The 72089-nt window shown below is 40.7% G+C and overlaps 3 protein-coding genes across 3 annotated transcripts in view; all 3 read left to right on the top strand.

Moving 5' to 3' along the window:
• Nucleotides 1–5601, top strand: part of LOC145390435 (U4/U6.U5 tri-snRNP-associated protein 1) — a 16223-nt gene extending 10622 nt beyond the window's left edge. Inside the window, exons 9-11 of the mRNA XM_080265368.1 lie at nt 182–411; nt 1201–1362; nt 1709–5601. Coding sequence (XP_080121494.1) covers nt 182–411; nt 1201–1362; nt 1709–1928 — 612 coding nt within the window. The 3' untranslated portion in view covers nt 1929–5601. The remainder of the gene's footprint in view (nt 1–181; nt 412–1200; nt 1363–1708) is intronic.
• Nucleotides 5602–16691: 11090 nt separating this feature from the next.
• LOC145418533 (cryptochrome-1-like) lies at nt 16692–45495 on the top strand. Its single transcript, XM_080286903.1, has 10 exons — nt 16692–16971; nt 28139–28247; nt 37028–37170; nt 38366–38550; nt 39726–39955; nt 40787–40954; nt 41599–41739; nt 42176–42327; nt 43529–43731; nt 44343–45495. Exons 1-10 carry the CDS (start codon nt 16787–16789, stop codon nt 44477–44479), a joined length of 1653 nt encoding a protein of 550 aa, XP_080143029.1. The 5' UTR covers nt 16692–16786; the 3' UTR covers nt 44480–45495.
• Nucleotides 45496–52582: 7087 nt separating this feature from the next.
• Nucleotides 52583–66123, top strand: LOC145417739 (uncharacterized). Its single transcript, XM_080286349.1, has 6 exons — nt 52583–52654; nt 57890–58225; nt 58547–59325; nt 60059–60080; nt 65072–65500; nt 65938–66123. The coding sequence occupies exons 1-6, from the start codon at nt 52583–52585 to the stop codon at nt 66121–66123; spliced, it is 1824 nt and encodes a 607-aa protein (XP_080142475.1).
• The last annotated feature ends 5966 nt before the right edge of the window (nt 66124–72089 follow it).

The raw sequence follows: 72089 nt of genomic DNA, 5'->3' as shown, positions 1-72089 counted from the left end.
TACTTTCTTTAATGTATAATGTATATGCATGTAATATTGATGTAAACTACTGTATACAGATAGCAGATATAAGAGAGTATTAATGCTCAGTACTGAGAGGTAAACTGATAAAAAGGAGGTGGTAGGGAACCTCTTTAGCTGACAGGAATACAGGTCCTGATCTCAACATTATTTCCCCCAGGAGAAGGAGAAGGATGAACCAAGAGGGGCGTGGGAGGAAGTGGGAATTGATGACACTCGTGTTGAGATTGGAGACACCCTGACAGCTCCCATCCTTGAGGAGGAGCCTGATGCCAGCAAAGGTGTGGCTAATGCCCTCAAGTTGGCTATCAAGAAGGGATACTTAGAGAAAAATAACGTGTCCAAGTCAGCCAATGCAGCACTTCAGCATCTGAGAGCCGTACATTATAGGTTTGTGTGAGACTTATTCTACTCTTAGTTCTGGGTACATGACAGACTTATTTGTTCTGCATTTAACGTACAGTATATTTAATTACATGGGATACAGAAATGACACCTGAAAAGGTAATACATAATGTGTTATCAGAGTAGCAAATGTAATCATGCAGTTAACAGTTGGAAAGTAGTTATAGATTTTCAGTACTGGTATATAATAGAAAACCAACATTCTGCAACAGTGGGATAGTTAGATAGACGAGAACTATGGAAATGTGTGTGAAAATTTTGAATAGCAGGACATTGAGCATATACTGTTTTGTGTGTAGAATTTAATGCTTTCAGATAAATTTTGGAGATTGTTGAATGTACCTGTAGTTGCAAACAGGTTAGGAAAAGTTATAATCAGATTTTTCACATATCATCCCATGTTGCATCACATATATTATCTCAGTTTTAACTCTGGCAGCACATTTATGTTTTATTCTGATTAACACAGATGATTGTACAGTATTCAATTTGTGTAGATAAGTTAAAAAGAAAGGTTAAAACTGTAGGATGAGTGAGGGTTAGGAAGTAGAAAGGAAAGTATGCCTCTTTTATTTTTGTCTTCATTCTAGCACCTGTTTCAAATGTTGTGTTAAATGAGATTTCAACCCATTTAGTTTCGCAGACTTTGATTAGTTCTCATTTTATGAACATTTTTCCTTGTTTGCTGGACCTTGGCTGAAGTGGGAAGAGAGGTCTGGATGATTATGATGATAGAGATGATGATGGTGATGATATATTTTCCTTCCTACACAGCATTGAGGATAAAACATTAGATGATGAGAGGGGCAGAGGGCGTGGAGAACGGTACATGGGGCCGACAACAGACTTCAAGGAGAAGGACAACTACCGGCCAGATGTCAAACTGGAGTACGTGGATGATGAGGGTCGCAAACTCAACGCCAAGGAGGCCTTCAGGTAAGCAGTAGGAATGAGAGAGGAGAGAAAATTTAATGAATGAAGGAAGAGAATTAATAGGAGGAGGGAAAAGAGGTATGTGCTGTAAGGCGAGAAGGAGAAGAATGAAAGGAAAGATATTGTTGAAGGAACACAGCCATTTTATATTGCTTACTAAGATTCTGGGGTGTGCATCATATATGAATTCTTACATGGCCAGTTCAGTGGGCATGTTGTTTCCTTGTTTCTGGATCCAACTTTACAGCATCTTTAGGTTGGAGTGAGTGTCACCATCGTGAAGAAAAATGCCTAAAAAACATAGCACTACCAAACTATCTTCAGTTGAGCCTTCTCCTCCCCAACTCAGATACCTCTCCCACAAGTTCCATGGAAAGGGCTCCGGGAAGAACAAGACAGAGAAGCGGATGAAGAAGTGGAATGAGGAGCTACTGATGAAACACATGAGCTCATCAGACACCCCCCTGCAGACCCTGGAACGGCAGAGGGAGAAGCAGCGGCAACTTGGGGCAGCGTATCTCGTGTTGTCTGGCAGCAAAACACAGGAGGCCATGGACGTCAAGAAGTGAAGATGAACAGAACTGGCTTGGTGAGGTTAAGCAATGTGCAGAGACTCCCAGAAAAGTTATGGATGTCTTGAGATGAAATAGAAGAAGTCATTGTATTGTGAGTTGGAGGTAGTGCAGCCTGATGGTGTAGGACATGGCGACTTGGTGGCAATTCATTTGTTGCCACGTGTTTGTGTCAGTATTGTTGTTATTCATCTTCAGTCAGGATTCTGTAAATATCAGGTATGTAGTGAACAGGAAGATGTTTTTGTGTGAAGCTCCTACGCTTGTCATGGGGCATCGTATGATTGGATGATGGATGGATGGATGGAACATGGTCTTGGCGCTAGTGACACCAAGCTGCAATCAGGCAGCAGCAAATCAAGTGTCATGGCCAATGCTGGACCTCATATGGATGGACAAAGCTTATGACAGATACCAGTACAGACTCCAGCCCGATGCAGACCGGGAAGAAGAAACTGAAGATGTACAACAATAGTTTATGAGTCTCGGCTTTGACTTTGTATATTTGTGGCAGAGTTTTTTATCAGAAAAAGATGATTATGTGGCTGATTACTAATTTTGAGTTTGTGTATTTGTGCAGAGTTTTGTACCAGTAAGTAATGCTTGTGTGATTAAGTACTGTACTAAACCTGCAGAAGCATATTGTTTTGGTAGATCTTTCAGGACTGTGGTAACCAACAAAATATTACCTACAACAGAGTTTACTGATAGTGTAGAAGTGACCTTCTGATAGTTTAAGAACAGGAGTTACTTAACCCCTAGAAGCCAGGAATGTTATGGGCGCGACTGTCCTCTCCTTTTGGGCATACTTCCCAAAATAGCCTTCTTTCAAACCTTCATATCTGGGAAAGTATAGCAGTTAGGGAAACAAATTAAAGACCATATTACTCACCAACTCTTCGTGTGATTGAAAGCATCCTCATGTCTGCAGGTGGTCACGTTGATGAGTAAGGACGTGAAGAAGATGTGTAACTTTTGGCATCCAGAGCAGGATGTATTTGTGCGTGTGCGCGTGGCGCCAACTTTGGCATCACTCTTAAGGTGATAACTTCTCCACTACTAGATAAACTAGACACAGTGGCGTCCAAGGCTCACCCTGTGGCACCTTTCGTATTATCCTTGGAAAGAGGCTTGGCAGGGCTGGATGAGGCTAGAGGTCCACGTGAGGCAGGAACAGAATCAGGCGAGGGGTTTCAGAAAACATCGTTCTACACCTGGCAGAGTCACAGAGAAGACTTAAGTACGCATATATTGGGTGGCAGGAGTCTCTCCCTACCCTATGGTGCTGAGATCAAATGGCAGCCAGTTCAGATCATGGCAGGAATACAGTTGTGGCTCCTCCCATCACCCAGCGGTCTCTGTCCACCTTTTTTCACAGCGGCTGTACCCATATCCTGGCGGGTAGGGGTTATGGTGGTAGATGTGTTTAATAACTACAGATAACCAACCGAGGAAGCTGAAATTGCTGTATGTGGTGGCATGGAATCAGCTTTCTGAAATATGCTGGTTAAGGGTATGGAAACCTATCAAACTGTGAAGCTATCTTTCAGTATTGGCTTGACATTCATTGATGCAGTCTTAATGAACATCATTGCACATCAGTTAATGATGTTAGTGTACAGTACCGTAAGGTAGGTTGTTTGGCTGATAGACTGATGAGGAAAATTTTGTGGATTTCAGAGTACGGTCCAGACAGATCAGGTATGATTTCAACAACAAGTTTTTTCATCTGATAAGGTGGCTTATGGCCATGTAGTTTTGGAAGCTGTCATGACAGACCGACAAACCACTATTTTCTCCGTAGTATTATTATTACTGGTATTAATATCATCTCCTTTTGTATAGATTATTGGAAACTTTACAGTCTCTTCTGTCATTTTTGGTGACCAAATATTTTCTGACTTCGAATTCGTCACTGCACCATTACATTATCTCAGATCCACGTGTGACCAGTTTAACATGTATCAAGTGAAAATAATTTAAAGAACTCAGAAATAGAGTGGTCGTTACTTACATGAATTATGGTGTGCTGCTTATAAGTAGGATAAGAAGAAAAGGCTCCAGTATAGTAGCTACTGTAGAGATGAACAGTTAAATTGTCATAACTAACATGCTACAAAAGATTTTATTTTGTTAGGAAAAGAAACATTTAATGCTAGGTTAGTGTGATACGTATGACAAGAGATGCAATTTGTACAGCATCAAATACAGCCTTCGGTAGTATCCAGTAGTATCCAAGTGCTGCAAATACTGTATGTGTGTGAAGAAAGGACATTCAAGCCAATCATAAAGAGTCTTTCCCAGAACCTCTTCTTTTCACATGAATTTGGGATACTGGGTTACGACTGATGGGTAGATAAATTTACAGCACTGTATTGCTAAGAATCATATTCCAATAATTAACAGCTGGATGCCTGGTGGTCTAGTGGGTCATGATGCTTCAACATGGTGTGGCCTATAAGGGTTTAGTCCTAGAGGTGTTAAGTTTATTGGTCACCTAGTACAGCTCAGAGGAAATGACTGGTTCCCTCACCTCAGGACAAAATATCTGAGCCCTGAGCATGTATTCACCTGATGGGCAACACAAGTGAGATTTCATTCCTGGCACTTTTTTGACCTTTTTAAATATCGGAATTAAGTAGCTAAGCCCCAGGCCTCTCCATTTCTAATGGTATTGTACGGGGTTTGATGATGCGTGGAGTGAAGACCTGATTGTTACATGACTGGACATTGTGTGACACGTAATCGATAAGCTTAGGCCTTTGGGTCTGTAATGTCAATTTTTTGGGTATGTTTATGTTGCTGGATATTTTTAGACATTGTTAGAGACCATAATGCAATATTATGTTGTTGAGTGTTGTGGTGAAATGTTGTACCTTTGTAATTTACAAAGTATTGTACTGTATTTCCAAAGTCTATCAGTTTTTCTGTTAGGCTGTCTGTTGTACACTATTTTGCAGTCTGATATCAGCATTTTTCTCTTAAAGCCCTGTGGTCCTAGATTATTTCAGCAAATCTGGAACAAAAGATACAGAATGTTAATCTTCCCGAATGATGGTTTTGTTCTTGAAATACAGTATCTTTAGATCGTAGAGATATTAACTAAATTAAACTTACCAGTACATTTATAATGTTTGTTTGATCAGTCATCTATATCTGTGATAAATACAGCGGTAAAAGATTACTAAGATATTATCTCATTGTGTGTGCTGTAATTTTGTATAAAACATCATTTGAGTCTGAAAACATTTGATATGAATTGGAGACTTTTCTTTACAAAATATTGATTTGAAGTAAAAGAGTGTAAGTTTGTCCTTGAATACAGTACTGAAACTATTCCCACACATACACAGTACAGAGGATTTATTAAAGTCTTGAAGTACTTAAACAACCCCTCAGTTACATTTTTTTTTTTTTTTTTCTGTAACCATGACCTCGACTAATTTTTATTTGGCTTCGTAGAGAGCTGTCAGACTCAGTGAGTTTTATATAACCTTTATCAGCCTCTTTACAACTTGGATACACTCTGTGCTAAGTGTAGTAAAAGCATCTACAAGTAGCAAATATAAAGTATTAGACATTATCATATTAAAGATGTTATTGCATCTTGTGAGTTACACCAGTAATTAATATTATCATATTCCTGTTGCAAAAAATATGAAAGTTTCACTATGGCGGTGTCCAGATTTTTGTACAGTATATATTCCGTAAGTCACATTTAAGTATCTGTATGGGCATCATCATCATCATCATCATCAACATCCAGACCTCTTTTCTCACAAAAGAATGAGATTAAGGTACGAACCAGAGAGCATTAAGTATCTGTATAGGCATCATCATCATAATCATCATCATCATCAGTCCTCTTTTCTCACGAAAGAATGAGGTAAGGTAGGAACCAGAGAGCAATAAAAGGTCAGATAGAAGGAGAAATTAACTAAAAGCTTGCTCAATTTAATGGGGCACACACTCTTTCACTCATCATTCAAGCTCCTGGAAGTATAGGTAATAATTAAGTTAAAACTGTCTTCTGCCAAAAGAATGGATGTAAATAAATATCAATGACCAGATTTTAATATAACGAAGTATTTATTCACTGCAGTCAGTAGTATAATATGTACTGTGCTTCAGAATAACCCCAGTGGCCCAGTGTTGCTGAATCCATGCTTGCATGGCCTTATCCACCACAGTGGTACAGTACCTGAAAAATAAGTATTCAAAAATTAATCTTTTTTGAAATAGCTATGGTTTTGTTTTACTGTGAGATGAATGATCAGCCATGCATAAACATTAAACAGGCCTCATATTGTCCAGGGGTTGTGTACAGTATTGCCAACTTTTGGGTTCTGAAACTCCTGACTGACTAAAGGGCAGTGGTCCATCTTCAGTAATTTCTTATTGTCATCAATTTGTCAAGATTAAGGAAACCCTTGCCTAGTAAAAATTAAAAACATAGAGACCATTCGACAGTAGTTTTCAGTTCCATTGAGTGAATGGGGGAGGGTTTTAAATTGCATTGAAAATGTATTTTGTTCATTCCCTCATAGAGACAGCCAGCCACACAAACTATTTTAACCTACCAGGGCAACAAACGCTATCACTTGCAGTATGTCAGCAGTACCACATGGTTACATAATGTACCACATGGTTACATAAAGTTAATTTATAGAACAGGGCACACATACAAATGCATAGGTGTGGTGTGAGATTTGTTATATCAAGTGGCTTAAATCATGCATTCACATCAGTTTCTGCCTTTTTTTTTTTTTTTTTTTTTTTTTTTTTTTTTTTTTTTCCCATAAAGTAGAATCACATCTCAGACATGACAGTTACACAATAACTCAGACCTTTGGTTGTCCAACAGTTTTAGGAATTCTGCTGTTTTTATTTCAGTGAAGGTTTCTGTCCAGTCAACCTTGGGTGATACTGCAGGTGCTGTGCCAGTAATCCACATGCAGAGAGGATTCATGCAGTGTAAGGTAAGAAAGTATTATCCTTATTTAATGTACAGTGGCAAACAGTAACGACGGTACATTTTTTAACCAAATAATTATGAAACTTGTCCACTGTTCTTAGAAGTTTGTTGGGTTCCATGTACAGCACTACTGGGTTTTGAACGTCTGTTCACTCATTAGTTATCGTAAGAAAGTTTTTGATGTTCATGCAGCGACCGTACATGAAGATGTACTATACAGCATTTCTCAATCAGTTCATTTGAAAATATGCTAATTCTTGTGATTTTGCGGATAACTTGCATTACTTTTAGAGAAGCCTGGCTATATCATCAGTAATCTTAATCATCAACCAAACTCAGTTTCATGGGATGGTAGGGTATACAAACAAGAAGCAGTAGTTGTCAGCATTGTGGTAGTAGCATCCCTTCATTCATCACCAAAGCCTTCAGATGTGTTGGCTTCATTCCACAGGCTGTACTAACTGCATTGCAGTACTTCAGTAGCTTCATGTCATTTGTTGGCAAGAACTGTTCCATCGACTGTAGTTGTAAAGGGGGCAGAATCACCTGAAGGTTGCGCTACATAGAATAATAAAACTAGGAATATCGGTTGCGACCTAGGTTTTTCCATCCAACACACACACACGCACACGCACACGTACAACTACATCAACAAAGGTTTGAATGTAATTCATATTTTGGAGATAACATTGATTACTGTTAATTAAGTGATAGAGGATACTATACAAAACTGAAAGAAGAATGTGGACTGTAGTTGAGGTTGGAGATTGGTAAGTAGAGTACAGAAACCAAAGAGAGGGGTGATGGAGAAAAGAAACTGGGTGAGGAAGGAAGATACAATTGGACAGGAGGCAAAGAAGGCTTAATAAAAAGGATGAACTTAAGAGATCTATTAAATAGGGATATGAAAGAGGAAGGGTGTAGGTGAGAGGTGGGGAAGATGGTAAAGGAGGGAGGGAAGAAGGGTAAATGAATACACTGTGATTCTTGTACCAACAATAGATACTTGTATTTTATTCTCCCAGACACCAAATGATTTCATTAAACAACGAATCCCTTCTTAGGTTCCAAATAGCCCCTCTAAATGGTAGATATTTAATCACAGGTAACTAAAGTCAGTAGTAGCAGCAGTGGTGGTAGTTATAGTAGTAGCAGCATTGGTGGTGGTGGTAGTAGTAGCAGCAGTAGTTGCAATAATAGTATTAGTATTAAAGTAGCAGCAGCATTAATGGTAGTAGTAATGGTGGTGATGGCAGTATGATATTGGTGATGATGATGATGATGATGATCCAGAGAAATCCTAAAGTCAAAAGATTAATTGATAAGTAAATCGGACTTAAAAGTGGGTACTTGGGTGAGGAGTGGAGAAAAGAAGTGTGAGGAAAGCAAAGCAGGAAAGTCTGTGAAAGTAGGGAAGAGTGTCAGAAGCTTAAGATGAGAGATAAATGATTACTGTGATAGGCTTCCAGCCCACCTTTCCAACCTTCCGTCAGCCTCTTGGTTGTTTGTACAGCAACCTGAAACCCCCTCCCATCTCTCTCTCTCTCTCTCTCTCTCTCTCTCTCTCTCTCTCTCTCTCACACACACACACACACACACACACACACACACACTTCAACTTTCTCACTATGTTCCAGCCTCAAAATTTCAACCTTTCACATGTTTAAAACTTAAGCTATATGCTACAGTATGTGGGTTATCTTTAAAGTGTAAAGCAGCACAGTTAGTGATGTCGAGGGGTTATTATGAAAACCCTGAAATAAGATTACCAACGTCTGTGATCCCCTCCAGTACGAATACTATTAAATCTTGCTACCACCAGACTTTTGTCTTCAAGGACGTAAGGTGGTATGCTTCTCTTCTCATACCTGAACACTATTAAATCTTGCTACCATCAGACGATTGTGTTCAAGGACGTAAGGTGGTATGCTTCTCTTCTCATACCTGAACACTATTAAATCTTGCTACCATCAGACGATTGTGTTCAAGGACGTAAGGTGGTATGCTTCTCTTCTCATAGCTTAACACTGACGGCTGTAGGTAGCAATAAATAAATAAAAATAAAACGTTACCTTATTGTAGTAAAGTTTTCAAGTGTGGTTTTGTGTAGCAAGCGACGAAGGGAAGTCTCCCCACCAGCTGCCTGCCTGTGGTCTGTTTCGGAGGTGCAGCTGAGGATTTAGTTATCGCGGGTGGTCAGTCCTGCCCACAATGTCGCTATTGTTGTCGCACCCACACCTGCACCCACCTTGCCTTTCACACATACACACACACACACACACACACACACACACACACACGATTATTTCTCTGTTTGTATAACCAGGGACACCTGCGTTTGCGTTTATTTTATTTATTTATCCATTTATTTATTTATTTATTCATTATTTTTTTTTTATTACAGAAGTGAGTCGGTTCTTTAGTTCCTGTAAGTTGTTTAAAAATCATATGCACCAAGGACTGTGGTAGTGGTGGGGCAAAAAATTTGTAAATGGATCTTTCTCGCTATATCAGTCCAAATGTAAGCGAGTATTTTTACCATGCGTTCAGTGAGAAATATTGAATGGTTCACTATATTTATGGGCATCGATTTCAAAGCCGATTTCACAAACACGACACCACTGCATCATTAGAGTATAAGTTTCAGCATATATATATATATATATATATATATATATATATATATATAAGCTTGTACGTAGTTATATACATATTTCCGGCCATTTCAATAAAAAACACAGCTACCGTACCGAACAAGAACAGCGCTATAGTATAGACATTATTATTAGTAGTAGGTGGGGGCGCTGACCATCCACTCACTCGATGTAGTGCTGCTCTCGGGTGTCTGCCCTTTCCTTTCCTCCATACTTCTTTCCTTCCATCCTCTTCTGTCTCTTTTCTTCAGTCTTTCCTCGTCCTTCAGCCTACGGGTGACTTTACACTCCCTCTTCTGTCTTTCTTTCCTTCATTCTTTCCTCTTCCTTCTGCCTGTGGGTGACTCTACACTGAGTGACAAGCCAAATGGTTTCCTGTACACCAGGAAACCATTTACTACGCTGAGTGGTAACCATATAACCAAATTTTGGCGCGTGGTGGTTTAGTGGGTAATTATTGCACTCCAATCGGATTGAGCCGGTGAAGGTTTATATCCAAGGGGTGGTTGGGGTTTATTGCTCACGTAATGCCACTCAGGGATGAGTGAGGCTGGTCACTCTCATCTTAAATGTCAGGACCAACTGCCTAGCCCCGGGCTCCTACGCTCCCCATTGGGCAACGTAGGATTGGATGATAGATGGATGGATTATTATTATTATTATTATTATTATTATTATTATTATTATTATTATTGGACATGTGGAGAGAATGGAGAATGAAAGACTGACTAAGAGGGTGTATGTAGGTGAGGTGTAGGGAGGGAGAGGGAGGGGTAGACCAAGGATGAGGTGGAGGGATGGAGTTGAGAGGTATATGAGGGAGGGGGGGGTGAGTTGGGGGGAGGGGAGTCAAATGGTGGGTGACAGAGTGACTTGGAGGCGTTTTGTCTGCGGCCACCCTTTGCGGGATTAGGGCGTCGGGCTATAGATAGATAGATAGAGATTATTATTATTATTATTATTGTTGTTGTTGCTGTTGTTGTAATTGTTATTACTATTACTATTTTTTTTATTTTACACATCCTCCAGCATAGAAGCTTCAAGGACAGAGTTGGACACCTCCATTGAGCGGAAAAGACAGCAGGTATTGTCCGGAGAAATACACAGTTGCTTGTTGGAAAGGGGAAGGTTGAAGGATCTTGACAGGAAAGACTGCACAGCATCTTATTCCACACAGCTGGGTGGGTCTTGGTCATTTTCTGAGTGGCGTAAGAGGCTCGTGGCACTTCTTTCCAAGCGATTTTTTTTTCTCATTACGCCTTAAGAGTCTTTTTTTTATTTTTACTTTTTTTATAATTTAAATATCGACAGTGCCACCAGTGATACGAAAGAGACGTGCAAAATAAATTTCTACGGTACAGGCCGTGAATGTAGTAGTAGTAGTAGCAGTAGTAGTAGTAGTAGTGAAGGTGAGTTACACGTTGGAGAGTCATGCCTCAGGATGCCGACTGTGGAATCTATGTATAGAATCACACACACACACACACACACACACACACACACACACACACACACACACACACACACACACACACACACACTAATACATCTGAAAAATATACCACACACACACACACACACACACACACACATACACACACACACACACACACACATACACACACACACACACACACACACACACACACGCCATTCTGCCCACACACCAGCCACACCACAATACATACACCACCTACACCAGCATACCGGGTACATTAAATTATTTTCTGAAAGTTAGGTTAAGCTTGTTTACGGAGACTTCCTTTGTAGGCGTGTTTCTCTCTCTCTCTCTCTCTCTCTCTCTCTCTCCCTCTTTACTTCTTTCCTTTCCTCCTTCCTTCACGCTGCTTCCCTCAGTTCCTCCTCCTCTCCTTCCTTCCTTCCTTCCTTCATTCATTCATTGTATTCTTCCTCATCAATTCCCTCTTTTTCGTCCCTCCCTTTCTCCTCTCTTCCTTCCTCCTTCCATCCCTTCCCCTTTTTCTCCTTCCCTCCATCGTTTTTCTCTCCCTCTTTTTTTTTCTCTCTCTCTCTCCTATCTATGTACTCCATCCTTTCCTCTTTCCCCTCTTTTTTTTCCTTCTCTCATCTCCACATTTCCCCTCTATTCCTCTCTCTCTCTCTCTCTCTCTCTCTCTCTCTCTCTGTTTCTGATCCAGTTTCTCCTCTTCTCTCCTAATCTTCGTCATTCTCTCTTCTTTTTTCTCTACTTTCCCTCCCTCCTTCACTCCTTCCTTTGCAATCTTTCCCATTGTTTTCTTCTTTTGCTCTCCTCCCTTACTTTCTCCACTTTTATCGCTTTCCTTCCTCCTATTTCTCTCTCTCTCCCCGGCGCCATCTTGAATGTGAGCGTTCGAGTTTAAATAAAAAGATAGGAAGCGCGGGAATGTGGTTTGCGTCACGCGTCATCCCGATAAAGGTAACACGATTAAGGAGAGGGAGAGAGAGAGAGTACAAGAACACGAAAATACACTCGTAAACCACAGGCACCAAAACCATATCATATCCCGGTGATTCAATCCAACATACGAGTACATGTAGCGTATTCAACCCCAAACCGATGATAATAACACGCATTTCTACCGATATGCTGATAACAGGAACTTCACCTTGCACGCGGATACCTTATCTCTAATTAATCTCGTCCCTTATCTCGTTACAAAACACAGAGCGACCTTGACACGGAGAACAAAACTGAAACGACAAGCGCACTGCAACGATGGCGGTTTGTTGATGTTGATAAAATGGCACTGGGTTATGTATGAAGGTTTGGTTTGGTGGTTGCGGTTCGGCTGTACTACTTCGGCTTGGTCTAATTCTCCCTCCCCCCTCTCTCTGCTGAAATATTATGCAAGCTCCTAATTTCTGACGAATTTTAAAGAACACTAGCCTAAACCCTGTCCACATTAAGAAGGCGCAAAATTGGCATCTCTCCATCTTGAATGCTGAGCAATAGTAAGAGGTCAACGCTAGAATTTAGTGCTAGTAACAAAGAAGTGCCGTGGAAAGGGTGCCGACTGTAGTACTGTTTTATTCCTCCACTGAAGAAAGGAAAATATGCTTACGAACGATAATCTCCTTCAAGTAGGGGTGAATGTGGTAATGATGTATTATAATCAGACTGTATGCCACGCTCCATAGCACATTCGGCAGCGAGACAGCAAGAACAGATATATTTACCCTCACCATGGATGCTGAAGGGAAAAAGCCTTCATGTGGTGGCACTGATATAACTGGGCGCCGGTGGTGTCTGGTAATTCAAACGTCCCTCAACTCCCTTGCTTTTCCCCCCCGAAAGGAAGATGATGGACAGCAGGATAAGGGAAACTTCTGCCCACAGTCCACTGGGTTCGTATTCAGATGAGCCTGGGACTGCAACTACAAATACTACCACTGCTACTGCTACTACTACTACTACTACTACTACTACTACGCTCGTCATAGCTTTCACAGTATCAAAATCTGGGAGCCTGCCCTGCTTTTTGCGACACTTTCAATATTATGGACACTTTTCACTTTAACTTGACCTATGCTGCCATGTCTCCGTCTTCCATGCAGAGCTGTAGCAGTAGATTAACGCTAGAATGTGATGCTAGTCACGAAGAAGTGCTACGGAAAGGATGTAGAGCCGTAGCATTGCCTTTTTCTGCCACTAACCTACGTGACATGCTGCAAAAATACGAAAATCGGGGACAGGTTAAAGTGAAAGGACTGTAATCAACTGGACTGTGTGTGTGTGTGTGTGTGTGTGTGTGTGTGTGTGTGTGTGTGTGTGTGTGTGTGTGTGTGTGTGTGTGTGTGTGTGTAACCAAACTCCAATCCTTGACATATTTAAAACATAACTTTCAAAACACAACTACTGGGGCTTCATTAACTTTTTTTTTTTCATTAATTTACTTCCTTTTACAGATTATTTCACGTAGGTCAGTGGAAGAGAGAGAGAGTGCCACGACGCAACATCCTTTCCATAGCACTTCTTCTTGACTAGCACCATATTCGAACGTTAATGTTACAGCTTTGCATTCAAGATGGAGAGATGACAATTTTAGGTCAGTTGAGAGAGAGAGAGAGAGAGAGAGAGAGAGAGAGAGAGAGAGAGAGAGAGAGAGAGAGAGAGAGAGAGAGGTATAATATTCTCAGTTCGGACCAGGTTGATGTCCTATGAGGTGGTGTTTTGACCATCTCCTGCAATGGCTTTGTTAATGAAATGTTGACGGCACGGTGCGTAGAGTTTTTTCAAGCGGAGAGAGAGAGAGAGAGAGAGAGGTATGCCTGTAAGTCAAACACCAAATAAATAGCAATTGAGAGAGAGAGAGAGAGAGAGATAGAGAGAGAGGTATGCCTGTAAGTCAAACACCAAATAAATAGCAATTGAGAGAGAGAGAGAGAGAGAGAGAGAGAGAGAGAGAGAGAGAGGTATGCCTGTAAGTCAAACACCAAATAAATAGCAATTGAGAGAGAGAGAGAGAGAGAGAGAGAGAGAGAGGTATGCCTGTAAGTCAAACACCAAATAAATAGCAATTGAGAGAGAGAGAGAGAGAGAGAGAGAGAGAGCTACAGGTCAAACGCCAGATATACAGTAATTTAATCTGCATGACCAACCCACAGAGAGAGAGGGGGAGGGGGATGAAAAAAGTGAAGGAATGAGAGAAAGAAATGAGAGGAAAACAATAGGTAAGTTGAAGGGATAAATGTTTTTGAGAGAGAGAGAGAGAGAGAGAGAGAGAGAGAGAGAGAAAGAGAGAGAGCAAAACACAAGCCCCCTGTGATATAACCACACCTACAGCCGGAAAAGAGAAAAAAGAACAGGAATATAGATTGATCCCATGACGTCAGTGCAGCTGCCAAACCTCTCCAAATCCATTTTTAACATTATCAAACAACCATTAACCACCTAATATAGTCCAGTAGTTAGGAAGGCGACTCTAGATTATTCGAATTAAATAAGGGGCTTGGATAATGAGGATAATTGGGAGAATAAAAGGGTGATAATTGGGATAACGGGGGTGATGTATTGGCGGTACGTGGCAACTCTCCAAGTCACGTTGAATGCAATGCTTCCCGATAAAGTGAGAGAGGATTTGTTCGTACCTTTGTGCATGATCACCGTACCCTGCACCGTATTTCGTACACTGTGATCACTGTTCCTTGTCACCGTATCTGTTCATCACCATACTGTTCATACTGAAATTCGTCACCATACTTTTCACTATAAACTTCCCATTATTTTGTCACATCATCATACCTTGCACCATATTTGTGTATTCTAATTTTTCCTCCACTGTCACTATCTTTGTTCATCACCATGCTGTTCTAATTCCAGTCTCACTATACCGTTCACCATATCATCATACTGCTTGTCATCTCACCATACTTGATCTCACCATCATACTACCATGCTGTCACCATATTTGTCATCATACTGCATATTGTTTAAATTCGTCACCAGTTCACTGTATCGACGTACTACACTCACCATTCGTCACTATACGTCTCACCATATTTGCATTATCATACTGTCCCGTCACCATATGTTCAGTACCATACCGTTATAGTTCAAGCAGATCTTCAGTCTTCACCATACTATTCGTCATAACCTTTGCACTGTACGCCTCACCATACTTTGCACCATGCCTGTACACCATCAAACCATTTCTAACCCCACTGTCACCATTAGTTCATCGCCATAGTTATACATCATACATTTCACCATACGCCTTTCATCATACTTGACGTCACCATAGCTTTAACTCTCCTCGCCATACTGTTCGCCATTTTATATTCACTATACGCCACCATACTGCCTTGGCAATATTCTGCATCATATCTGCATCATAATTTACACTACAGAACCTTCTTGGTTTCTTGATATCACCATACTTATCACCATACTGCCTCCACATAACTATCACTACCTCACCATACTTTTCACCATACTGTTATTCCTGTCACCTTACTGTTCATCATAATACTTTCACTGCACACTATACTACCTCCACCATACCTTGCACCATATCCGAACACTACCATACTATATTATCATCATACTCACACTACACCTCACCACACTCATCACACCCTCAGATAATCATCATATCTTCATACTTCCTCTCATTCTCTTATCTATCACCTCAGGCATCACACTACACTCACCACACTCACCACACCACTACATAGCACCGTAATGCATCAACCGCAGTCCATTCTGACGTCAGGCATGTATCACTCGGGCATATACAGTAGGTCAAGCTGAACAAGTTTTTAAAAAATGCTGCAATATCAAGAAGCCCAGAATTCAAGAAACTCAAGTGAAATAACTGAATATTCGTAAATTACTCGTAAATAATTCATTATCTGAATATATCAACCCAAAGATGCCTGCAGTGTCAAATACAGTGGGGTTTCGTCGTGCATGCATGACCAGTTTATGGTTGTTTTCCGTCATACATTCACACTGCTTCCTCTTTTTGTCCTCATCAATTGCGAAAGTAAAGGTAAACGAACCGAACGATGGCCCCTTACGGTCACCATCTGATTGGTGTGGAGAGAGAGAGAGAGAGAGAGAGAGAGAGAGAGAGAGAGAGAGTTCCCACAGTCCCGCCTCCATTTTCACCTTTCTCTCGGCAATCGATAAATTCAGTGAAGCTGCAACATCCCACCTAACCGACCACCATGGCATTTGCACTGGCCAATATCTGTTCTGGAGATGTCGAAGTGCATATTTTCTGCTTTTTGGCACCGCTGTAATACCTTGTTTTGCTAAGGTTAGTCATAAAATTCCCTTAGTCTAAGAGACGTGTAAGCCGGACGCTGATTGGCTGCTGGTCACGTTGAAGGCGACGCGGCCCCGGCTGGGTCCCCGAAGTGCCACTATGCCCCGTAAGACCATATTATTTTCTTTTTACACCATATATTTCTTTAGATTTAGGCGATAGGTATTCAGTTGGGTGAATTATTTTATAATGGGTGTTTATGGGGATGGAGGGGTTGATAGGGACAGGGAGGGAGGGGATATAAGGGATTTAGGTGGGATATATGGTGAAAGTTGGCAGTTCTCATGGTCCCCGAGTCACGTTGTAGGAGGCATGTTGGGAGCCGCGGCTGCCTCACCTCAGTCCACTGTAAACAAGCACGAGTGGTGTATATCTATAGTCACAGTGTCTAACATGTCCAGCATTGTGTTTTACGGTGACCACACGTGAATCCTCCCCACAATCTAATTAATTATGACTGGTGAGACGAGTAAAGCGAAGCAGCCAAAGCATCTGGTGCACTGGTTTAGGAAAGGACTTCGCCTTCACGATAACCCAGCCTTGCGCGCGGGCCTCAAAAATGCCGTGACTTTTAGGTGCATATTTATCCTAGATCCTTGGTTCGCTGGCTCCTCCAACGTCGGCATCAACAAATGGAGGTAAGAAAGGGGTTAGTCGGGGTTGAGAAGGTGGGGATGGTTTTAGTGCGTAAATAGAGGAATGCACTTCCTTTAGCCAGACCAATATGGCCGACCTATTACATAATGGTAGTCAAGGTTGGGAGGGCCAGTGCAGGGGTCCAGCCATGCAAATATGGAGATAATTACCGGTGAATTTAATGATCAGTAATTAGTAGCTTTAACACCGGGTACAATGTTAGCATGGGATGTAATGGAAGGGAGAATGGGAGTTGAGTATTTTTAACTTTCCTCGTTAGTTTTGAAAGTCAGGTCATGTGAATAAATTAAACTTCACAGGCGATGAACTTCACTGGTTATTGTACGGAGGTGAACAGTGTGATTTTGTTATTTAGTTAGTGATTTAGTTACTGATGTGCTGGCTCCCGTGACGTCATTTGGTTACTTATCAAAATCAAGGGTAGATAAGCGATTAGATAGATTGTGTAGTCCTACTGATACATACATGCATAACTACATACGTACATATAGATGGATGGGTGTACGGCAGGAGAGAATGATGCTGATAATTAAAATGTAATTACGTAGGTGTAAGAAAAAAAATAATGAGACGGGAAAGACAAGAAAATTGTGAACTTACAGGAGAGAGGGGAAGGAGGAGTGGATTTAAGACAAGATGGAATATGTAAAGGAAAACTATTGATTTATATAGGCAGTCCTTAACCCAACCCTCATTATTTTTAAAATATTTATTTTATCTAGTAGAACGCCCTAGTAGTAAAGGGGTTAATGAAGGCTGTATTTAATTTTAACCCCTTCCCCCCAGTTCGAAATCATGAACAGAAAAAAATCGTCTGGAATTAGCGACACCCATTCTCGTTGGCTGAGGAATCTCCCTAACACCTTTTCCTAGGCGATTTATTTTGTTTATTACACCTCACTCCCTCGTCTGTTACATAAACCCTTCTAATGTAGTCATACTCAGCATAAATAACTTACAAAACTATATTAACCACCCATATAGAAAAATAAATCGCTAAGAAGGTGTTAGGGAGGTTACTTATCCGGCAAGAATTCGAGCCTAAGACATCATCGTACTGAATGGCTAAACCCATGAGGAAAATTATTGACAGTACGAAGTCTCTCCATAAATACATTACATTTTTTCAGTCTTACATTTTTTTAGTTTCTTGAATAGGTCGAAAATTCATATATTAATACATTTGCTTACTATAGGCTGCTTTTTATATGGTGTTCGAGTATGTATGATAAACCTAAGAGTTAGACCATTTGGCGAGGTGTTCTTATTACCATTATTTGTCGGGAAAAAATCTAAGGGCGGACGATTTGGGGTATCTTGCGTAAAAACTGGAAAACTGAAAAGTAATGATGCTGTATGTATATGTGCACTAGCGTTGTGGTTTTTTAGGGTTGTCAGTGTTATTTATGGCTTGTTATAATTTTGGATACTCATTTCACTTTTGCTGTGTGTGTGTGTGTGTGTGTGTGTGTGTGTGTGTGTGTGTGTGTAAACCAAACATGGGTGATTAATTATCGTAATCAGTGGGTAGCCTAATGAGAACCAGTATTTAAATTCGAGGTACTAGCTATTTACAAACCTTGCCATCATTAGTCATTTTTTCTTTTTTTTTCTTCAGTTCCTATGACGATACCCTTTTGGAAACGAGCTTGAAGTTGGACTAAGAATTAATCCAATCCTAAGTGGACTTAAACCTAAATGTGCCGCTCACGTCACTTCAAATCTGCATGACCTTCGTGGTGTTGCCCCTTTTGGTCGCCTCTTACTGAACTGTGCAAATTATACGCGGGTAATGCTTTCGGGTAATATTCAAGCGAGATCAACAGTTATAGCAAATTCTAGGAGCCTATTATTGCAGTGTAAAGCTACGTGGGTAATGTTCGTTGTCAAGTAATTAAAATCCGAGATACTGTAATCCGTTGTACCAATTTCAGGATCGGATTTGTACCCCTGTCTCTTAGGGATTTCTCCTCTTGGGACACGTCACCGCCTTTCAGCAGTAAATCCCCCAGTCCCCCACAAGAACGGCAGATCACGATTTGTCTGCTACGTCATAGTTGTGTGTTAGCGGCTTTGGTGTAGGCTGATTTTCTTGGACACCAGGAATATTCAATAAATTTTAAAATCTCAGTCGAAGATACCCTACACGGAAATATGGTACGAAATTCAGCTTTCCCGTAAAAAAAAAAAAAAAAAAAAAAAAAAACGCTCGTCTTACATACAGTTACATTAGCAGGCATTTTTTTTTTTACCTTAATGACACACAAAAGTTAGCGTATTAAGATTATTAGTTATTATTATTATTATTATTATTATTATCTTACTGTCATCCTGCTGAAACACGTCATGTAATGGCTGCTATCTCATTTATCTCTTATCGACACGTTTCCTTCCCCATCCGTTATCTCCAGGCACGATGACTCTCCTGTTATTTGACGCATTAAGTATTGCTGATGTGATGCTTGGCTAGATGTGCGATATTAGACGAGGTTCAGTAGGCGAGATTTTTTTTCATAGAATATGATGCTAGTCACGAAGAGGTGTTGCGGAAAGGATGCAGAGCCGTAGCATTGCCTTCTTCCTCTAAGCTACGTGAAATAAGCTGCAAAAGGCCGGAAATCTGGGCCTACTTAGACTAAAAGGAGCATAAAGGTGGCTGTGAAATGGGACGTAGGATTGAAAGTTTCGTTCTTTGGCTTCTTAAAATAATAATAATAATAATAATAATGATAATAATTGTGGGGTTGTCCTTTTGTTTATGATATTGAAATTATTGATCTATTTGTGGTTTGCCTGGATGGTTTGCGTTTAGTTTACCTCCTGTGTTCGCAATTCGGGCTTGGTAGTGAGGTGTGTGTTGCTTGTAGATGTACCTTGGCTAGTAATTTACCTTGACTGAATTACTGGATGGTTTGTGAAGGTGTATTTGCGTTGAGTCTACCTCCTGTGATGGCACTCAGAGCAGAGGTGAGGTGTGTGGCAGTGGAGGGAGAGGTGAGTGCCTGGTTTGCAGATTAATATACGATACCGTGCTTTCGCTAGGGATATTGCCACCTAAATTGAGCTAGTAGGTGGTTTGAGAAGGTCAGCGTTAAGTGTACCTCTCGTGTGGGCAGAGTCGAGCAGAGGTGAGAGATGGGGCTGTGGCAGGTGCGGCGCCCAGGTGACTGTAGCAGACCATCTTCCTAAGGCCTTGCGATGCTCTTTTGTCTTTTACGAGGAGTGTCAGTTTCGCTCTTACACACAGTATTTTTATGCCCTTTTTTGTCCTGTTATTTAGCCATCTTGTTTTCTAGAACCAGTTGCACATTTTTATATGTATTTTTCTCCCTTTTGTTTCGATTTCTTTCCTCTGATTTTTGTGATTTGAAGTAGTGATGCTCTTTTGTTTATATTTTGTTATGAGATCAAGCTGCCAATAATGTGCTTTTCTTTTTCAGGATGTTTCTTTGTCACTGATAAATTGCAGTAATGTAAAATTTTTGATACGGCACCATAGTCCTAGTGTAGCTCTTGGGGACATATCCGGCCTTCTTTTTCTATTTTTATTACTACTACTACTACTACTACTACTACTACAGGCAAAATTTGGATGGGAGAATATGCTTGTGCGTTCATAATTGTTTGTATCGCATCAGACATTAACTGATTTATTCGTTATTTGAAGTAATCTGCTTAACCCTTTCACCACGAAGCCGTACAGTATTTTTATTCGTGCTATCCAGGCAGTTTTACTCAGCTTCTTCACTGCTATGTCCTGTTTTTATTATTTTGCAAAGATTAACAAACATACGGTTTTATTGGCATTGGGAACGAACCTCCAAAAGTAAAGGAAGTTAGACAAGGCTTTTATTTATATTTATTTTATGCAAGGAAGAAGGAACCAAATTTAACCCCTTCAGTTCGATAAGGCTCCTCCAGTATGGATAAAATCGTCTGAAGGTTGTAAGAATAGTGCCGAAAAGACGTCCTTGGGCTACAGAGGTGAAGGGGATATTGATTGGGGTATTTTAGGGGTGGTAAGGTACGGGACAAGAGTTTAGTTCCTGTGACTCATACCTGTTCAATATTGCCGTGAGAAATTTGCCAGCAGATTCAGATGCCTTGCTGAGAGAGAGAGAGGGGGGGGGATGGTATAGTACATAAAAAAACACACGAAAATTATCCCTCTCGGCTCAGTTGATTGCCAGGTGTAGTGAGGTTGGAGGGTGTGACTGGATAGTAACGAAGGAGACTCATTTCTACCTTATAACTATGGCTCATCGTATGTCATGCAACCACGACTTCGTATTCAAGTTGTGAGAGCGTCCCAGTGTCCCTAACGCCTCTTCCTAGGTAATTTATCTTGCTTTTTACACCATGCCGTCCGCTTCTGTGTCACTTAAATCATTCTTACGTCACCATACTCGGCCTAAAGTTCAGTGCGTTACGACAGGCCTTTTCTAGTTCATCCTGTACTATCATATCTAGAGTTATGACGAGGCTTGTTCATCCTGTAATACCATGTCTTGAGGTGCGACGGGGAATCGATCTTAAACCTGTCTTAAGAATCCCTTCCCTAGACGTCCACGGTACCTAAGAGGGTCAGGGAGTTGGGATGTCGACTTCTTGTAGGCGAACGTCATCACGAAGAAAGACAAAGACGATGTTACTTCTTATGTCAGGCCGAAAAAAGTATCTGGCAGTCTCTTGTAAGGAAACACACTGGGTACTTAAGACGCTAGCATGGAGGTGTGTGTACGCCGTGGATGTTTGTTTTTATGCTTGTCTTAGTGGGATTTTTTTCTTCGGCGTATTTGCGTAACGAAGGACGTCATTGCGTAAAGTTAAAATTGTGTGTGTGTGTGTGTGTGTGTGTGTGTGTGTGTGTGTGTGTGTGTGTGTGTGTGTGTGTGTGTGTGTAAATAACCGCAGACGTTCTTGAGATTCATTACCACTTCATCTTCCCTCCATTACTGCCTAATTGCTATCATTGAAAATACGGGACATAACCACAAATCATACTGTATTGTTTTTTTACCCTAACCTGGCCCAGATATTCGTCCTTTTGCTTCTTATTTAATGTAGCTCAGTGGCAGAAGAGGACAAGACTGGTCTGTATTCTTTCACAGCATATTTTGTGGGCTTAACTTCATATTCTAGTGTTAATTGTTCCAACGCTGCATTCAAGGTGGAGAGGTGGCAATATTAGGCCTAGTTTTAGAGAGAGAGAGAAAATAAACCAAGGCCAGGTAGGCTAATATACAGTAGGCTTGGAAACATAGATAAATCATTTACTAGGTTCTGTTTTTATTCATCACTGCTATCCAGACTTTTTTTTTTTTAAGCATAGAAGAAATTTAAACTTCTATCGGAAATTGAATAAAGTCGCAATACAGGAAATAATAAGAATAAAGTTAACTCCAAAAAAAGGTCTTCGTGTCATGGAAGGATTTTAAAAACGGCTGGTGTGAGGGATTTCAATTAAATCGCCCAGTTCGTGTATTTTTATTTTATTTGTTTTTAATCCCTCTGTCACTGGTCGTTTAGTGAATGAAATCAATACTCTGTTCCATTGGTATTAGTATTTCCAGAGAGAGAGAGAGATGACAATTTTAGGCCAAGTTAGAGTAGAAGGAGTATAGTGTAAGGATCGTTTTTGTAGACGGCCTTCTTGCACTTCTTCGTGATTTAATAGGCAAACCGGTATTTAATATTGAATTCTAATAGGCTAAACGGAGTCATTAAACCCCATTTTTAGAACTTGTTATTGTGAGGATAATTAACCACATATCAAGAGCGGTTGAGGATAATGAGGGCATATTCAGTAGCAGATTGAGTAATTAACTATTTATCGAGTATGGCAGGGATATTGTGGGGATATTTAATAAGATACCGAGTAATTAACCATATGTCGAGTACGGCAGAGGGTGTTGTGGGTATATTAAGAGAGATATAGAGTAATTAACCTTCCCTGGAGTAGATTACGTTGTAGGTAGAGTCGATATGTAGTAATTAACCTCATCTCTAGTAGACGATGAGTACATTTGATGAGTCTGGTACTTAGGCACTTGAGAGATAAGGTTCAATACTCTTATCTCTCAATAGGTGATACGGTATTTCCTTGTGAGTGCTTGTTAAGGTGATAAAGAGGAATTTTTATATCAGGCATACTTTCAACATACGGCTGTCTGTGTGTATGTAATGACGAGCTGTTACATAAGGACTGATAGATTTTTGTTTGCATTAAATTTTTTGCTACACTAAGAGCAAAAGATTGAGTTTGGCTTTTTTTTTTTCTTTTTTTTAAGGGAACAGTCGTGCGCGCATATGGCCTTTGGTTCCTTCTTCCATGCATTAAAAAAAGAAAGAAAAAGATAGCGAGGCATTTGTAGCGGGGATACTGTAGTTTTACCATGTCTGTTTTTGGAGTTGTAATAATCTGTTTTTCGAATTCAAGGTGTCTTTACAATGGTCTTATCCCGCCCGTGTGGAGTTATTTAAAGTCTATATAAGGAATAATTTTGGCATCTTTGAAATCCTTTGTCTCCATATGAGTAATTTTACCGAGCCTGTCTGTCTGTCTGTCTGAGCAATAATTTTTAGCAAGGAATTCTTTGTTTTGGAATAATTTTAGCTGCTTTTTGTATCTTTGGCATAAATTTAGCTGACCTGTCTATCACTGGAGTACTTTTGCATTCTCTCTCTCTCTCTCTCTCTCTTTCTCATTCATAGGCCTATTTTAGGCCTTATTGAGATAAAGAACTATTGTATATAGCTCGATGCACTGAGCCCTGTTTGAGAGAGAGAGAGAAAGAGAGAGAGAGAGAGATTTCGTTATCATCTAAACAACACTAAGGTAGATAACGGCTATCGGTCACACCATTGACACCCCCTTGCATCATTCTCTCTCTCTCTCTCTCTCTCTCTCTCTCTCTCTCTCTCTCTCTCTCTCTCTCACACACACACACACACACACACACACACACACACACACACACACACACACACACACACACACACACACACACACACACAAATTTCTTTTCAGTTCTTACCGTACCGTTCGTCCCACTTCATCCCAGAGAGAGAAAGTAATACGCTCGCTATTTGAATGCGTTGCGTACCGTACCTGTGTAACCTACCTGCTTCGCGCCATCACAATCATCATCTCAGAAATAGACGAGCTCGGGTACACCTTCCCCAAGCAAGGCCGAGATATATTTAAAACGGCATTATGAGGTGATGGTGGAGAAATATGAAGGCCCATTGACACGCCTACACATTCTGATTGTCATCTTTTTTTATGTTCGTGGGAGCGTGGGTTATTTTTGCGTATATTATTATTATTATTATTATTATTATTGAGATGCTTCCGTCATTATAATTATTACTTCTGTTTTTCGTTTTACTTACTGAGGATGTATACAGCACCATGACCCTATTACAGTGACCCAGTTTTGGTGACTTTGACCTACTTTTCAAGGTCACAGGTCCAAAAATGTCAAAAAACAATGAACTTTCAACCTCAAAATACACGAAAACTTATAGATACATAAACATGGAAGGAAATCTTGTGACAAAATTATTTTCTAGACATAGGAAGAAATCTTAGTCATTCATGCGTGACATTAAGATATTTCGGTCACCCCACTTTCCCAAAAAAATTTCAATAGAGGGAAACCAAAACGTAAATGAGGTACTTTTTGAGCCTAGAAAGTTTGTCTTATCCTGGACCAGTTCTATGTATTTTCTGATCGCAGTTTGACCAATGGTTTTTGAGTTATCGCAAAAAAACGTAAGTTCAAATGTATTTTCGAAGATGGAGATCAGAAACCTTCTTTGACAGTCTTCTAGTTATTATTATTATTATTATTATTATTATTATTATTATTATATTACCTCTTTATCATCAGTAATAATAAACAAAAAATGGTGAATTAGTGCCGTACATACACAGAGTAAATTATGAAGTAGATAAATAATAGAATAGATAAATAGATAAATGGAATAGCTAGGTAAATGTTATGAAGTCGATAATAAACGGTAATAAATGATGATAATTACATGTTATTTTGGTCTGTGTGCCCAGGCGATGATGAGTGATGACGTGCTTGGTTGGTACACTGTCTCCCGGTGATGTGTGTGTGTGTGTGTGTGTGTGTGTGTGTGTGTGTGTGTGAGAGAGAGAGAGAGAGAGAGAGAGAGAGAGAGAGAGAGAGAGAGAGAGAGAGAATTAATACCTATCAACAGCACGAGTTTTTTTTTTCTAATCCATACTTGTCCCATGGAAAAAACTCTCAATGTTACAACCAGGTCCCTAATTTCTGCTACTGGATGAACAAGGGCAGAAGGGGACAACAAACCTTATCCCTGAGTCTGACCGGCGCGTGAATCAACCTCGGAATTTTCTAGTCGACCTAGTTACCTAACACCTCATCATTCGCGATTAATTCTGCATGTCACGCATCTACATCCTCTTCAGTTATTCTTGATAATTAAAGCGATGTGAATAAAATAAATTAAGGTGTAAAGAGAATAATTCGGTTAGGAAGAGTTGCTCCGAATCCTCCAATGCTACCGGTACCCTCCGCCCCCCCTAGGCAGTCAGGCCACCAAGGTTATGTAACATGAGCCGCGGTCCTTATGTAATGTCCCTTGCCCTTCCTACTCGGTACACACACACACACACACACACACACACACACACACACACAATCTTTCAATATTATTCTAGTCTTTCTTTCTCTCACTGCGTTGTCGATATTTCCCTTTCTGATTGTGTGTGTGTGTGTGTGTGTGTGTGTGTGCGTGCTAGGGAGCAGGTTATACATTGGTTAGCACATATAGTACGAGGCTGAAAGAACCCGAGTGTATTATTATTATTATTATTATTATTATTATTATTATTATTTGCCTGTCAGAGTTCTCAACTAAATAGTCTCCCTCTTGTCCCTGTTCACCCAACAGAACAATTCCCTCCCTCCTTCCTTCCCTCTTTCCCTCCCTCCCTCCCTCCCTCCCTCCTTCCTTCCATTTCCCTCCCTCCCTCCCTCCTTCCTTCCCTCTTTCCCTCCCTCCCTCCCTCCTCTTTCTTACCCCTCAAGGTAGGTTTCTTAGGCATTCTTCCACTTAAGCCTCCACCGACACGGAAACAACGAACGGGACCAAGTACTCTCTCTCTCTCTCTCTCTCTCTCTCATGATGGGTTGTGTGTGAGAGAGAGAGAGAGAGAGAAGCCCTGCTATCAAGGAAGAGCTCACGACCTGAACGACCTTGCAAAACGCGCAGCAACCACACACTTGGGAGACATTATTATTATTATTATTATTATTATTATTGGTGGTGGTGGTGGTGGTATTATTATTATTATTATTATTATTATTATTATTTAGTTATTATTACTATTGTTATTTTTTCATTATTATTATTATTATTATTTTACATTAGTTACGATCATTTATTGTTCACGTTCACACATTCACACATACCGTGCATTTATTCTCTCAGTCACACACACACACACACACACACACACACACACACACACACACACACATTCTCTCTCGCTCGCTCTCTCTCTCTCTCTCTCTCTCTCTCTCTCTCTCGTTTTAAATAGGCCTAGGCAGGGGGGTTCCAGAGTTTACTGACCGGGAGAGAGGGAGAGAATTAAAGATAGTTAAAAGAAGAAAGGAAGGAGAGATTTGTTAAACAGGATGGAAAGTGGGGTAAGAAGAGAGAGAGAGAGAGAGAGAGAGAGAGAGGCAGGTGTGAAAAATGGCGGCGTCCTCCAGAGAGAGAGAGACAGTGGGTGAAGAGATCGATGGAAGGGCGGAGGTCCTGAGGGGAGGGGGAGGGGGGAGGAGAGAGAAGGAGGGGAGTGAATGAGGAAGAAGAGAGGAGGGGAAGAGGGGGAGGAAAGAGGGAGGAGGGGAGAGAAAAAAAAGGGAAGAAAGCCGATGAGGAATGAGAAGAGAGGAAGGGGAGGAGGATTGAAGAAAGAAGACTGGATATGATGGGTGGGAGAGGGGGAGGAGGCGAGAGGGAGAGGGGAGAAAATGGAGGAAGAAGCAAAAGGAGGGGAGTGGGGGTATGAAGAGGAAGAGGTAGGCGGAGGGGAGAAGGGGAGAGAACAAGACAGCCACCTAGAGAGAAGAGGTGGGGAGAGAAAGGGAGGAGAGAGGATGAGGAGGAAGGAGTGGAAATGATGGGGAGAAAACTGGGGCGAAAAGGGGCGGGGGCAGAGGAGGAGGAAGAAGAAAGAGAGAGAGAGAGAGAGAGAGAGAAGGGAGGAGGGAATTTGAAGAGGTGAGGGGAGAACGATAAGAGGAGGTTGTGTAGAGGATTGTGAAGGAGGGGAGAGAGAGAGAGAGAGAGAGAGAGAGAGAGTCTTATATAATGCATTGTTGTTACCTTTTTTCATTATTTTTCAGGTACTCTGCTCACCTGGCCTACCTCAAAGCCATTTAATTAAGTCTACGGATTTACACGCCTTTTTTGATTTCCCTTTCTTTGGCTTATTAATTTTCTTGTTTTGTTTTGTCTACAGGTTGTCTTGGGTCGCCTGTCTTCTTTAGTCCGTGTTTCTCCTTGCTTAATTTATGTTGTAGATTGTTTTTAAGTGTGTGTGTGTGTGTGTGTGTGTGTGTGTGTGTGTGTGTGTGTAACAGGAAATTGTTTTGTGTGCGTTGAATCCCGTTTATGTACTAAGGTTTACACACACACACACACACACACACACACACACACACACGTAAATAGACTGTAGGACAGATCACAAGCACACTGACCCACTTTGTTTACCTCTCTCTCTCTCTCTCTCTCTCTCTCTCTCTCTCTCTCTCTCTCTCTCTCTCTCTCTCTCTCTCTCCTACCACTTTCGATGGCCAAGTGTGTCAGATCCAAGTGGGGTGACCCGTCCTGACCTAGAATCCCTCTGGTGCTCCTAAAATTGACTCTCTCTCTCTCTCTCTCTCTCTCTCTCTCTCTCTCTCTCTCTCACACACACACACACACACACACACACACACACACACACACACACACACACACACACAGGGGTTCAATTAAATCTAGAATAAAACAGAAAATACACGATCATAATAAAGATAAACAAAATAAAAACATTAATACAAAAAAGCTCACTAATTTCTTTTCTCTCTCCTTCAGGTTTCTACTGCAGAGCTTGGAGGACTTAGACACCTCCCTGAGAAAGCTCAACTCAAGGCTCTACGTGGTGAGGGGGCAGCCAGCTCACGTCCTGCCCCAGCTCTTCAGGGTCAGTACCATATAGAGCTTTGTTCTGGGGACTGTGGAGAGGTTTGTGGAAGTGAAAGAGAGAGATTTGTGGAAGTAGAGTGGAGAGCTTTGTGGAAGGGGAGGGGAGAGCTTTGTTTTGTGCAGTGGGGAGATTTGTGAGTGCAGGAGAAAGATTTGGTATGGTGCAGTGGAGAGCTTATTGGAGTCGAGGTGAGAGCTTTGTTTGGTACAGTGGAGGGATTTGTGAGTGGGGGAGAGCTTTTGTGTGTGTGTGTGTGTGTGTAGTGGAGAGGTTTGTTTTGGTGCGGTGGAGAGTGTTGTTGGAGTGGATGTGTAACTTGGGTGTTTTATCCTTTTTCATGTTAACAACCCCAGAAGCTTGTGTACACACCTCTACTGAACTTGGCAATAGAAAGTGTTAAATGAATTATCTTCACGTGTTAGCATTATGAAGCACAGGAAAGACGTATGAGAAGGAAGGATAGTGTGTCGTCTGCGAAAGAGGGGAATATGGAAGACAAGTTCAAATTCCGACAGAGAATCATCAACCAACTTTTGCTTATGGTTGGACATGGGATTTTGTAGGGATGGGTCTTAGCGTACCGACCTTCGCCTACTGGATCATAGTCGCGAAGTTTGTAGCCCTTAATTCGCTCCCAGTTATCTCTTGAAAAATGTCTCCAAATGTCTTCAAAAATAACTCCAAATGTTTCGACTTTATCCTCCTTCCTTCTGTTCCAGACAAACTCATAGGCACTGTATTACGTTAAGGTTTTATGCTAGACGATTTTGCTGAGCTGAGGGAAATAGAAGACGATTTACTAGAGGTGAGGGAATGGAAGGGGTGGGATGGTGGAGGATGCAAGGAGGGAGTGGGGTGAGTAAACAGAAGTGGGAGTGGGGTGAGTGTAAACAGAGGCGGGGTGACTGACCTTCCTGCTTTCTGCCTCCGCCACGCAGTTACAGGCACTCAATGTCTCCCCCTCCCCTCCCCTCCATATCTCCCCCTCCCCTCACTCTTATCTCTCCACCACTCCCTCGTTGCCTCCCTCTGTCCCTCCCCCTTCACTGCACTTCCTCGCCCTGCCACCGTCTTCCTCACTTCCCTTCTTCCCTTCCCTCACTCCCTCCCTCTTCCTTCTCTCCCTCCCCTCCCCACCTCTCCCTCTGTCCTTCCCCCTCCACTTCCTCGCCCTCTCCCTTCTCACATACTTTCCCCACCTCTCTTCCTCTGTTGTTGTTGTTATTATTATTTATTATTTATTATTATTATTACTGTGTTATCATCATCTCCATCTTCTGCCTCGCCACCTGTCCCCCCTTGTCTCAGCCCCCTCCCCCTCCCCCCCACTCCCAACCACCACATCTATCCTTGTCTTAGCCCCGAAAGTACAGGCCCGCACCCAACAAGACCCGGGTTCGTATCCCCAGCTGGCCATGAGATATTTGAGCAAGGTTTTGACCACCTCGATCCTATTCATTTCTATACTCCGGTCACTCTAAATTGGCAGAGCTATTTGTCCTTTTGCTGCCTATTTCCCCTAGCTGAATGGCACGACGGTATTACAGCTCTCCATTCTTTCCACAGCACTTCTTCGTGACAAGCACCGTATGTTAAAGTGAACAGGGAGTGGAATTTAGTTAGGGATTTGGGTTTTATGTGTGGTGGTTGCAGAAATGAAATGTCTGGCTTAATGATCCTCTCTCTCTCTCTCTCTCTCTCTCTCTCTCTCTCTCTCTCTCTCTCACACACACACACACACACACACACACACACACACACACACACACACACACACACACACACACACACACACACACACACACACACACACACACACCCCTCTCCCCCTCGCCTCGTCTCACGCCCTCGATCGCTCGCACTCAACTTTGACCTTGAACGAAGAGTGGAGGGAGAGGAGGAAGGAGGAGGAGAAGAGAAGGGAAGGGAAGGGAGGGGAGGGGAAAGGAAAGGAAAGAGGAGGGAGGAGAGGGGAGGGAAACGTAAAGGAAAGAGGGGGAGGGGAGGGGAGAGGGAAGAAGGAGAGCAGGAAATATAATGAGAAAAATGAAGAATCACTTTTATCGAAACTAGCAGCTATATATTCTTTAGCACTTTTTTCTTTTTTTTCTTTTTCTTTCTTTCTTTTTTCTTTTTTCTTTTTTTAGGGGCGTTTACTGAAACTGAAGGGTTGGATAAATTCATCAACTCCTCTATAGCAGTGGACTCTTTTTAAGCTGAATGAACTCGTTTGGTGGTGGTAGTAGTCGCAGTAGTAGCAGTAGTAAGAGTAACTGTAGCAGTAACAGTAGTTGTAGTGGTAGTAGTGATGGTGGTGGTGGTGGTGGTATTATTATTATTATTATTAGTTGTTGTTGTTGTGGCAGTAGTGGTAGTAGAAGTATTTATGAAGTACGTTATTTCTTAAGAGTATGATGATATTAGATTAATTTATATAACAAAGAAGAGGACAGTAAGATGTAATAATTTATATAACAAAGAAGAGGACAGTAAGATGTAATAAGTCAAATAAGTCTCCTAGGAAAAGGTGTTAGGGAGCTTCCTTAACCGACGAGAATACGAACCAAGATGCAGGGAAACTTCTCGAAAGCTTAGGAAGTCTGCTGGTACGTCATCCCTTGTAATAATTGTTCAGTCACGTTAAAAAAATAATGATAAACGATAAGGAATGATAAATACTGATAATGTGTGCGTGTTACCGATTGCCTAGACTGAGGGTGTTGGGACTCTGACTATTATTTCACTGTTTACTATTTACTTTCTACTATTTAATCATTAATAAATAAACCAGGTCATAAAATAGTTCCCCATCCAACCAACAGTGAAAAGAAAACAGCACGACCGCTTTTGTATTTATATTTCTTTCACTTTTACTTGGTCTAGATTTTCGTCCTCTTGCAGCTTATTTCACGTAGCTCAGTGGCGGAGAAAAACAATCCAGCGGCTCTACATCCTTTCCATGGAGCTTCTTCGTGACTAGCATCATCATATTCGAGTGTTTGTTGTTACATTTCGGTGTTGACGGTGGAGAGATGGCAATTTTAGGTGAAGTTAGAGAGTAAAGAGAATATAAAGAAGCTGAGAGAGAGAGAGAGAGAGAGAGAGAGAGAGAGAGAGAGAGAGAGAGAGAGAAATTGTGTAACAGCTGTGGTTCTAGATTTTTCCCTATCATGGGGGGGTTGATGGTAAAAGTATTAACATCTTCACCCACTTATGGTTACAGCTGAAACAAATCGTCTGCCTTTACGTGGAATACAGTACGGTGCTAGAGTTGGCCTGATCATGAAGAGGCTCAAGTTGAAAATTCTCCTCTCATTTATCTCTGGCTCTTTAATAGCGACATATATTCCCTAGATATTTACACTACCTACGTATATGTGACGAAAAGACGAACAAAGGTGTCGTTTGTCGCCTATGGTTACTAGAAAGTGAGATGGTAAGATAGTGAGATATGTTAGGCTTTTGTTAAGTTAGGTGTGGCCCCGAAAAGATAGTTAGGTTAGGTTGAGTTGGATTATTGTGAATTAGGGTAGGTTAGGTCAGATTAGTGTTAGAGATTATCCCTGTGCGCTGTGTAGGTGAAGTTAAGGTACTGTGTGTTAGTGCGATTTGGCTGGGTGTGGGTGTGTATGTGTGGGTCTGTGTACGTGTGTGTGCGAACGTGCTAGGCAGCCAAAGAAAACTGCGTTGTATCCCAGAACACACACACACACACACACACACACACACACACACACACACACACACACGTGGGTACGCATTCGTTATTGCAAGTTCTTGGTTATGGGTGACCTTGAGAGAGAGAGAGAAGTGTGTGTGTGTGTGTGTGTGTGTGTGCGTGTGAGCGCGCGTGCATGGAAGAAGAGAATAAGGGCATAAATAGTAGTAGATGAGAAGAGAGAGAGAGAGAGAGAGAGAGTCAAATGAGCCAGTGTCAATAACTTCTTACCTGACTTGAGAAGCTAGTGCCAAGCGTCGTCTCTCTCTCTCTCTCTCTCACACACACACACACACACACACACACACACACACACACACACACACACACACACACACACGTAGAGGCAAACAGGATGCACTTGTTTAAATATAGAGCTGTAACACCGAAAACAAGGGAGAATATTACTACTACTCTACTACTACTACTACTACTTTTCTATCATCAGTGTACATCTCTTAATTTTCCTTTTTTCCGTCGTCACTTGGCCATGGGAGTATGAGCATGACTTCATTATTTTGCTGAGACATGAATCAGAGGAGAAACAAACCCTAAATCCATATCCCCACTCCCCCTGGGCCGGTATGAAAGTGAAGCCGTGACTGAAGGATAGAGTGAGACCTGATAGTGTGTCCTCGCATGTGCAGGCCGGATATTTGGACACACACTCTCTCTCTCTCTCTCTCTCTCTCTCTCTCTCTCTCTCTCTCTCTCACACACACACACACACACACACACACACACACACTCATTGCTGGCCTAGTGACATCTCATTTTCTTTCCTCATAGTCTGCTTTGTCATCTTCTGGCGCCACCTTAACGTCTTTAATTTGGTGACTTATTTTTTAGTATATTCTGGGTATTTAAAGATATTCTAAATTTTTACCACTTCCAAATGGGTTCATTAAGCTTAAAGAGTGATTTTGTGTGTGTGTGTGGATGGCAAATGTGGTTAGATTGGAGGGTAAATTGGACTATACTCTCTTCACTTTGCCTTTGCCTAAAATTGCCATCCCCTCCATCTTAAATGCTGAGTTATAGCCATAGATTATCACTAGGATTTTATGCTAGTCACGAAGAAGTGCTACAGAAAGGATGTAGAGCCACAGAAACAGTATATATTGTCTTTTTCTGCCACTGAGCTACGTGAAATGAGCTGCAAAAGGTTGAAATTCTGGGCCACGTTATAGTATGAAGTATAGTATCAGAGAACTCCTTAGGCCTTATTATGGTAGGTTGACGATGCTCCCTAACACCTTTTCCCAAGCGATTTATTTTCTTTATCCTCGTTTGCGTTACATATATCATTTAGACATCACTATACTGTACATAAATAATGTACAAAAGGACGTCAACCAGCCATATCCAAAAATAAATAGCTTAGGAAGAGGTGTTAGGGAGCTTCCGTAACTGAGGAGAATACAGGTGTAGTTTTTGAGTTGTGAGTGACCTCTCTCCCTCAGATGAAGACCAGACCGACCATGATAACCTTAAGAGAGAGAGAGAGAGAGAGAGAGAGAGCACGTCTGTACCACGTATGCCTTTGGTGTGTGTTCTTACCTAATTGTATCTTTACAGGAATGAGTCCAGCTCGTACTGTCTTGTGTCTTAAACCATATTTATCGTACATATCCTTAAATTTGTGAATTGTTTTGGCACACACTATTTCATTCGGTAGTGCATTCCATTGATCAATTGCTCTGTTTGGGAAACTGAATTTCCTTACGTCTTTATCACCTCTCTTCTTATGCAGTTATTTGCAGTGTCCTCTTGCTGATGCTTCCCCATATGTTAAGTAATCATTTATGTCTGTTTTCTCCTTCCCTGATATGCATTTATATAGCATTATCATGTCACCTCTTTTCCTTCTCTCCTGTAGTGTTGGTAGATTCAGTTTATTTAGTCTTTCTTCGTAGCTTAGATCCCTTAAGCTTGGTATCCATCTTGTAGCGGCCCTCTGAACTTTTTCAATCTTGTCTATGTGTTTTTTGAGATGAGGACTCCAGACTACTGATGCATACTCCAGGGTTGGTCTGATGAATGATGTTATTATCCTTCTTAGCATGTCTTCATTTATGTATGTGAATGCTATTCTCATATTTGCAAGCAGTGTATACATGTTCCGTACCTTCTCACTGTTGTGGTCAGCCGGAGATAGTCTGTTATTGATAATCACACCTAGGTCCTACGCTCTTTCTGATGTGTGTGTGTGTGTGTGTGTGTGTGTGTGTGTGTGTGTGTGTGTGTGTTTGACGTCATATGGTGTCGGTGTGAATGTCAGATGAAGCGCGAGTAATTGTGCTCCTTACAACAATTGGGGTCACCGCTGGAAGAGAAAAGGGGGCTAGGTGCTGGGGCCTGCTGGGTGCTGTGTGGATGCAGGTTGTTAGAGTTGGGTGTTACGGATGAGTGCTAGGTATTGATTATTAGTGACGGGTGCTGGGTGCTAGGTGCTGAATGATGGGGGCTGGGTGGTACCGTAGTGCTTTGTGCCGAGTAAAGGGCGTCAGTACAGTATATCGAGTGCTTGGTTAGTGCTAACTGATATGTCGTGTGGCGTGTTGGTGCTTTTTGATATACTGGGCGTAGAGTGGTGTGCTGAGTGGTATATGCAGGGGGGTATGGTAGATTATGCATGGTATGTTCAATATCAGTGCTAGCCTAATTGGTATATTGAGTGTTACGCCTTAGTGGAATGGCCGGTGTTGGTGCTGAGTTGCATGTGGTGTGGCGTGCTGAGTGTTGAATAGTGTGTGTTAATCCTTTAGGTTGTATTCTGGGTAGCAGAGGTCGCTTAGCACCTGTTAGGTAGCTATTTATTATGTATATTGCACCTTGATGTACCTTAAGTTATACGGTGGTGTCTTATGGAAAATAAACATACTGAGGATAAGGTGATATAGAGCCTGATTTCCCACCAAAAATACGGCCCTTTATTGCAGGAGTATGACAGGTCTTGGGAGGTATACTTAGCCGTGTGTTTCCTGTATGCAAACATGGAAAGATTAAAAACAGAACCAAAGGCTGAACAAAATAAAGAAAACTGGAATCAAGATCCATTCATTTCGAGAGACCTCAACACATTCCATAAAAAAGAAAGTCAGGCAGTAGGAAAGACGTATTGAGGATAACAGGTCCAAAGTTGAAAGGTGTATAGAAGAAAATCTAAGAGTAAACGATTAACTCGCATTAGAGAGTTGAACTGAAAAGAAGTTGAGGGTACCGATATGTATTTGAATGGGTGTTGCGTGGCCGCCGTAATGAGAGAGAAAGATACAGGTCAGTATTTGAGGGGGCAGTGACCATAGAAGTTGCTGGGCGGTATTCTGCGTGTGGGTATTAGCGCTAGGTCAGAAGTGCCTAATAAACAGTTAGTCGGCATTTTGTGGAAAAAGAAAGTAAAAACGAGACGAGGAGAGAGAGAGGTGGGATACTATAAAGTGAATAATTACATTATTATAATAGCCTATAATAAAAGGAAGAGGGGGAGGAGACAGAAGGTAAAAGAGGAGGGAGGGAGGGAGGGAAGAAGAGGGGAAATGAGAAGGGAGGAGGAAGGAGATATTGACCACGGAGGAAATGGAAGGAAGATGAGAAGCAAAAGAAGGGAATAAAGAAGGCAGAGGAGGAGAAGGTGGAAGTGGAAAGAGGCAGAGAAGAAGGAAGAAATGTATAGAAGAAGAAAAACAGAAGTGGAGAAAGAAAGGGAAGGAGGAAGAGGAAGAATGAGTGGAAAAAGGTGGAGAGGTTAAGAGGAAGCCATACATCGCTTAAGTAGGACGTTGCCCCCCCCTTCTCTCTCTCTCTCTCTCTCTCTCTCTCATCATCATCATTATACAATCTTTTTTCCTCCTGCTCTGCTTCCTTGTTTTTCTGCATGTTCCAGAAAGCCACGTGATAAGAAGGGGATTAGCCTGCCCTGAACCCACTGCACATTAAAATTTAATAGAGATGTGTAGAGAGTGCGGAAGTGTTGGGTTGTGGCTTGTTTCGTAATGCACTGGACTTGATGTGAGGAGGGGATGTGAATGAGTAAGTAGGTGTGGGTAAAGGGAAGGTGTGGGGATGTGTGTAAGGGATTTGATTTGATGTGAGGAGTGGATGTGGATGAAGGAGTAGGTGTGGGTAAAAGGTTAGAAGTGGGTGCATGTGTGAGAGATTGACTTGATGTGAGGAATGGATGTGGATGGAGAAGTAGTTGTGGTGAAAGGACAGGTGTGGAGATGAGTAATCACCTTCTTCAGAAAAAATAAAGGATGTTTGTGGATGGTTAGAACAAGTAAAGTATATGTGTCCATTTTTGATACCGCAGCTAAATTAACTACATGTGCAGGAGTGAGCTTTATCATACACAAGATGATACATTGTATAACTGCTAAACATTATGCCAGTACTAATCACCATTGTGGTACAGCTGAACCCATGCAATCCAGTGACGTACTTATGTCATCCTTGCTATCCTCAAAAGGTTGTATTCTGCAAAGGGTAGACGATTTGAACTGGGGTGCTTTTATTTAGCCTTCTTAAATCCCTTCGCTGATTGAGGGGCTTCCAGATGTAGGTGAAATTGTCTGAAGGTATCAGGAATGGAATAAAATATGTCACAGCATTGATAGGGTTAACCATGAAAACCCTTGTACAAAATAGTGTCAATAAAAGGTACCCTAAATGAGCTCTCCAGTACAGGTTTGTTTTTACTTCATGAGTGAGGTGGGACAGCCCAGGAGTACTGATTGATGGTTATATATAACAAGTTGAATAGAGCAGCTCTCATACCGGGTATGCCAGGCATGTGCAAGTCCCCGCATAACATATATACATACATTTATCATCATCGTCATTGTCATCATTGTCATCATGGTCATCATCATCATCATCATCATCAGCCATCATCATCATCATCATCATCATCATCATTATCATCCAGACCTGCTTTCCCACAAGAATGTTAGTAGGCAGGGTGTTCTGAAGTTTCACCTGTAGTCATTCATTGCTATGGAAATTAGGACAGAAGTTAACAGTATACAATACCATATGTTGTTACATTTATTTTTTTCAGGAATGGGGAACAACATGTTTGACGTTTGAGAAGGATCCAGAACCATTTGGGAAGGTGCGCGATGCCAACATTGTGGCCATCGCGCGGGAGATGGGCATCACGGTCATTGTTAAGACATCACACACACTCTACAAGCCCGAGAAGTGAGTACACCACACTGCTTGTTTATAGATGGATTGGGCGAGGATGTGTTTGATCAGGTTTTTCAATATAAAGTAACCTACTGGCACCATTCTGCACTGTCTTTTAATCATGCGTGCAGCAGTATTTTAGTACAGTATCTGTAGCAATGCACAATTTAAGTCTTTGATTTTAGTACAGTATACAGGTTTTTAGCATATAGAGGGCTAGAAGATTGTCCATAGTTATGCACCTTCTTATGCACCCACTACACATCAGGCCTCTGCCAACAGCTGCCTGCCTCTAGTACGGTAGTGTTTACTGTATCATAGAACTGTAGAGGTACAGAGCTGTCCTGTGTCACGACTGATACCACAACATCATTGTAGTGGATGTAACAAACACAAAAATGTTCACACTGCATATCAATAATATCTTGTGTACACCAACCAAAGAGTTCCAGTATTCCATTGCTAATCAACAAGCCCCTCACCACAACCTCCACTGTAAATCACTGGCTTTATATGTAACCAGGTACTGTACTGTATTTATGTCTCATGTGAGGAGAGGAATGAGGCTTGAAATTCCTATCAGTATATTGCCATAAGAATATAGGGACTTCCATTACTAAGCACTTTCATTTCAAGCAGCGTCATACTGTGTACCTGTAGCAAAGAAATTAGGAAGGAACCAGATAGCCATGCTATGGCTTTTCATGCCGTTTGAATATAGGATATTCTTATAGGGCAGTGATGATAAGCATTCACAACTTTTCAAGTTATTGGCTATGCTTTCCGCATCAGGAGGCATTGCAGACAACTTATCAGTAATTTACCACAGTAGTAATCGTAACAAACCATATATGGCACCACTACTCCCACTCATTAGGAATATTTATTACAGACAGCTCACATGCATGGTGAAAATTACCATTAGAATTCTACTTCATACCAAGTCCTACACTTTTCACAGAACAACTGAACAGAAGCCATCATTTATATACAGATACTTTTAAAACATCTGGATTAAATTACCACCTCCACCTTCCACAGCTTTGAGTTCTAGAGGCAAGTGGAGTTTTTCAATCAAGTAAAGTGCTACCAGGGGCATAGTTTGGCCACATTTTTAAATGTGTGGATTATGGTAGGCTTGAGGTCCCTATTCCCAAAAAGGGATAATATGGGTATGGCAGTTAAGAGTTTCCTTTACTTTCCACAGAATAATTGAACGCAATGGAGGGAAGCCGCCACTTACGTACAAATCTTTCCAAAATATCCTGATGAATATGGATCTCCCACCACTGCCTCTCCCGACTATCACCCTGGAGGACCTTCAGGAAAAGACCACTCCAATAGGTGATGACCACGATGAAAAATATGGCGTACCCTCCCTTGATGAGCTAGGTTGGTTCTCTCTCTCTTTGTGTGCTTTCAGGTATTCATTCGATATGATTACCCTTTCTCTCTCACTCTCTCTCTCATCCCTTTCTTTCTTTTCCTTTCCATTACTTTCTCATCAGGCATACTATTGAGCTTATAATTTATGTATTTTTGTTTTATTGATTTTCATCATCATCATCATCATCTAATCCTGTGTTGCTTCAAGAAGAGAGTAGGAACCCGGGTCATGGCAAGTTGGTCCTGACATTTAAGATGAGTGACCAACCTCACACATCCCTGAGTGGCATTACGTGAGCAGTAAACGCAAACCACCCCTTGGATATAAACCTGCACAGGCTCAGCCTGATTGGAGCACCTTAATTACCCACTAAACCACCAGATGCTATAGTTTGGTCACATGGTTACCACCCAGCATAGGAAATGGTTTCCTGGTGTACAGGAAACCATTTGGCTCGTCACTCAGTGTAGAGTCACCTATAGACAGAGGGAAGAGGAAAGAATGAAGGAAAGAAAGACAGAAGAGGAAGAAAGGAAAGAAAGAGTGATAAATGGTCAGTCACCCAAGAGCAGCACTGCATCGAGTAGGTGGATGGTTAGCTTTTATTTATTTATTTTTGTCCATCATTTCCCTTACAATGAGGTTGAGTGGTAAACGTTGGTGACTGCAAAGCTGCCAGCCCGTTTGTGCCAGGGCTTGAATCCTGGTCCAGGCAGCTAGCATCTCTCATTTCAGGTGTCCATCCACCCATCATGGTTTAGTAGGAACAATGATTACCTAGGGTAACACCTAGGGTAGGTAACTGTGGTAACCTTGATGATGCAGTAACCTTGTATCCCAAGATATTGAGTGAAAACCCACCACAGGCTCAAAGGCCTAAGTTATGGAGATAAGCACTGCAGCTAAGTGCCTCATGTCAGCTGCCCCACCTTTACCCATACCTTACTTTATTTGCATTACTCTCTCTCTCTCTCTCTCTCTCTCTCTCAGTTTACCTTGTCTTTCCTCTATCCTTACCACTTCCATTTTTTCCTCTTGATGTCTTTTGTTTTTTAATCTGAATAATTTTCCTGCTTTCTTTTCTTTAATTTCTGCTGGTTCCCTTTTCATCCCAAGCCATATATTTGTTCTCCCCCTCTCATCCTAACATCCCCTTCTCTCTCTCACCCCTTCTCTTCAGGCTTTGACACAGAGACGCTTCATCAGACGGGGTGGCGAGGTGGTGAGAGTGAGGCGCTGACCAGACTTGAGCACCACTTGGAGCGCAAGGCTTGGGTTGCCTCGTTTGGCCGGCCTAAGATGACCCCTCAGTCCCTTTACCCTTCACGTACTGGTCTGTCACCTTACTTACGATTTGGCTGTCTCTCTCCTCGCCGCTTCTTCAAAGAGCTGAATGATCTGTACAAAAAGGTTGGTATATCACTTGTTGTCTGTTATTAGTAAGTCAGATGATGCCATGCCTCCTCTTATGGACTTCCCATGTTTAGGTGAGCCATGGTACAACTGATGTCTTCTGTTTACAAGAAGCTAAACCAAACGACAGAACCAGATAATTACTTCCAAATACTTGCTGGAAACTGTTGGGAATGTCCAGTCACCTGTAGGCAAGGAAAAGTGCTTCTGGTTTTTCCATGTATGTTACTCTTAATTAATGTCCTGAAGGTTAACTAAAGAGCTGCATGTGAATTTGATAAGAATTTAGATAATGATGATGGTTGAAACTGTAACTTTATCTTTGATTGATTGATTGATTTTTTTTTCATTCATTCATCATCTAATCCTTTGTTGCCCCATGAGGGGTGTAGGAGCCTGGGGCTAGGCAAGTTGGTCCTGACATTTAAGATGGGAGTTACCACCCTTACTCATCCCTGTGTGGCATTACATGAACAGTAAACCCCAACCACCCCTTGGATGTAAACTTGCACCAGCTCAGTCTAAGATGGGAGTTACCACCCTTACTCATCCCTGTGTGGCATTACATGAACAGTAAACCCCAACCACCCCTTGGATGTAAACTTGCACCAGCTCAGTCTGATTGGAGCACTGTACTTACCCACTAAACCAGCAGGTGGTATAATTTGGTCATATGGTTACCACCCAGGATAGTAAATGTTTACTTATTTTAAGTACAGTAAATGATGAAATAGTTCCCCTTCCTTCATAGCATTTTTCAACTTAGATATTTGTACTGTTGTACCTTAAATCTTTTCTTCAACTCAAACAATGTGTCTCTTTCATCAGATAAGAAAATCCCCACCACCATTGTCCCTACATGGTCAGCTGTTGTGGCGAGAGTTTTACTACACAGCTGCCACCAACAACCCCAAGTTTGACCACATGGAGGGCAACCCTATCTGCGTACAAATACCCTGGGACAAGAACCCGGAGGCCCTTGCTAAATGGGCCAATGTGAGTGCACTATTGAATTATTTCAAACAAGAAGCATATTATTTTGATAGTCCTTTGTAGTGGATGAGTTCATATTGACTGAAATTACCCCCATTTTCCACTTAGCTTCACAAAATATTTTCCCCTAGCTAATAATAACACGTTATGTCCTGCCGTATAATGCAATGTTGTCAATTAAAAGGTTTAGGTTTTTGCTGCTGATCAAACTATCTTTGTTTTAGACTGCAAGAAATTTCTGGATTTACATATTAATTTATTTATTTTATTTATTCTTTTTTTCCAGATTTAACTTGTCATGAGTTGATGTGGGATACATAGTCACCATAATATACTGTATCATGCTTATTCCTCCAAGTAGTCAGAATTAGGTGTAGTAAATATATATATATATATATATATATATATATATATATGTATGTATTTCATTATTCATTCATCATCCAATCCTACATTGCCCCATGAGGAACGTAGGAGATGAGGAGCGTAGGAGAGGATATATATTATATACATATACAGTATATATATATATATATATATATATATATATATATATATATATATACTGTATATATATACATACACACACACACATAAATAATAGGCTATAATATAATATAAAAGGACTAATATTCTCCCTTCTACAGGGTCAGACTGGGTACCCCTGGGTGGATGCCATCATGACACAGCTGCGGAAAGAGGGGTGGATACACAATGTGGCCCGGCATGCAGTGGCCTGCTTCCTGACACGTGGCGACCTCTGGGTGTCATGGGAGGAGGGCATGAAGGTCAGCATGTGGGAGGGGCAGGTGTTGGGGTCTGTATGTGAGAGGAGAGCATGAAGTTCACTGTGTTGTAGATGAAAGTATGGGGATCAGTAACTGGGAAGAAGGCATGAAGTTCACAGTATGGAGGAGGCTTGAGTGGAATTGGAGTGTGGGCAGGTATGTAAGGGAGAGTTCACGGGAATGTTACAGCTGTATCGATGTACAAGCAATGCTTATTTTAAGTCAAGGATGTGTTTCAAAATATTCCAGCGTTTTCCATATATCTGGTACTGTAACTTAAGGGAAGCTGGTAAATCACCTTTGTAGGTAGCAGTAGGAGTTTAATAAATAAGGTTTCTTTAAGATATTGTGGACTGAATAGAATGGCAAAACTAATGTTAAAAAAAATATGTATACAGTATATATAGTACCTGAAAACATTGTCTTACCTGCACAGGTGTTTGATGAGCTGCTCCTTGATGCGGACTGGTCAGTGAATGCCGGGTCCTGGATGTGGCTCTCATGCTCGTCCTTCTTCCAGCAGTTCTTTCACTGCTACTGCCCTGTCCGCTATGGGAGAAAAGCCGACCCAAATGGAGACTACATCAGGTGGGCATGTGGGGTTGAATGGAGGGTTTGCCCTACAGTATGGTTGGAAAGCAAAGTTAACACTTTCATTGCTGTTGATGCACTTCAGTATTTTATTCAGTTTAAAGACAGATAATTTTGCTCAGCAGAGAGAAATCATATCAGTGAAATGGTTACAGACTGTCTCAGTAAACCCTTTCACTATTAATCATATACAGCACCTGTACTCATATGTTTCGCTGAGGGTAAGTAGCAAATAATTGTTTTCTGCTAAGAGAACTCTTGTAACTCAGTATGTTAATTGAGTTATGTTTGCTACATTGTTTGGAAAAATATGAAGTACTCGGTTATGTTCATGGAACATTTTAATTTTAGTTGTTGGTGTTGAGTAACCTCAGTCTACCTGCTAAGCAGACCCATTAACCACAGGCAAGCAAGCTGGGCCATCCCATGCACAGAAATGATGTTCCCTTGCAGTAGGGAGCACCTTGCTGCAATGAGGCATGGGGAAGAGTGTGGAAGTTTGGTTCTGGGATGGACACTGCATTTACATCACCCAGTTAACAGAGGCACCATAGTAAACTCCACATCACCCTCTTATTTGGTTTTATGGTTACCATCCAATATTATAAATGATTTCTTGGGTTGCAGAAGCCATTAGGTTTGTCAAATCTATGTAGAGCCACCTGAAGAGGAAAGAAGCGCCATAAAAAGTGGCAGGAAGGATGGGAGAAGCAGGAAGTTAGGAGGACAGACATAGAAAAAGAATGATAAAGGTGAAGGGAGAAGTAGGCAGCACTACATTGTGAGTGGATGATGGTCACCACCATCCACCACCATTTTATTTTAATCATATTATATTTAAACCATTATGCTTTTTTATGTGTTGCCAGTAACAGTAATAATTTGGTTCAAGTTTTGTTACTAATTTTGATACGTATATTGAAAAAGGCAAGACAAAAGAACACAGAGTTCAGTAGCGTACCAAGGCAGGCCTTTAGGTAACTCATCAGCCGTATCTCTTGATCTCATTCATAATCTGCTGCTTGTTTTCTTCTCATCCACATTGCTGCTGGACAGTCACACAAACACTCTCTGCAGTATACTGTACCATATGCATTTTGTATTACCAAAACATGAGCTGACTCTTGTTTCAGACACTTTTGTAAACTTTTGCTGATTTATGATTTCAGACAATTTCTTATTCCCTTCCTTGATGCAGAACCTACCTGCCAGTGCTCAAGAATTTCCCTACCAAATACATCCATGAACCCTGGACAGCACCAGAGAGTGTCCAGAGAGCTGCAAGATGTGTTATTGGGCGAGACTACCCAATGCCTATGGTTGACCACATCAAGCAGAGTCAAAACAATATTGAGCGTATGAAGCAAGTCTATCAACAGCTGGCTCACTACAGGGGCAAAAGTGAGTGTCTTCACTTGAGGTTCTTCTCTACTTTTAAGTTAGAAATTCTAGCTCTTTTGAGTTAGTGTTTAGTATTAACATTGCACTTTACTTTATCATCATCATCATAAATCCTTTAATTGATCTTTTAGCATGTGATTCCTTTCAGCAAAAAGAAAGAGCATGTAAATGGAGGAAATAGTGGCCCTTGCAACAATGAGATGGGCTGTTTATCATGTTGATTTGTGTCATGTGTTTGTGAATACAGTTTTAACAACTGAATCTGTATTATAATGATCCACTTTCTGTATGTTTGTTGGTTTGTTTGTTACTGTAACACAGCAAAAATGGTGCAGTGTAGCGCAGTTTTTGTTAGAGCAAGGTAGCGTTAAAATTCCCTAACTTGAAGAATAAAACAATTTCCAGTTCAGTTGGGCTACTGGTTTCTGAGTTATGACTCATTTCTGGCCTTTCTACATTGCGCGGAGGCTGCCAAAGGTGGCCTTCAAGTGAGTTATAATAAAAGTATATTCACTGCTCATAGGTATAGAAAGCTGGCAGTTAGAGAAATCACTTTAATGACAAATGATCTCAGAGGATTATAATGGTAGTCACTTTTGTGATCTTTCCAGTCAATCCTGCCATCAAGTCCCCAACCACGGATCACTACCCTTCCCCACCACCAGACTTTGAGAAGAAGCGTAGCAACAAGACTGGCAAGAGCGACATCCAGCGTGACTCCAGCTACAGAGTGCAGGTGCAGGCCTGACTCAAACGGGCCTCGGATGACCATGAATGTTGAGGAGGACAAAGTCCCTCCCATCCCTTGTGGTGATTGACAAGTTGGTACCAGCATGTGTGGCAGATGCAACAAACTGCTGCTGATTACCAGTAGGCTGGGTACTGGACATGAACATCCAAACGAGTCTGGGGCCACAGTAATAACAGGCTGTGTACTGAAGAGTTAGTGCATGCCACTGAGAGGAGTGTAAGATAATGAAGTCACTGTTAGCAACATGAAGAGCAGAAGGAAAAGATTTACCAGGAGTGCTTAAGAGGAGCATGAGATCCAGTGAGAAACTTGAAAGGTGATGGAATTACTTTGGTACTTTAGGTAAAGAAAGCTATGCTGATAGGTTATACTTCCTTTCCTTATGGAAGGTTTAAGGGTAGTGGAAATATCAGGAGTGTCACAGAAGATACCAACAGGAAAATAACACAAGAGTTGTAGAATAGTAGAAATGTTTCTTGAAATATCCAGCAGAAAAAAAAATATAAGAAGGAAGTGAGTAGAGGGGAAGAGAGGAAAATCCCTGAAAATATGGATGACTAAAGAGGAAAAGTGGCAAATGATGACAGTCTTGGTGAAAGGGTTGTACTGTAAATGAAAGGGGACTGTTGATCACCATCAGCCCAGCAGGAGTATGCTTGTGATAAGACAGTGCCACTGAAAGAAGTAACGGTATAAGAAAAATATAAATAAATGGCAGCAGTGTGAGTGAATGGTGTGTAGTGGCAGGTGGGGCCTGATACTGGCAGCTGTAGGCTATCATAATCAAGGATAGAAGACAGTAGTTAATTTTGTCCAGCAAGTTCACAATCACACAAAACTGACAGCTGTTATAAAGATGTGTTTATGAGCATATATCACCATCATCATCATCATCCGGACCTCCTTTCCCACCCTAGGGCAGGGTGAGGAGTAGCATCATCCAGACAGCCCAAATTTGCCCAGTCCAATGGGCCATGCTTCCATGAGCATATATATATACTGTGTATATACCATTATTGTGTCCAGTGTGTGTGTGTGTTTTTTTTTTTTTTTTTTTTTTTTTTTTTTTTTTTAAGGTATTGATACCTTCTTGGCATATTGGAAAGTTTTCTTAAAGAATTTTAGGTTCTGTTTTCAGTGTAGTTCTCTATAAATGTGTAATTTTGTACACTGAAAAATGTTAGCTAAATTGTTTCATTGAATTTTTAGGTAATGTTTAATGGAGATACAGATGGTAGTACAGCTAAGTAAAGCATAACATGCAAGTGATGTTGGTGTTATGACCATTACTTCACAGGAGTATGATACAGGTGGAATGCAGCAGGCAGCTGTCAGTAGTGGGTTGCACTGTGCTTAACTACAAAAATTTTGTCCATAATGAACCACCTATTTTTGGAAGTAGGTAGAGCAAGATACAAGTAATTGTACATGTGGGGACACCACCAAGTATTGGTATTGTGTCCAGAGTCTGAGTGAAATGGTGATCTGATAACTTGCAGATTAATTTTGATTTAGGTAGCATCACTGTACATCAAAATACAGTACTGTATGTTCATATACATGTATTTTTATTGGAAGGCCTGTGATTTATTCTGAAGGTTTCCAGTATCCTTAGAAGGACATATTTGCAACAAAAAGTCTGTTTGATCAAACTTGAGTGACTGATATGCCATGTGTGCATCTCCAGTCTGAGAAATAAGTTTTTGTACAAAGTGGGTGGTAATGGCTGGAGTAGAGTAGGCTGTGTGTGTGTGAGAGTTCTTATGTTGGGAATGTTGCTCCACAGGCTGGGTTAGCTATGTAAAAGGTGAAAATTGATGGAAAATTTTGTACCTGTTGTATGATTGTCCTAAGAATAGTTTGAGAGTGCTGTACTTGTATTTCATAAATGCCATTGTCTTATTTCCCGTAAAACGGAGAGTGAAGTATGCACTTATCTTTTTTATTTAAAAAATATATACAGTGTATATATATAAAGGATTTGTGATACTGCACAGGGAATACAAAGATTCCATTATACTGTAATACGATCATTGGCTTACAGTGCAATAATACTGTTATTGAATGATTAACTCTGAATTTAACTCCCACAGAAACAACCACCCAAGAAATCATATCTAATTTCAGTGACTTAGGAAAGTGCACATTTACCTCCATGGCCTTGGTGCCCAACTGCTAGCATTTTCTGCCCACACTCAGTGAAACTGGCAGATTAAGCTTAAACACTTTTATATACTGTATACTGGTACTGAAGTAGAAACTGTTTAATAACTTACAGTAGGATCATCATCATCATCATCATCATCATCATCACTGAACTACAAGTTCATTTATGAAATAAAATAATGGTAGTTGCTCTGGTAGTGCTACACATTGTCCTGAAGGCTTGAAGTAAGGTACATCTTATCACTTATTGTATTAAAAAAATCTGTTACAGTATTGTGTTATGGACCCACATGATACAAGAGTTTTTAATGTAATGGAAATTATATTCTTTCCCTTATACATAATGTACAGCATATTTTTAAGAAAGTTCCTCATTTCAAACAAATGGAATCATTAACAGGATGCAGGCTGATTATATAAGCAACCAACATTTCCTCTTCTGTGGGTACCACCACGTGCTTGGCCATCATGTAATATGTGTCCTGTAAACATGTAAATATCACACACACACATACATACACACACATACACACACTGTATGCATTATATTACAGGGTATTTACTTATATAAATTATATGTACAGTAATATTCACATTTATACAGTATATAAACTTACTTCTGGTTGACAGTTTAAAGGCATCACACGGGAAGAGGAAAGATGGTTAATGTTTGAGGCAAACAGTATATTTATTAAATGATCCATAGAATTGTGTTATGAACTGATATGGGGAAAAGAAAGAGAAATAGTGCAGAAAAACACAAAGAAGTGTATTTCAGTGCAGTGTTATATCAATCTGTCTATCTATTGCTAGATGCCTTAATTCCATAAGAGGTGGCCACAAACAAATTGCCTCCATGTCACCCTGTCCTCACCAATTTGGCTTTTATATGTTTTACTGAATACAGTGCTGTTTAACTGAAAGGGAACCATGCTCTTCATTCCAGGATGTCTTTAATGAGATACCTGTATGCCATTTTTTGTTAACCCAAACATCTGGTTGCTATACATACTAATGAAATGATTCGTCTTGCATAAAATAAAGAATAAGTACCGTACCCTTATATCCACTTTTTATTTTACAGTCTGGTACCTTGAGTGTAACATTTCAGCAATTTTTGATAATCAGTACCATTATAGACCATGTTTGTCATGAATTAATATGACAGTGATAATGTTAATGTTTGCAGACGCCACAGACTTGTCATCTATGGCTGTATTAAATTCCACAGTATTCCATCCATGTATATTAAGTACAGTATCTGTTTGGTTGAAGAAATTTCTGGCTAGTCCAGAAACTACTGCAAGTCAGTGTCTGGTGTTATGTACTAATAATGTGTAGGGCATCAGTACTGCTCTCAACTTGTATTACAGCGAAGTGTGCTGGACCAGGCTCACCTTCACGTGTCCATGACTTGGGATAATGAAATGTGATCTGAAACAGCTTCATTTTCAGTGATGAGTGGCATTATCAGCCAGTTGGTATGCATATTGTACTGTGCCAAAATTTTATACAAAAGAAATAAAATTTAACATTAAACCATATAGACTTTTACTGTAAGGAGTAGTGAGCAGTGTTGAAACCTTTATGAATAATAGGCCACATCTACAGTCACTTGTTTTATTGTGTACAAGTCTCTTTACCATCATGTATTCATTAAGACAGGCTTCAAGATATATTGTATTACAGATAAACATTGACTGTATTTTTCATACAGTGTTACACAGTGTAGAATAAGTATCTCCAGTGGTAGAGATTTTTCAAAGAACATAACCACATTGTGTTGAAGGGATGTTGGCATGGATGCAGGACTCTGGCAATGCTGGAGTCATTGAAAGACTCATAAATGAGTTTACAGCCTCACGTGTCCTTAGTTCAGGAAATCCCATAATTTATTTAGGTTTAGTTGAACCAGGATGATACAACATAGATGCTACATTGACATCACAGGGACATTTTAGTTGTGCAGTGTAATCCACTGTATATATCTACATACTGTATTTTTATATTAAGAAGACCCTGTTATTAAAATTGTCATCTAAAAAATGGTGAAGTGCAGCACCATAAATGATTCTGAGTAAGTAAGTTAGCAAGATATGCAGATATATTGCCATGCTAATGTAACATCAGCTTGTGTATCCACCACTGTTCTCAGTACTTCAGAAGTTGAATATTTTCCCTTTAAACCTGTCCATTTCTTTTTCAGTTTCAGGATTTCTTATAACATTTGTCTGATAAATATTTTGTATACATTGCATTTTATTCCATCAATATAATGCTAGAATAGGACATAAGTTTTTCTTTCAAGCATCAGTTGTTAGTATTCAGGTGTTGTAGTCAGTCTGTCCAAGTTACCCATAAAACAGGCAGGCAGGAAACTTCTTGAAAACATACTGACAGACTTACTGCTGGTTAGTAAGTTGCCTTATTTGGTTTCATGAATTTAAGCATTAGAAAATAATAGTAAATCATTACATTCATCATACTCATCATGCAGAGTATGCTTTGTTCTCTCATTTCAGCTTTTGCAGTGAAAAACTTTAGATCTTTGACAATCTGAAGGTTGAGATTTGCAAAATCACCTTGAGTCACTTCATTACAGTGCAGTAAAGTCTGTTTACTCGAGATGCAGATCATTTACTTTTTTATTATTTATATCCAAACTCAAAATATTTTTTGAATATTGCTCATGCCAGCATTTTGATGAAGATGAGGATACATCCGTTAGAAGTTGTGGAATTGCTATAGATGACATGCATGGGAAATAGCAGGAAGATATGCATTATGTCTGATTGGCTCAGAGAGGCATTGGTGTAAAAATAATCCACAGCTGCCAATAGAGCAGACAGTGAAGTGGAGAATTTAGAGAAATCTTTGTCGTTGGGAGGTGATGCTTCTTGTGCTCCTTGAAGATAAGTGATGATATGATGAATAATACCACTTGCCAGCAAGGACTAGGCCCAATTGTATGAATCTGTATAGCTGGGGTGCGATTCTCAAATATATTTATGATCGGTTCCATGTTGTAACCTCGATATGTTTTTACAGGAAGTTCTAAACGAGAAGATATACGGTACTCCATTCCCTGATATGCAGAGAACATTGTAACCTGTAGTAATTTTCCTCTCCTGACTAAGACTTATTTAAGAGATTGGAACAGGAGACAAGAGGAGGATGCAGTAGCCCTCTTTTCCGTTCTGCAAATCAAAGCCTGAATTAAGAAAGGGTATTAATTGTAAGTGCATTTGTGTATCCTGGCCTTGGACATGCATACTTTTTAGTGGACTATTTTAATGGAGCAAATGCTGCTAAAAAAAAAAAAAAAGATCTGATATCTCAATGCCACATCTGTTAAAATAACAGTACTGTAACTTCTTATTACCCTTATTGTGGCGTAGGGTCTAGATGGCTCCTCTAATATAGCATACTATAAAGGAGATACAGTACGGTGTACTGTGTTGTTATGTATAGTGTTTTGGCGGGTATAATTTTTGTATTTCCATCATAGTGGGTATCATCAATTGGCACTGCAGTACAGTACTTACTAATTAACTCAGAAACCTAGCTGGGACTGATGGATTTCATTTGTGCTACCTCCCAATATCAGCTAAAGAAACACTTAATCCTGTCTTTTTTATCCTATCTTGGAGGCTTACCAAAGTAGTTTGCTTTTGAATTACTGTATATAAATACAAACATCCTACACCTTCAGTTTACTGAAGTATTTGATCTTGCTGTCTCCTCTCCAGTCTATCAGACACTACTGTCTCACCCACATTTCATTTCTTTATCCCAATTTGATTTTATCTAGAAACAGAGACATTTAGTGGTTGTATGTTGTGGTATGGTGGAAGATTTGGTCTCAGCAAAAATTGAACTCTGCCTTAATGACCCTCATCAGTTGACAGGCATATGTCTATGTCTTCCTACATCTTTAGCTCATCAAGACTTGCTGAATATGACCTCCCAGAGAAGCATGTGGTGAGTGGAGAGGAAACAAGTGCATAGACACTGTTGAACATCACAGTGAGATGATATTTTTATAAAGATCATATTATCAGTGGCTCTAAAGATTTTGTAACACCTCTTCCTCTGTGATTTATGCTGCACATTACTCCTCGGTATCCTTTTGTGTCAGTAATATAAATGCAAAAATGACAAACCACATACATGTGAATGCTAGTTCTAATATGCAAAATAAGCTGCAATGGTAGTGGTGCTACAACACCTGTTATGCTGCCCAAAATATGGAAAGAAGTGTGGGGTAACTGGTAGGGAAGGAAGTTTAATGGAAACCTAAGATTATGTATTGAGCATTGTTGTGAGCTCAAATAAAATAAGGAGTCATTAGTTGCTGGATCAGAGAGGTACAATGAAAAGCAATACAGTTGTTCCTGGACTCATGATTCCATATTATGAAGTGCATGAGACAGTGTAATTGTATGAGACAGTGGATTTGTATCTTAGTCAGTATGAGGTCCACTGCAAGACTGGACCTTCTTGGGGGAAGAGTGATTGCCAGAATAAACCATTGCCAGTTCTGATTAAGTAAGGATGGATAACTAATCAATAAGACAGGATGACTGAAGACCAAAGATTCATTAGTTTGGAGCTGTCATTTTGTGACCGTGAAGGACCCAGTGGCTGAGACAAGAAGGGATAGGCCTACACCACTGTACTGTATACTATACAGTATTTCAAGTGTTAAGACAACATTCCTCTCCCTTCAGTTACCACTCATGTACATCCACACATTATACACACACGCACATTTAGGAAGATTTAAAAAAAAAAATGGGTATCAAAGTAACTAAACAACACATCCAGTGGCACAGGCAGGGTTTCACAAATAAGGGGGGCCAAAGTGGGGCCATGTTTTATTCTGGGGCAGCCCTCTTCTACACAGGGAACACACATTAAATCCGATATATTGAATGGGGGGCCAAGGGTCTAACGGGTGGTCCAAACTCCCCCTGTAGTTATGCCGCCGAACACCAATTTTTTTTTTTTTTAAATATGTTGTATGTACTTTATAAATACAGTTATACAGCACACATATAATTACAATGTGTAAGATGCGAAAGGATATGCAAATATCAATTACACTATCAACTATAATATTAGAACCTGCTCTTGGCTAATCAGAGGGCCATTGATGCAACTTCCTAGTGTGTTATGGGACAAATATAAGATTTTGCTTATTTGAGAAATGGAAAGGGAGGCTGGGAATTATAATGGATCCATGAAGTAGTGAAGATACAGCTTTTACCCCAGCACCAAAAGCCAAATGATTTAGATGTATGAGGTGATGTAGGCTATACTGTACATAGTTCATGCTGTGATAGGTATTGCGCGTAGGGATGTCCTTTGCTGTACCTGCGGTTATCATCAATCTCAGGGTGCCTCTTGGGAATGGAAATAGGTGTTGTAAGTGCACACCTTTTCATAGTTGTTCTCATCCTTCCAAGGAGGGAATGCCTAGGCTTTATGACCTCCCCAGCTGTGGTCACTCGTGGTATAATCAAGGACTCTGATCCCTGGGGATAGCGCAGGTCCGCAGGCACTAATGCCTGGCTACATCGGGCCACAACAGGGTATCACAGTGGAGTGAGATGGGGGAGGAGGACGTAGGGAGGAGGGGGGGATCCATGGGTGTGGATGTAATTATTCAAAAAGCAAGTAGATGAGATAACGGTGCCGTCCGACAAGTAATGTGTGCAGACAGAGGTGGGCGGGATGAACCGATGCCCTTCGTGAGCATGTGAGATTCGTAAAAGTGACTGGTCACGCCATTGACGTCACCGCTGATGTCAGTCTTTCCCACGCTTTTTACTCCTGAGTCGCACATTTGCCGCTTGGACTGCATCAGTGGCGTGGTGTGGAAACCAAGCTGCGATCACCCGTTGTTGCTCCCTTGGGAGTACTTGGTCTGACATGTTCGCGGGCCACCCCGGCCAAGATTATGGCCAGGGTGATCAGCTGGCCGGCCCCTCATGGAACAAAACAGTATTGTGTTGTAGTTGATGAATAAAAGTAAATCCATGCATTCTTTACAGAAATCCTTGAATGCAAAAATTGGAGTAGCCTATATAAGTAATCCAGTACTATTTCAGTATTTGGAGATTTCCAGTGAAGACCAAACTATGCACGTCGGGTCAGTATTTCAGGGTAATATCAAAGTCCACTGACAAAATTGCACACGTAACTGCGGCTCAAACTGCATTGTGTCTGAGAGGAGGGTGGGAAGAAAGGGGGAGTGGGAGGAGGCACTGCAGGACTATCACGAAATTAACAAGTTCCTTGCACTGTACAGAATTATTTGGGTAGATGCGTCTATTGTTCTTATAAGTATTTAATAAAAATAGCTTTGTCATGGTAAACAATATTTTGGTTTTGTAAATTTGTGAAAGCGGTGAAAGAACGGTGCTTTTAGCGTGTTTGAACTCACACCCTTGTTAAATAAATTATGATTACTATAAAAGCTATGATGCTATGTTTCAAGGGTTGAACTCAAGTTGTGGATATGGATTTTATCAGTTGATAGTGCAAAATTGTATTATGTGCAGCGAGAGCGGCAAGGTGGTGGTTGAGGCAGAAGTTTGTATACAGTGCCTCGTTCCTCAGGCCGCCCTCATGTCCGTTCACTGAGATTGGTAATTATTGACTCGCACAGTTCTGTAGAGGCAGTTACACCTGTAGTGCATGATGTACCAGGCATGACGTTATTTACAGCGTGACAGGCAAGACATGAAAGGGGCCCAGGAATGGAGAGATAAGTGATTGCAGGTGGGAGTAAACATCCTGCAGTTATCATTATTGTTTACTTGTAGGATCATCTGCTCTGATAACATATTGGCAGAGGCCAGTAAGCCACCACGGCGTTCTGAAAGTGCCTTTGTTTTATTATATAGCACAAAAGTGTGTATCTATTACCTGTTTCATTTCCTTGGGCATCGTTTTAAGGAGTGTCCAGTTCAAATGGATTAGCAGAATAACTCAAGTGTCTTTGAAGCATTAGTATTTGGAAGTTTGATTAGTGTCATGAAACTTGGGGAAATTACGGTATGATTCAGTTACAGATAACCAGTCCAAGCTGGATATTAAAGATTGCCATAAGTTAGATAATAACCTTTTTATAAAAGTATTAGTTATAGCAATGTGACAAGTATTTTTCAAGAATATATGGTTTACTAATCCATTTCAATGCATTTTTAAACTGCGTTTTTCATTTCTAGAGGTTTGATCTTTGTGATGGTGATGTAGCAGTGCAGGTCCACAGGCTGTGTATCACTGTCACCAGGTATGTAACATTACATGTGAAGTGGAACTGAACACCTTCAACCAGAGAACATCTCTTATATTATCCACACTAGTACCATATGATCTTATTCAGCTTAGTAAAGCATGCTGGCAGAGAAGGGGTGTATCTGACATCTTGCTCAAAGAGTGCAGTGAAGGGTAACTAAACTATGGTTGGTTGGTTTCCTGACAACACAACCACTCGTATAGACTTACCACTTATTACCAGTTTGTTGTGGTACAGTAGCCTACTTGATGAACTAACAACTTAGCTGAAAGAGGTTAGGAAACTTTGACAGATAATATACCGTACAGACTGTAGTGCCAATTTAGGAGTGACTTAAGTCAGTGTTATCAAATTTTCTGTAACCTCCACCACTTAAACCCCATGATTTATTAATGCTGTCACCTCTTGCAGGAACAAGAGATTGTAAATTTAAGATCTTTGTCCCAGCAGCAGAGACAGAGGCATATTAATGATTCTTCTCCTGTCATGTGCTGTGTCAAAATACTGAGGTCATTTACGAAATCAGCATGGAATTGGCATTTTTACAGGAAGATATTATAATTTTTTCACCAGATAGGTTCATACACATCTAATTATCTGAAATCCAGTCAAAAAATTGTGCTTGATTTGACTGTTAACAGAAAGTCAGGGTTCAGAGCAAAAACATAACTAAAGTTACCGTAGCAGTTATTTCCCCTTTAGATCACCAACGTGCCTTGACAAACTTCTGATTTGCATGAATATTGCTTTACAGTGCAAATAAATGTCTTTGCATGTTAAATCAATATTTATACAAACCACAACTCTGTCAAGGGTGAACACCTTCTATAAATACAAGGTATTCAGTAAGCTCACTGACTGGCATGTCATTTTAGCAAGTTAGGCATTTAAGTACAGTACATGGGTAGTTTGATGAGTAAGGATGAAACTTTGGAGGATGAAGTACTTGAAATGGTACAGCAGGGAAGAAAGGTTGTTGGTTCATTGAAAGCAGTGGTGAGAGATAGGGAAGAGAGTGTGAAAGTAAAAAAGTTGCTGCACGACAGTATTGTGATCCCTGTACTAACGTATAGAAGCAATGCTTAGACCTTGTTGGAAGGACATAAGTCAAGAGTGGAAAAAATGGAAATTAGTTATATGAGAGGAGCATGTGGAGTTACAAGGAGAGACAGACTACCAAATGAGGAAGTGAAAGAGCATTGTGGTGTGGATGTGGATGTTATAGAAAGTGTTAGGAGAAATACATTGAGGTGGTTTGGCCATGTGGAGAGGATGGAGAGTGAGAGACTAGCTAGGAGAGTATGTAAGTGAGGTGGAGAAGGGGGAGAGGATGGGGAGACTGAGGATTAGATGGAGTGGAGAGGTAGCTTATATGAGAGATTGGGGTGTAAGTTGGGGGTAGGGCAGCAAAATGGCAGGGGACGGGCAACATGGAGGTGATTTGTTTGTGGCCACCCCATACAGGATTAAGGCATCTGGCAATAGATATTTAGATAGGTTGCATAATCCCTGGTGCATCATGTGCTTCCCCCTCTCCCACTCACCCCCACCCCTGTATGTCATACTCTGGGCTTGAGCTTCAGAGCCCATTCCCTGAGTTCTGGTTGTCCCACGTACAGTACACTTCCATTGGCGACCACTTCGGCACTAACACCCACCGTCCATAGTGAATACATGCTAAAGTTGTCTGATACAGGACTGGTGTATTGGTGGTAGTGGGGATATATATATGACATGTAGGTTGGTCATATGGCAGATCAGTAAAGTCTGCTTTAATGTAATTTAAAATTGAGTAAACCGTGTGAGTTAAAATAATAATGACATCCACAGGCTGAATTGGTTCCCCCCTCTGTAGCTGCTGGGAGGAAAACAGCTGACTCTGTGAGGCAGCACAGAGTGAGCCCATGACCCAGTTTGACCCTTCACCATTTATGTAATACTGTAGTTGCAACAAATGACAAAAATTAGTGTATTCACATGAAAGTTATTTGAACTAAACATGGAAAGTTGAGGGATGGTATAGAATTCATTGGAAATCATTAACATAAGTAAAGCCAGGTGAAAGGGCACATTTGGAAGGAGCATTTGGAACATACAGTATTGCAGTTTACATTTGAATCAAGCAGATGCCACATTCAGAATGGCAAGGTTGCAAGTGGCCGGCTTTAGGTCAAGGGTGAATTTGGCTGAAACACAGTCAGCTAGCTGGATGCAGCTTTCTCTAAGTTGCTGGAAACTTTAGGGGAATTCTTTGAATAACTGTCAAGTACATTGGCATTTTAGCAGCCGTCTTCTCAGCTTAATCTGTTGAATCCAGAGATTTTTTTTTTTTTTTAAATAATTGCTAGCACTAGGTGGTTTTCACTCATATCTCTGGTAGTGAAGAAGTTAATGAAGGCTCTGTCTAACAAACATTCTTCTAAGCCGATCTAAAACCTCGGAAGCAGAAAGGATAAGAAATACGGTATATCATCAAACTGAAGAGGTGAAGGTGGTGTTAGGATGATTGCCACTCCAACCAGGATGACACCTTCTCCCATAAATGATGTGTAATGGACCCAAGCAACTGTAAAATACTGTATATGTAATACAGCAATCAGGGAAAACCTATGGTAGTACAGTAAGGATTCAAGTAGTGGAGTGGAGCAAATAATTCACAGCTACAGTATTTTTACTTCTGCCTACTTAGTGCTGGTTGGAAGTGGTGTTCATTACCACTGTAAGACAGTTAGGATGCTAGGATTTTATTGTGGCTGCTCTTGTAGCAGAAAGAAGCACCCCCAACCAATGGGCTGTATAGTAGAATCATTCATGGCTTGTCAGGTTTTCTGTGTAATAAAAAGGAAAGAGTAAGGTCTAGGAACACTTATAAGTTGTCACTTCTGGGAAAGAAGAAAAAAAAAGTTGAGCAGAAGAAAACAGTTCATGTATTTTGCTCTGAATTTTAATCTATCTGTTCTATCTATCTATTTTATTGCCAGACGCCTCAATCATGTAAGGGGTGGCCACAAACAAATCACCTCCATGTCACCATGTCCCCTGCCATTTCACTGCCCTGCTCCCAGCTCACACACCCCTTTCTCACATATGGTACCCGGTACCTCTCCACTCCATCCCTCCATCTCATCCATGGCCTCCCCCTCCCTCTCCCTCCCTCGTCCTCACTCACATACACTCTCCGCATCGGTCTCTCACTGTCCATCCTCTCCACATGAATGTTATTATTGTTATGAAATATATACAGTCCAGTTGAGGGAATTATCATCAGACTGGAAGGGGATTTGTACAATACCTGTATGTACGGTACATTATTATGTACATAATCTTATATCTCTTAGTGATTGTAAATATCGTTCAGCAGAGAAACATGTCATTTTTTGTTTGTTTTTTTGTGTGTGATTTTCTCCCTCCTATCTTGGGCTTAGTAGGTAGTGAGAAAAGGACATAGAAAGGTCAGTGAGGGGAAACGAAAGATGGTGTTATCGATGTGTGATGAAGGTTCATTGTTTTTACAAGTCATCATTAACCAGACACCTTAGTCCCATGAGGGTGGCACAAACAAATCTCATCCATGTTGCCTTGTCCTCTGCCATTAGGCTGCCCTTTCTGTGACTCACAATTATTAATATTATTTTACATGGCATCTTATCTATATACCCCATATGAGCTGGATGTGTATTTATGTCCTTCCTTCCATGGCCCCCTGCAACTGGGTGACATCCTTTTTAGTTTATTCTTGCTTCCTCCAGATGGTTTTAATGAACTTGTAAAAAATCTCTTGTGCAGAAGGGGTTAATGAAGGCTATATGTAACCCCTCCAGTTCAGAACATCTGTTCTCAGTGGAATGAAACTGTCAAAAGGTGGCAAGAATAGAATTTAGAAGTTTGTATCAGTGGTCAGTGGATTAATATGCAATAATATTGTACCCCCTCAGGCAGTAGCGATGAAGTGGAGGGATCGGATATCCATATTGTCCAGGAAGCGACGGCAGCGAAGTACTTTACAGCCAGGAAATGGCATGCGTGACCACTCATCGGGTTCAGGTCATGCCGGCCAGTGGTCAAGGGGTGGCACCAGTGATTCCAGTGTGGCCTCGACTCTGGCCCAGTTGCAGCCCGTCATCGGACCTGACCACAAGAGTTACTACATCCTCCTGCGTGGGGCCGGGGACTCATTCATGTGCATACAGCCAGCCAAGGAGGTGATGAACAGTCTGGAGGAGGTCATGAAGAACGTCTTGGCCTCTGTGCAGCGGGAAAAGTTACTGGAAGTCCCAGTTCACGCAAGGAATAGTGGAAATAATGTCCAGCCTGATAAGTTTGAACTGGCCACACATACCAAGGCTAGTTTAAAACAGGTCCAACAAGAAATGCCTGCAGAACTGTTACTTCCTAGTAGGGTTGTTAATAGCATCCAGGCTGAGAAATCTCCAGATCAGACAGCCCAGCCTACTATTGTTTTGAATCACTTAAAGCCTAGGAAAGTAGCTTCTGTAACAATTCCAAATAAGATTGTTTTGAGTAGTGTACCGGTACATTCCAGCAAAGCAGCAAGTGTGTCTGCCCATGCCAAAAATGTTATCAGTATTGAGGAATCAGATAAACTGTATGAACTACTGTCCAAGAAGCCAAAACATAGTCAAAGTAAGGTGTCCTTTAGTGAACTGATTCAGAAACCTGGTAGGAGTAAAAAACGAATTGGAGTGCAGAGTTCCCCTTTGTTGATGTTGAACAGAGTAAGTAAACAGAAGTCAGGAGCCAGGCTAGACAGTGAATGTGTGGATAAAGTGGCATTGATGCTGGACAGCGACAGTGTTGTGGAGAATGTTGTGTTAAATGGACTCCTACAAAATGTAAACAGTGACCAACAGAGCCAAGTGACAAGAACTAGTTCATTAGTTTTTCCTCTGGCACAGGATAAATTAGCTTCCAGTAATACAAAAAGCATAAACAGAACACAGGAGTCTTGCATATTGATCTCAGGTGATGACTATGAAACAGAATCCGTGTCCATTGCTTTGGCTTCTGCCGAAAGTGGCACCATTCCAGACAGTCTTTATGAAAACATTCCCATCAGCAAGGGACATGTGTGTGACACTGACAACAGCAGTATTTCTAGTGGGCATGATTGTTCAAAGTCTCAAGTGGCAAACCAGTCATTTTCAAGTACAGAATTACAGGATCTTGCACTTGAAACTTGCCTTACAAGTAACTTAGAAAATGTGAAGCAACTTTCATCCCAGCCTGATATTCAGCTGGTTGCCAGAGAAGGGACGGTGTTGACAGAGGATCAGATCGCAGCACAGATAAAGAATCTGATTGAGTCAGAACAGTTGGTGGTTAAGGAGAATCAGCAAATTGTTGTTATCAAGTAAGAATGTGATGAGATGTGGGCAGAGTTGGTAACTGTACAGTGAGGGGTCATTTAGAGTTAAGGGGAGATGAACGGATGGGTAGAGTTCAACTAATTTATTTATGGATTAATGTATACAGTATCGTATTTTCAGAGAAGTCTTTGGTTTGCATACTATACAAACATGTATTTGTAAAGAATACCCGGTAATATCGTATTCCTCTTGACTTAGCAAATTATACAGTACAAGCAGTCATCAGTGTCATAGTTATGTTCCAAATATAACAACTTTTTCCTTACATTTGGTGCAGGTCGAGATGGTACTGTACAGTATTGTAAATTGGGAAAGTTGTAAATCAATATTATTTTTAGCAATGGAATTTAAGTAATTTTCTGTTATTTACTGTGGAGTGCAAAATTATTTTAACAGTGGTGTAACTCAGATGGTTAGGCTATGTGGAACTTTAGATGACTTGGTAATTCAGTGGCTGTTCCTCATGGAGCCAGTCCAGACATTGTGGGAGTTACTTCAAACATAAGTTAAATTACAAAAATCTGCAGTTGCCAGTGAGATATTAGAGCTCTCATTTATCTCAGTTCACCTTTATATTAGGATTCTGGATTGAAATCAGTTGTTTTAAAAGACATTGTCAGTGATGTGTAGTGTTGCAATCATTTGTTTGCAGGTCATTGAAAAATTCTTACCTTACGGTGTGAAATAACTAATTTCCATTTGGCTGTGTCAAATCAGAGTGTCATCAGAGTCAGCGATGGTGAGGACAGTGAAGAGAGAGTCTGAGACAAGAAAGACAGTGCAGATGGAAGTGAAGGAAACTGCTGGGAGTGAGGTGAGAGAAGTGAATGAAAGGGAGACACAAGAGGTACTTCACTCCAATACTTATCAACCCCAGGTGACCAGGCTTCAGTCGGTGAGTACTGTAATACGGTGCAGTGCTGTATCCTCTTGTGGGATTAAGGCATCTGACAGTAGGTAAATAGAGTGTGCGTATCCAGACTTTGTATGGAATGCATGTATGGTATAATTTAATCAGCAGTGTGTTTGGCAGTACTGCATTTACATATTTATTTATTCATCAGCCATTTATTGTGTAGTGTGCTGTGTTTTTTGAAAGAGAAGAAACATAAGCTGATATATTTATTTATTTATTTATTTTATTTTTTTCTTAAGATTGACTTGACACTTACCTGCTATGTTCCCTCACATGTCCCAGCATATTTGCTTGTAACCACTGTTTGTATGGAATGCATGGTAAGGTCAGGATGATGTGGAGCTTACTATGGTCAGTGTTTATTGGGTGGAGAGATGCATATGCAGTGTCCACACACTTCCCTGTACCTCATTGTGGCAAGGTGCTGTCATCTGCAGGAGAACATTGGGTCACTGTACAAGATGGCCTTGCAGGAGCAGTTGCTTGCTTATGGTTGATGGGTCTGCTTGATCAGACAGACCGGGGTTACTCAAAAACAACATGGTAAGGTTGACTTTTAGAAGACGGTGGTGATGATATTAGCAGCACCTTTATGACATGTCAGTGGGTCTTGTGGAAGATTGCTTCAGTCTGTTTTAACATCATTCAAATACTGTAATCAGACCATTCCCAGATGCTAAAAGGGTTGGTGGAGGGTTAGTGCCCCTCCCCAGAAAACAACTAACTAAAAAGACAAACAAGAAGCCTCGGACAAGGACCGACCAAAAGATGACGACCAAGGACCAGACAGAGGACATGGTACGGATCACAACATGGAATGTAAGGGGTACAAATGATGAAGTGAAAGAGAGTGATATTGTCCAGGTGCTTGAGGGTGCGAAAGTGGATGTATGTGGGGTAACTGAAACTAAATGGAGAGGTGAGAGTGTGAGAGAATGGGAGTATGGATGGGGTATACAGTATGTGCAGGAGTAGGTGAGAATGAAAGGGCAAAAGGAGTGTGTATTGTTGTGAGTAAAAGATGAAAGAAGAACATAAGAGAGTATGGATCAGTTGGGTCAAGGATTGTGTGAATAAGATTGAAAGTTGGAATACAAATGTGGGCGATTGTGTGCGTGTATGCGCCAACGCAAGATCGTGCAGGCAGAGTGAGAGAAGAGTTCTGGACAAATGTGGAAGTGTGCATGGAAAACTTTGGAAGGAATGAGAGAGTGTTTTTGATCAGTGATATGAATGGTAAAGTAGGGAATGTGAAGGTGGATGGAATAGTTGGTGAGTGGGGTGTGCCTGCTGAGATAGATGAGAATGGCAGTGCGTTAGTGGACATTTGTGCCGGGAGGGGGTTGGTGATAGCCAATACCCTCGTCAGGCACAAAATGATCCATAGGTATACATGGCGAGTGATGAGAAGGGTGGGTGGTGAACTGAATGAAAGGAAAGCAGTGATTGATTATGTGTTTGTGGATGAAAGGATGTGAAGATGTGTAATGGATGCAAGAGCTTATAGAGGTTGGGGGAGTGGACTTTCTGACCACTACTTGGTGGTGGCCAGAATCAAGATCCAAGTAAGATGGAGAAATAGAAGGGAAGGACGGGAAGAAGGAGTAGTTGCAAGGAGAGTGGAAAGGTTACAAGAGGATGAGAAAAAGGCAGAATATGAGAGAAGTGGAGGAACGTTTGGGTAAATATGAACTCAGGCAGATGGGGGAAGTGGAAGGTGTGTGCAGGATATTCACAGAAGAAATATGTGCAGCATGTGATGTGGTGTGTATGGTGAAGAGAAGATGGAGGGGGTGCAAGGAACAGCGTGGTGGAATGAAGAGGTGAGACAGGCTGTGGCACAAAAGAAGAAAGTATACAATGAATGGATGAGAAATAGGGGCGTGGAAGAAGTTGAGAGGCAGAAGAGAGAGTCACATGTAGAAAGGAAGAGAGAGGTGAAAAGATTAGTAAGAGAGAGAGTAAGAAGAGAGTGGATGAGGAATTTGGAAGGAATTTGAGTGTAAAGTGGAGGGACTGTAAGAAAATGTTCTGGAAAGAGGTGAAGAGAGTAAGACAGGGTGGCAGTGAAGTTAGCAGGGGAGTGAAAGATAAAAATGGTAGATTACTAGTGGAGAAGGGAGAAAAAGTGAGCAGATGGAGAGAACACTTTAAGGAATTGTTGAACATAGAGGATGGAAGTAATGCGAGTATAAGTGGCTGGGGAATGGCTGGGAGAAGGAGGGAGGTGAGAAGACAGGAAGAAATCAGTAGGATAGAAGTTGTGGAAGCAGTGAAGAAAGTCAACTTGGGGAAAGCCCCAGAAATTGATGAAGTGTGCGGTGAAATGCTGAAGCATGGAGGAGAAATAGTAGTAGAATGGATGTGGAAGATGTGCAGATTGGCCTGGGAGGAAGGTGGAGTCCCGGAGGATTGGAAGTCAGGTATAATTATTCCCTCGTGCAGAGGAAAAGGGGAAAAAGGAAGTGTGTGGTAATCATAGGGGCATTTGTCTTCTTAGTGTAATAGGAAAAGTGTATGGTAGGATACTTATTGACAGAGTTAGGGAAAGAACAGAGGAATTAGTTGGAGAAGAACAGGGAGGCTTTAGGAAGGGAAGAGGTTGTGTAGATCAGATATTCATTCTTAGATCTTTAGTGGAAAAGTTTCTAGAGAAGGGAAAGAAGTTGTATGCGGCCTTCATGGATTTGGAGAAAGCATATGACAGGGTAGATAGACAAGGATTGTGGAAAGTATTAAAAATATATGGAGTAGATGGGAAGTTGTTGAATGCTGTGAAGAGTATGTATGATGGTGTTAAGGCAGCAGTGCATGTGGATGGTGAACTTCTCTTTGAAGGTTGGGTTGAAACAGGGATGTGTCATGTCTCCATGGTTGATCAATCTGTACATGGATGGGGTAATAAAAGAGGTACAAGGTAGGGTAGTGGATGTTGGAGTGGCCCTGGTGAGAGAGGGTAGTGTTTGGAAACTCCCCAAACTGTTGTTTGCAGATGATATTGTGTTGTTGAGTGAAAACAAAGGGGAGCTGCAAGGCTTGGTGGATGAGTTTGGAAGAGTGTGTAAGAAACGGAATCTAAAGGTGAATATAGGGAAGAGTAAAGTGATGGTCTTTGAGAGAGGTGAAGTCAGTGAATGTGCAGTGAGGTTGGATGGTGAGGAATTGGAAAATGTGAGTATGTTTAAGTACTTGGGTAGTGTGATGAGTAAGGATGGAAGTTGGGAGGGTGAAGTGCTTGAAAGGGTACAACAAGGAAGAAAGGTTGCTTGTTCCTTGAAAGCAGTAATAAGAAACAGGGAAGTGAGCATGGAAGTGAAAAAGTTACTACATGACGATTGTGATACCAACTCTAATGAATGGAAGTGAAGCTTGGACGTTGTTGGAAGGACACAAGTCAAGAGTGAGAGCAGTGGAAATGAGTTATTTAAGAGGAGCCTGTGGAGTCACGTGGAGAGACAGTCTGACAAATGAGGATATAAAGGAGCATTGTGGTGTGGATGTGGATGTGATAGGAAGCATTAGGAGGAACTCACTGAGGTGGTTTGGCCGTGTGGAGAGGATGGAAGGTGAGAGACTGACGAGGAGAGTGTATGTGAGTGAGGTGGTGGGGGGGGAGGGAGGGGGAGGCCAAGGATGAGATGGAGGGATGGGGTGGAGAGGTATATGAGAGAGGGGGGTGTGAGTTGGGAGCAGGGCAGTGAAATGGCAGGGGACAGGGCGACGTGGAGGTGATTTGTTTGTGGCCACCCTGTATGGGATTGAGGCATCTGGCAATAGATAGATAGACAGATAGAGATAGAGATATATATATATATATATATATATATATATACACACACACACACACACACTATATTTTATCGTTGCTTTATCTCATGTAGGGTGATGTGATGAAGAGTGAGGTGAGTGTGAAGGAGGAGCTTTTTGAGAGCTCTTCCCCAATAGAAGAGGAACCTTGCATCCAATTTCACCCAACAGAAGCAGAGAGAGATGACAACAGGGACTTGAACAGTCTGTTCACTGAATATACCAAGTTAAAAGAGGTAATCCTTTCAAACATACTACAGTATTTAATAGCTCTTTTTTTTTTTTTGGTGGGGGGAGCTGCAAAGTGGAGAGAAATTCAAATTGAGGTATGAGATATATATATACTGTGTATTTCAGTGTTACATCTGGATTGTTACTGAACTTGAATTTTAAAGTAAGCATGAAATTTTGGTTCAGTTTTCTATACATCTCGGATAATGGAAGGGTATTTTACTGCACGCTTGTTTTTTCCCACCCCCTACTAAATCCTAGGACACTAATGATAGAAAAAATTCATGGTGCTCATATTTCTCTTACTTGCAGCTTGTTTTCTCCTTGAGAGAAAGCTGGTAGACCAAGAAGGTGGATAGCTGTGGTAAATGAGTTTGTGAGAGAGGTATAGAGACATACGAAGCTAGGACACTGACAAGACTCAAGCTTGTTGGATGAATTTCGTATGGAAGAATGTATGACAGAGGTTTGGTACTCCTTTTTAACTTGATGGTCATTGAATGGACTCATGTCTGATTGCTAATTATTAACCTTTGTATGGAAAGGTGTATCTATGATGTGGAGCCAGGATTCCATGCGTTTGAATGGTAAATGAACCCATTTCATTGGGCATGCTATTTGTTAATAGTCTCACTATTATGTTATTTTCTTTCTCTTGCTTTCTGGACTCCTCAACCTATTTACAGGTGGGATAAAAAGAGGTAGGATGATAATCATAGTGTTGATGATGATGATCTTCAATCTGACTCTCCTTTGTTACTGTATATTATTTACAGGAAGCTTTTGCAAGCAGTGACACAGTAACTGAGCTGCAAGAATTGCAGTACCAGGCAGTGGAGGAGTCAGAAGGTTGCCAATATCAGACACAGGAAATACAGTATCAAGCTGCACAAGTGAAGGATGTACAGTTCAGCTCAGCAGGAGAGGGAGACAGTGTACATTTCCCTTCAGCAGAGCAAGCAGAAAATGTACAGTACAGCTGTCTGGGGAAATCTGAGAATGCACAGTTCCGAACAGAAGACCAGTTATTTAATGAGGCAGGAGGATTCCAGTTCCCAGAGAATATAGTGAATGAGGCTGTTGGATATGAGGGGGGAGATATACCAGTGAATGTGGATGACATCAAGAGAGTGGAGGCGGCTCTTTTGGGCGACTCAGAAGAGATTGTGGTGTTCCAGCGGGAGGACGGAGCACTTGTCAACCAGGTAAACTATGTGTTGTGTTGTATGGTAGTTAAATGTCAGCAGTCAGCATCCAGGATGGATAGAGGTATGAATATGCCAAAATGAGAATGGTTAGATGGATGTGTAATGCATCACTGAAGGATAGATTAACTTTTATATAAATTGTAGAAAGGATTGCCATTGAAGGAGTAGGCTGATGTTTGAACATGTCAGTGGAATAGGGCAAGTTAGTCACATGAAAACATGTTGGAGTGTATACCATATACTGGTGGAGGGTGAAGGAAAGATCCTTCTCAGACAATAAGGGATGAAGTGCTGGATGAGTTCCCTCTGGTTAAAGTTTAACTAGGGGTGTAGTAAGAGATACTGTAGCTTGTAGAGGTGCCATTAAATAAACTGTTACATACTTGATAAAGTGGAAAAGTGTGAAAGACTAATCAGGTCCTCTTGCATTACAGGATGGAACGCCAGTGTCAAGTGAAATTCAGTACCTGATATCCAGCTCTCAACAAGGATACTATCCTGACCTTGACCAACCCAGCCCATCCCTCAACCACACCAGCCCATCTCTAGATCACACCAGCCTCCTCCTCCCACCAGGGCCTCTCATCCACCCTTCCATTAACATCAACTGCAGACTGTAAGGTAGTGTGTGCATGTACCTGTTTGTCTGTTTCTGTGTGTTTGTGCACAGGGTAGTAAAGTGTTGGAATGTTTTGAGTCCAGTGAAGTTGAGCTTGTTTTTGTGTTTTGTTGAAATGCGAGGATGTCTTGAGAAGGCTGTGAAAGCTCATTACAGTATCATCATCCAGCGGGGTATGGAAGAAAGAATACTTCCTGCGTGTTCTTTTTACGCTCTACACACGATGGGAATTTGGAACTGGGTATCTCGTCTCCATGTATTGGAGTCGTGATACGGCAGCTCCTCCTTCCACTGTTTTACGAGATGTAGTCTTTTTGGATTATGAGGCATCCTAACACCTCTTCCTTAACTACTTATTTTGTATAGTTTATCCTACTACTGTATTCTCCTTTATGTCATATCTTTGTAACAGGGACATAGTTTTCATAAGTGATATCCAAGAAAATACAGTATTAACCCTTTCAGTCTGATTATTTCTTTTTTCAGTATTTATTTGGTACTCTGGAAACTTTCAGTCCTTTCATATCGCATGGATATACAGTATGTAGGCTATATCTGACCCATCCAGTTTGATAAGTCACTCCTAAGCTGAATAAAATAGTCTGGCAGTATCAAATGATGACAAAATTTTTAAAAGATGTCATCAGAATGGAAGGACTATGTGTCAAGTACAGAAAGAAACCAGCAAGGATGAGGTGCTTGGGAGCCTCTTTATCTAGTAAGAATATTGTCCCTCTTACAAGCAGCAACTTAGTTCCTGGAGCATAAGTAAGGGAGAAGATGGAGTGGGAACTTCCTTTTCTTTTGGTACATATCCAAGAAGAGATCATAAAATCACTTGGAATCTCCCAGCCCCTTGTGATAATGGGAAACAGGGTTTATTTGAGAAGGAAAATACCTACTTCTGCTTTGCTGCGGATGCTTGGAGTGAAATGTTGATAACACATCTGCGTGTGAAAGGTAAGCAGAAACACTGCACTGAATATATTATTGCTGTGTAAGAGAGTGTGAGCTTCTGACTGTCTTGATGATTATATTTCATAAAAGTGAGGTACCATATATGACAAAATACGTAATGAGGAGGTGTGTCCATATTCTTCATTCCATGTCATACAGGAAGCCATTGAATGTAAACTTTGCAGGCATTAACTCTTCTCATGTCGGGTCAGCAAAGCACTACAGTCTTGTAATTATATTCTTCATCTCTTGTATATAGGTGGGAAAAGAGGTCATGTTGGATCAGTCAGTTGTAGTGGGAGAGAATAGTGGGTCATGTTTTGGTGTTAAGTTTAATCTATTTTCCTCAGATACTTACTCAAAGATATAAACATCTATGCAGTACATAAAATGTAATATTGTTGTTGGTGGCGTCAAAACTGCCTTCTTAGTCCATAACTTGTAACGGTGCCATTATGGAAAGTTGTATTGCAGCATCTTGTTAGTATTTTATATTCTGTACCATACCTGTAATGATGACCATACCAATACTGTACTTTTGGTAATGGGATTGGTGTGATGAACTTGTAATAAAGTCTGTGTTAGCACTGTATTGCACAGCACAGTAAGTTGGTGATTCTTACTGTCAGTTTGTTTTTACCATACAGAAGTGGAGCACTTCCACAACTTAAATACCTAATTTTGGTTCCATGATATTTGTATTCATTGAATTGTAGTTTTGTGGTAGGAATGAGTCTCTTTGGTTACTAGTCAAATAAACTCAGTCTGACAACACTTAACTCTCAACTGAGCAGATAGAGGTTAGGATCGCTACTTGGTTAGAAGATTTTTTTTTTTTAAGCTACAGCCTAGGTGATACAACAAAATCCATTTGATAATTCATGATCAAGTAAGACATCTTAACAGACACTCTAGGTAATAGGTGACTTACAATTTGACCAATTTCCAGGAAGTGCAGTTTAAATAGACAAATAAAATCATCCTCTAACTTTTTCTGCTTGGTAAGAAGTGTCATAATTGTGCATACAAGTAATCTAAGCTTTCTTCTTTCTCTTCCACTCACCTTCATAACAGCTTTACCACAGTCACACCCACCTCATGATAATGTCTTTGCCTCATATCATATCCGCCTTCTCTTCACCCCTTGATAGCATCTTTGTCTTTTACCATACCTGCCATCTCTTCTTTATCTGTATCATGCCCACCTTGTCTAGATAACGTCTTTATCACATCCACTTCCTTTTGCGCCCTGTTTATATGCTGGTCACTCCTCTCTCCATCCATATCTTTCCTAGCTGACACCTTCTTTACTGTTTCTTTCTTCTACCCTCATCCTCTGAACTGAAGGTTATTCACACTCGGTTTCTGAGGATGTTGCTGAATTCATATGCAACATTTTTATTTAAATGGATAGTCTATACTTAGAGGGGAGAAGAGGCCAGGATGATGATGTTGATGGTATCTGTACTAGATACATCATGGAGAAAATAGGAGACACAGACTTGGTCTGTTGGAGGTAAAAGTACCATACCATATTTTCCGAGTTAGGCTGCCATTTAAGGAGAAACCTTATTACTGAGTTGGTTGTTGAAACCAAGAATTACCTATAAAATTGGTTTAGTGAATGTATTGTACCATATGGTTTAGTGTTGTAGAAATTGCAAGGCATATCAGTAATATTTTTACATTACAGTACAGTATTCAGAAACCTCATACTGCCATCTTAGTGCCACGGGTGTTAATGAGTGGTTGTCCAGCTTAGAATGTGTTGCTTCTTATTCTGTTTTTCCAGCATGGTTAATTTCTGCGGAGTGTAAGTTCAGACACATTTCTCTGGTATCATAGTGGATTACTGCTTTTTTTGTCATTCTGGGCATTACTCATTATGACATTTTTCAAAGTTTTATTTTAATACCATTGTACACCTTGGGAACCTTACAGTTTAAGTATAACTTTATAGGCAGGTGATGTACAATAAGGGAGGTGTACTCTTGTTATAACTATGTAGCTTTAGTGGAAAATCACCACCTTCGTCGTGAGCTGTTGACACCACCTTGAATCATGTCATAGAAACAGCCGTATGGAACAGTATGCAGTTATAATTCCGTGCCTTTTCATTAGCTTGATAATATTCCCCACACCACGTGTCTGAGGGAAGCCAGTTACGTTGCCTGAGTTTTGTGTGATGTACAGCTGTGTGGCTTCTGAAGCTAAAATATCATCACACATTTGCCTTACACACAAGCAGAAAAAATATGTACTGTCCATGTATTTCCAGTATGTTGTGAAGGCAAGAAAAGGAGATGGAGATGGGGAACTAGATGCTCCTCCCCCACCTTTTTATATTGGAGTAAAAAGGTGGCAGTCCCAATACTCAGTACTTGTTTCGGGCAGCCTTGTACAGTTATATACTGTAATATCAAGCTACTTTTTAATCAAACAGTTTGGGAACTCACAGAATATTATGAAAGGTTTATTATACTGCAGATCGGAACACTAGGTTTTGAAAGTCGTTGTTTAATGTATTGTTGTTGTTATGTAATTTTCAGAATTGCCTTTGTTATGGCTCCCAGTCATTTTCTCTTCTCTCTCTCTTATTTTCATCTTTCCTTTCCCCTTTGCCCTTTTTCTTATTTCAGTCCTTTTTTTTTTTTCTTTATATAGCATAAGGAAGTAGATTGATATTGTACCCACAACATTGAAAGGTACCTCCTGTGTGACAATAAGGCAGAATGTCCCTAGGGCTTCCTTTCATATCCTCTCCTCTGACTCATGCCCCTAAGGAGATTAGAGAGGCTTGCATGTCATCTCCCCAGTGTCCATGCAAGTTGGTTTATGATAATGATGCTTAGTGAGATCAATATTCTCAGCACAGTACTTTCTCAATTTATATGACAGTTGAAGCCTTTTTTGCTAGAGTACTATGATGGAATGTAACTTTTGTTGTATTCTGAAGTTATCAAAGAATTATTTGGAAATTCATTATTTAGTGTATCACTTCAGTCATGTCAGTGCCCAGAGCATTATTTTGAAGTATAGTATCAAAATGGAACGACATTTAAATAGGTATAAGATTGTTTTTAGGTGCTCTTGTCTGTTAATATTACGATGTGAGGAAACTTACAACGATTGGTGTACATACTGTGTGTACTGTGTTTATTGAGAGCAGGAGGACAGAGCTAATGGAGTGGCACTATTGTAACATCACAGCGGTACTGTATATGCACACACATATCCGCACAAATATTCATCCAGCAGATTTCATTGTAAATGCTTGTGTCTTACAGTAAACACTACTTGCCTTCTGTACATTGTATAGTGGGTGTGTCTTCACTGGTGGTGTACCTGCAGTTTGTGTGAAAGGAAAGCTTACTTTTTTAAAATTAAATGTACTTCATGAAGGTAAGAAGAATTTGTGAAAATGTCAGCTAAATGTGTACACTATTGTAAGATGGGATGGCTTGATATACTATATGTTCTATAACTAGCAGGCTGTTAATCTACATGATTAACTGGAATTGAACAAATGTCTCACTATTTCTGAGGATAGAAGACACAGATATCTGAAATCACCTTATGTCTGGTGACTCTGGACACATGTGAGATGACTTTGGATCAGATCTGCTTCGTATGATTTTACCATGTAGAGTGTTTTTGGACATGCTGGAAGTGACACTGAGTACCAGTGATTTTTTTTTTTTTTTTTCCCCTGCAGAATTCCAATATATATATATGTTGGTAAAAGAAAATCAGTTAGTTTCCACTAAGTGAAAGTAATTACTTTACCAGTCATCATTATCATGAAGTGGTAATCTCATCAACTGTTCATGCAAATTTTGTCCAAAGTCACCCCATCTTATAGTCCAATAGTTTTTCATGGAGATATGAACACAGGTTATGTTAAAGCACCGTAAATTGGAGTACTGTTTATAACTTAATAGGATGCCTTCCTCTATGAGTATGGTAACTTTTCCAGAGTTCCAGCACAGTAGTGCTCATCACAGATCATCTGACATAATGTACTATTACATGCTAAAGTTCACCAACAGTCTCCTACCATAATTGTGTCCTACTTTCCTTATTTTTCATCCTTTCTTAAACATCAGAGTATTGTCCACACACCATTTTCTTGTGTTCGTCATAGTTCTTTCACAAAACTGTTTGATTAAGCACCTGCCATTGCCACAGTTAGCCAGGATGTGTTGGTGAACTTTTTATCATGATGGTACTGATATTCCCAGGAGTCAGTTGATACCCCCAAGCATTTATAGACTATGTTTTTGGATCCAACCCACTATACATAATGCCTAGGTTTAACCACTTCAGCCAGTTGATATATATATGTATTAAAATTTTTTAGCTTATTCATGCTCCACACCCCACCCTTAGGTAGGAAAAAGAAGTTGGGATTATAATTAGGATGATAATGATGTTGATGATGATTTTTTTGTTATTTTCAGACATTTTACTCAGCTTGGAATGTTACTATTAGTATTGGATGGATTAATGAAGTTTGTATCTAAACATCCCAGTTTGAAAATTCTGTACTGAAGTGAATATAGTAGTGACCAAAATATACCATGATAATTGTATACATCATGGAACTGAAGGAGTTAATATTATGATCCCCGCGTCCAGAACAGTAGTTTTAATTTATAAGCATTTAGGCATTATCAGTCAGTTTCCGAATGTAACTTGTATACCAGTGATCTCATTCTATCTACCTCCTTTGAATGTGTTGATACCTGTACTCTAGTTGAATGGTAGTGTGGAAATAGACAACATTTTATAATTTAAGGTTGTATGCTGGAACATTTAATTGCAGTGGAGTTGAAAACCCTCATTTTTGACGGTCTTTTATAGAACGTCTGAGGTAATCATGCGTGGTCAGCCTGGATCTCACACTACAGAATGCAGTCCACAGCCATATAGAAAGGCCAGATATGTTCCATCAGTATCTGGTACTTCAGAAAATATAATTATCAAAAGTTTGGGGTGTGTATCTCACTT

The sequence above is a fragment of the Coenobita brevimanus genome, chromosome 14, assembly GCF_032717465.1.
Source record: "Coenobita brevimanus isolate Jiangsu-jjx chromosome 14, ASM3271746v2, whole genome shotgun sequence".
NCBI classification, from domain to species: domain Eukaryota; kingdom Metazoa; phylum Arthropoda; class Malacostraca; order Decapoda; family Coenobitidae; genus Coenobita; species Coenobita brevimanus.
This window is presented reverse-complemented; position numbering and strand designations above follow the sequence as displayed.

Excerpts from the sequence above, each read along its gene's own strand:
- LOC145418533 (XM_080286903.1), top strand. The coding sequence starts at position 16,787 with ATGACTGGTGAGACGAGTAAAGCGAAGCAGCCAAAGCATCTGGTGCAC. Across the intron at positions 16,972-28,138 it reads GTCGGCATCAACAAATGGAG|GTTTCTACTGCAGAGCTTGG; the intron begins GTAAGAAAGGGG and ends TCTCTCCTTCAG. Across the intron at positions 38,551-39,725 it reads ACCCTCCCTTGATGAGCTAG|GCTTTGACACAGAGACGCTT; the intron begins GTTGGTTCTCTC and ends CCTTCTCTTCAG.
- LOC145417739 (XM_080286349.1), top strand. The coding sequence starts at position 52,583 with ATGTTCGCGGGCCACCCCGGCCAAGATTATGGCCAGGGTGATCAGCTG. Across the intron at positions 58,226-58,546 it reads AGCGGGAAAAGTTACTGGAA|GAATCAGATAAACTGTATGA; the intron begins GTCCCAGTTCAC and ends ATCAGTATTGAG. Across the intron at positions 59,326-60,058 it reads CAGCAAATTGTTGTTATCAA|AGTGTCATCAGAGTCAGCGA; the intron begins GTAAGAATGTGA and ends GTGTCAAATCAG.